This window comes from Carettochelys insculpta, chromosome 16, assembly GCF_033958435.1.
Source record: "Carettochelys insculpta isolate YL-2023 chromosome 16, ASM3395843v1, whole genome shotgun sequence".
NCBI classification, from domain to species: Eukaryota; Metazoa; Chordata; order Testudines; family Carettochelyidae; genus Carettochelys; species Carettochelys insculpta.
The window spans coordinates 27,019,853-27,080,800 of record NC_134152.1 but is presented as its reverse complement, the minus strand read 5'-3'; the positions used below and the strand labels follow the sequence as shown (position 1 = coordinate 27,080,800).

Sequence of the window (60,948 nt, the reverse complement as noted above, 5' to 3'; positions counted from 1 at the left end):
AACCTAATTAGTTCACCAGACTTTAATCTTTGCTCCACTGATAATAGACATGGAAAAAATCAAAGAAAAGCAAGGGCCAGTAAGTTTGAAGAAAAGAGTAAAGCTGGGAGGGGTGCGCTCAGGGTGAGGCCCTGATAAGGACAGGGTTCGGCACCAGCCCAGCAGGCTCTGGTGTGAAAACCCAAGCTTCACTTTCAGTTTCAGCCATACTGAAAGGTAAGATCTCTGAATGCTCATGTACCTGGAGAGTCTTTTTTTTATGAGTTTGCAAAGATCACTGTTTATTGCAGCCCTGACCCATGGGAGAGGGATGGTAATGGCTCTGGTCTGGGCTTGTCACCTTTTAAAATCAATTGTTGTGTGTGCGTCACGCTGGTTGCATTGCGCCATGACCCTGTATGTACTGTATTTCTGGACCATTTTAATGTCTTGATTACCTTATTGGCAGGACACCTGATGCTTTAGGACTGTCCCAACCCTGATCTCACTGCGACAGTTGAAGTCTCTTGACTCCATGGGGGCAAAATGGTATCAGAGGAGACAGACCTCTTCCCTCCTCCAGGGGCAGAGGGAGCTCTCTGTGAGTGTGTCTGAGACTCTGCCCCCCCATGAGATCCCTTTTTCAATGTATTTTCCCTGGAAATCACTTCATGTTCTGGGATAACTGGGAGTCACTTTCTCCTGATGCTCAAGACTTCTTGGTCCCAAAGTTGGGGGATATATTTCTTTTTGGGTGCCTTTACATTAGGAACTAACTTCAAAGTTAACTTCCAAGTTAGGCACTGTGTCGAAGTAGCCAGCAGAGAGTCTACACACATTTTCCCTTACTTCATAGGGAGCCCAACTTCGAGGCCTGACTCTGTTCCTGGGAATGGAGTAGTGCCGTACTTTGAAGTTTAGCTTCGAAGTAGGGTGTGTGTAGATGCTCATCTTCAAAGTTGCTGCAACTTCAAAGTTATTTTTGTAGTGCAGACACAGCCTTTGAGAAGCATCTCTGATGCACCCTACATAGGGATTGGCAAGGTGACACAAGGGTGTCCTGCAGCTGTTTCTCATTTCACCATTACCTTCCTTCAGTGTGAACGCAGGTTTGAACTTGCATTTTATATTTTTCTCCAGGCACTTTACAGGTAAAACCGCACACTGAGTCAGGATGCCTCAGTCATGGGTGATTGGTTTGGGGTAGTTCGGAAGCATATTCAAGAGCTGTGTGGAGCTATGAAATTGTTCTTTGTTTTCCATGATCTGGGCCTTTTAAATATCTGAGGAATCACCTGATTGCCTTTTGGGAAGGCACAGAGTATGTTACAGAGGAGATGCACGCTCCCAGCTCTCTTAGATACTTCCTTTGAGTTTCGAATCCCTAACCTAAAATAAGTTATTCATTCGGAAAGTTTAACAGTGTTCGGCTTCCAGAAAAACAAACCCTGCTATTGTTGGGGGAAATAACTACCGCATGCCTAACCCAACAGAGAGAAGACAAAGGGTTTTTTTAATTGTCTAGCAACATGAGAGAGATAAGATTTTCCTGTGCTTGAGATAACTTCCTCTTATCCATGTCAGCAAATTGTAATTTTCACTCTGGGTCCAGAGGTTCTGAGGTGTGTTGAGATATTGCCAGACTTGAGTGTTCAAAAATAAAGGATCAGATCTCCTAAAATCACAAACTCAGCATAAAAGTCATGATTTTTTTTTCTTAAAGGCAGGTTCTTTTTTTAGTAGCCTTGTGATTTTGTGCCTTTAGGATGCACTCAAGTCATGTGATTTTTCAAGGTTTTGTCCATGACAAAGAGGACTAGAATCTTATGTTTTACAGTGAAAGCTGAGATTTGCAGGTTATCCCAGCATTCCAGAGCCGGGCCTTTAAAACTAACGCTGAGTATTGCAAGATTAATGATAAAATCAGGAGCATATACAAGCTGGTAAAGTGCCACTTAAACTCACCCCAGTTTCCTAACAGAAGTGCCTGGGCTGATGTCACTAGCAACTAAACTTAAAAAAGATAAGTTAAAAGTGAAGCATTTTTGGTCAATAGTGACAGCAGATCTATAACTGCACTCATGGCTGGTTGGGGCTGCTGCTAAGCCTTCCAGCAAGGTGCCCAAGTCCTCCCACCTTCTTTGCGGACATAGGTTAGGAAAGAATCTCAGCGGGTGTTCCCTGTGCTTGTGAAATGTACTCCATCCATTGCATCTGAAAAATCAGACTCCACCAGACTTTAATAAAGGGATAAACAAAATTTACAAAGATCTGGCATCAAATCAGCTGGCTCAGGCTGTGAAGGTAGTTGTTGGGCTCAGTGGGCCCTGGGATTGCAGGGTTAAATTCAGAGTTACTATCATTTTCATATTCCCAGGGCTGCAGTAGTTGGGCAGCAAACACTGTAAGGCTATGTTTACGTTAGCCTGAAAGATCGACACACTCAGGGGTTGTGAGATGCGAGGTGTAAGGGAGGTGGACGGGAGAAACTCTCCTGTTGACCTTCTTCAGTAAGGACAGCCAAGTAAGCCAAGTGCAGATACCTTGAGTCTAGATATGCAATTACCATAGGTACAATTGTGTATCTGCAGGCAACTTACTCTGCCTAGTGTAGGCATAGCCTAAGGGAATTCTTCCACAAAATCCTCTTTTCACTGAATTAAATGAAGAAATCCCACAAGTGGATTTTGTAACTCTGCTGCCTCCTCCTCATTTCCACAGAACCTGTACTTCCCAGAGGCCCTGAAAAGGACTCTGTGTGTTGTCCTTATGTCTGCACAGTAATGAGACCACTGTCTTTTGCAGGTTCACAAGAAAATGAGGGTTGAGAATTGGTTTAGATAATCGAGATTTGACTGGATCAGAATTCTTCGCTGTGGAAGTTTCTGTTCACGTTTGCAAAACAGCAAACTTTGTCTGCTGCACCCCTGTCCAATGGGGTGAAATGATCCTGGTTTTTTGCAGCATTTCTTCTGACTGACCTCAACAAAGGTTAACTCATTCCAGCATAACCTGAGCAGAAACAGATGTCCACTTTCTGCTCCTTTGCTGGCCCCACGTAGCATGGGAAAGCTGGCTGAGAGAGGGCAATATCTCCTATCCACACCCACAGTCTATTGATTGTTTTACTTGTACAGCAACACATGCTAAGGCCTTATTACAAGGGAGTCCTATAAATGGCACACAGGATTAATAATGTATTTATAACACAACTTTGTTTTAGTATAAAATGATCTATAAACGTGTAATAAATGTTTGATAATGTTTTGGTAGCCTGTTATAAATGATAAATGGGTGACTATAGATGCCACATCAAATATTGATGCTGCATTGTGTGCATCTTTGTGCGGTTACTGTTTGGGAAGCCATTAATAATAAAGTGAATGGAGATGTAAAAGTTGCTGACATGCCCAGCAAGCCATTTCTAATGAAATGTATAATCCTTCCCATCAGGTAAACACATTGGCTGGTGATAGTTGATGAAACGGAAACATCTTGTGAATTATTTGTGAGGTATTTATATATTAATGTATATTATCCATATTGTGTCATAAAAATGCCATTAATATATTATATTGGGTGTATTAATTCTTTATACCTAATTTATAGGCAGCTCTTAGAAGAAAGCATTTTTTATGTCCTCTGCTGCTTTGTCAGCTCTACAAATAAATACATTCCCTGTGAGTTCCTTGCTTTCCCAGCTGATTCTTTTCAGTTGATAATGTTAATTGACGCTAACTGTCACGAGCCTTTCCTCCCACCTACCCCCGCATGAAGTTTTGGGGCAGAGGCTCAGCTGAAGGTGGGCCCTGCTGCATTTGCCCGATGCCCAGATCCACAGTGGGATTTAGGTACTGCAATGCCGAGTGGTGAGGTGCCTAACTTTTAGGCAATGTACTGGAAGAGATTGCTGCCTAACAGTGGGGCTGACAGCCGCAGCGGGCCCCGAGGCATGGTGAGAGGGGGCCCTGGCTCTGTGCCTCAGAAGGGGTGGGGCCAAGGGTGAAAGGGGTGGGGCTTTGGGCAGTCAGCCATCCACACCGCCCAGACCATGGAGCTGGGCTGCTCTAGTACCTCCTGGCTGCGCACTTCAAAGGGGCCAGGAGCTCTGGCTGCCGCTGCTGAAACACCAGGCCCTGAGGCTGTGCCCGCTCCTCCCCCCCCCGCCTGTGGGCCTGGTGCCTAAGAATGTGATTCATGAAAGCCAGTGTGCAATGCATGGAGAAGCAGGAAGTAGGCGATTTTAGGAGCTTCCAGTGTTGGGGGAATGTAGGAAGCCCTGTCCTGTCACGTCGGTGTCTAAGTTTGGACTGCAGGGAGGTGCCTCGCTCTGCTTGGAGAGCCCCACAGAGGAGCTTGTCTGCTGGAGTCAAGCTCCTAAGGCATTTCTTGGGGGGATGCTTTAGCACGTGCCTCTTGGCACACCCAACGGAGGGCGCCGGAAGTGACAGTTGTAACTTTTAGCCTGGGGGTTCTAGCGCATGCTTCTGGATCTGGGGGCTTGGCTTCAGTTCCCCCCTTTGCCTGAGGGGAGGAAAGGGTGTGAAAAGGGATCTGGCCAGTTTCAGGAGACTGCTCTAACCGCTGAGCCTGGGGGCTGTCCAGCGCAGCAGGGTCTCTCATTCTCTCCTGGTGAAGCTGTTCCCCAAGGATATATAATGAAAGAGGGATTGGAGTAGGGGACCTGCCAAGCGTGTCCCAACCACCGGGCTACAGAGCTACTCGCTCCCTTTCAGGCCCAGTGACCAAAGTATTTATCTTCAGTGGAGCAGGCATAGAGGGAGAACAGCCTGGTTGTGAGGCACCAGCACCCCATCTTCCTCCTCTGCTCAGTGTCTACATGGGACCTGATTGCATTCATGGCCTCCAAGTGCACCCAGCTGACTGGGGGTCACGTGTGACGTAGGCAGCCAAATGCTTTGCTTTCCTGAGTTTGTGAACGGCTCTGGGGCTGAGGGAGAAGTGAGTCACCTAGAGAGAGGCAGTAGCTCCTGTGCCCAGACAGCTAGGCAGCTTTTTACCCTGAGAATTTAACTGTCAAGAAAGTTTAGTCACTGACAGGGATAGTGGATGTTTTGTGAGCCCTGGAGGAGCCAAAATGGGGACTCTGGGATCTAAGTACCCTTGTGGAAGGGGGCCCAAGACACTAACTGCTTTGCGTGTAAAAAAATAGCCTAAACTCAGATGCAACTACCCCCTGCAAAATTTCTTTTGTTTGCCAGACTTTACATGCTGGATCCAAGATTCCCGAGAGTTGCTTCCTCCAGATGCTGCTTCTCTCTTGCGCTCAGATTCACCATCATGTGCAGGTATTAGGGGAACAGGGAACCCAGTCTGTCCCAGCACTCCTTTCCTTCCAGCTCTATGCCTGACCCAGGCTCTGTGATAGCAGAGAAAGTTCTGCTCATTCTGCTGTGGGGAAGCATGAGAGAAACTCACAATATGGGGCTCGACCTGCTGCCTGACATATGCCTCATTCCCAGTTAAGGGGGTTAGTCTGAGACCTCCAGGTCCAATTCACCATTGTGCTGAGCCTAGCATGCTCATTAATTTCCACTAGGGCCAAGGAGAGGGAAGAAAACACTTTCCATCCGCTCTGTGCTGGGGGAAATGACTGCACAAAGGATGCAGGGTAACAATGCCCTGGAGCTCTTTATCATGGCAGGTCTTGACGGCACTCTGTCAGCTCCTCCCCCGTCTATTCTACACCCTGCTTCCTAAATCCAGTGGTACTGTGCAATAGAAGCATGAGCTTCCCAGCTCTAATGCAAATGATTCCATCCTCCTCCCTAAGTTGCATCACTCAGTGTCACCAGGAATTTCCATTTTCCTGGTTTCGCAGGATGAGCAGACACAGACAGGGATATGCATGTCAGATTTGGAAGAAATTGCTTACTTGTGGTCTCCAGACATGCAAGCTGCCTCTACCTGCAGAGGTGATAGTGCCACCCTGGTAACTCAGCAAATGTGTACATGGAATTCAGTGTGCTAAGGCAATGGTTCACATACCCCCTAGAGATGGGCTGGAGAAGTTACATGTGAGCCACACATTTCTTGAGGGAGCGTTGCGATTTGCAGCTTTGGTTGAGGCTCCTTTTTGAGGCACACCAGTCACGTTTCTGCAGTGGTGAACAAGTGCCAGACTGCTGAAAGACCAAGAGGTGGTGGATAAAATGCCTGGGCATATGGGTTACTGTATGAACGCAGGCAGATGCAGGAACTGGCTTCAAGATGCTCCTTCACTCAGCTAGCTTGCCTTGCCTCCTTTAAACCCCCCATCATTGTCACACAAACAGGTAAGGGTTTGATTGTAGAAAACAATAGTAGAGAACAACCCTGTGGCCTTTGCACTCCAGTGAGTGGATGGTGTGTGTCAGCCGTAGACTATCTGGCATTAATCATCTTTGCTCTGGAGTTGGAGACAGGACAATCAAGTGGGGCTACACGACTGATCCAAATATCTGCGACTGCAGCAGAAAGTGTCACAATATGAAGCAACTCCTGCGATGCCAGCTGCTTGAGAAACAAGGCTGGGGCATTCGCAAATCCACCGATGTGGTGGGAAGCAGTAAGAGGGCAAGACAAGGAGAAGACTCAGCTTGTGATTCTGGACCATTCATCTGAGTGGTCCCTCAGATCTGTCTATTGCACAGTTGCCCCGACGAGCTTTGCAGTAGAGATATGGATGTGGGGAAGAAGACATATTGGTGGAAGTCCGCCAGAGCCCTGTTAACTCCGGCCTGTAGGCTAGTCCTATGCTTGACCCAAAGAAGACTAACAAAAGCCCAGTTCAGGCCTGCAGCCCTGTGGGTGCCCTGGTTCCAGGACCACACATGACAGCTGCCTGTCCTTCCCATGTCAAGATGGAAAAAGTATCCAAAAAGTTACTTAAGTAAAAGCAGCAAGAAGTCCTGTGGCACCTTATAGACTAACATATTTTGGAGCATAAGCTTTTGTGGGCAAAAACCTGCTTTGTCAGACCTGCCCACGAAAGCTTATGCTCCAAAGTCTCTGTTAGTCTATAAGGACTTCTTGTTGTTTTTGCAGATACAGACTAAGGGGGCTACCCCCCTCCCCGATACCGGAGTAGAAGTGCAGCGAGGAGGGAGTGAATTTACTTAACTACAAGTTTCCAGTGTCCATCTGGAAAACCACCTGAGGAAAAGCACACACATCACTTCCAGATTGGACCCAAGTATCCAGAAGTGACCGCGGCTGCACTTCTACTCAAGTAACTTCCTGGGTACTGTACTTTTCCCACCTCCGCCTCGGGTAAGGCCCTTCCTCCCCTGCCGGGGTCGGGTCACCTCCCCTCGAGGGCTGGTTCTGCCGCTGTCCCGGTCTCCACGGGCTTGTGCCGTGTTCCCAACGCGCCCCGTCCCGCAGGGCTTGGCGTGCAGCGGTGGACTGAGGTTCCCTGGGACGCCTCCCTCCCCCCTTTCCACTGCAGTCCCGCCTCCCGTCCCAGGCTGCGGCAGGGCTTCGGGGCTGGCGCGCCTGCAGGCCCTGGGGCTCCCCTTCCCCACCCCCGCCAGGCGCGCTGGGGCGCCCCCTGGTCCCGCCCCTCGCTCCGCCCCCGCGCGCTGCCCGCCTCCTGCCGCCGCGCCGGCCCACACGCAGCAGGCTGCAGCCCGGACCGCTGGCGGGGGCGTGCGGCGAGCCGCGGGGCTGCCGGAGGAGCCTGCGCCTTGGCCGGCGAGCGGGACTCGGCAGCGGTGCCCTGCGAGCGGGGCTGGGAGTCGGGAAGCTCCTGGCAGCCCCCGCCCCCCTCAACTCACAGGGCTGCAGCCGCCGCCGGACACAGCCGGGCTTCGTCGGCACCCCCTGGGGGCGGGTCTGGCCCCGGCCCCGGCCCCGGCCCCAGCATCGCCTGCAGCCCCCAGCAACGAGGCGGGAGGTGCTGGTGGCAGCCTCACCAAGTAGCGAGGGGCTGGTCGCAGCCCCCCCTTTCCTGGCCGGAGGGGGTTGGCAGCCCGCGCCCCTTGCAGCAGGTGAAGACCTGGGTCTGGCACGGGTGGGGTTTGGAGCTTTTCGGTTCCTGGCATCTCCAAGTCCTGCCCTGGATATCAGACTCTCCCCTGGGAGCCTGGCAGCAGGGATCTGCCCTGTCTCCCCTGTCCTAGCCGAACCCCTCTGCCTGCCAGCATGGCAGCCACCAAAAACTTGCAGCTGTGGTGCAAGCAGCAGTGTGAAGGCTACCGGGATGTGAACATCACCAACATGACCACCTCCTTCCGGGACGGCCTGGCATTCTGTGCCATCCTGCATCGGCACCGGCCGGAGCTCATGTGAGTACCAGGGAGCTTCAGCTGCCCCCTCTTCTGTGTTGGTGCCTTCTGGGAGCTTGCATTTTGAGTGTGCCAGTGGGTGACAGGGGAAGGATCACTTCTGTTCATTCCCTCTGAGACACCTGGCAGTGACCGCTGTCTGAAGACAGGACCCTGGGCTAGGTGGACCTCTGGTCTGACCTAGTCTGGCTGTCCTTATGGTATGTTCTTTGGGATTCTGCATTAGATCCAAATCTGTCTCCCTCCCACATTAATCTGGTGTCTTCTCGCCTGGGAACCAAGCGTGCCAGAAACAGATGAGCCCTTGGAATTGAGGTTGTAAAAATTGTTGCTGATCTTAAAGCAATTGAGAGTCATTCAAAACTTGCCCCCCACAAAATCCTGGCAGGGTCATGCACTGAATGACTTAGCAGCTGTTTCAGGCTCCCAGGGTCTGAAGAAGCTGCTCTTACCCATGAAAGCTCGCGATCTAATACATTTGTTAGTCTTTAAGGTGCTACAGGACTCCTTGTTGTCCACACACCATTGACGCTCAGTATTGGATCTCTTCTGTAGGAAGGGGGCTTTGGTTTGCTAGCGTGCATCTTGGGCAGGGAGGAGGGGATGTATTTCTGTGCTGGGCATCGTGGCCTTTCATGTATCTCTCCTGTGCAATGTCCCCATCTACCTGGCACCTTGGCTGCGGGAAGTAATCGGGCCGTGAATGAATTCTCTCTCCTGCCCTGTTGCCTGGGGGCACGGGAGGCAGGGTTGGCATCAGTGTTCCTTCTAATTATTTCCATTGATGGGCAGAATAAATTTTGTTATGTGCAGATGTGCACCTCCAGTAGAGACATATGCTGCTCCCTGTGGGTGCGGGGGGCACGCTGCTCATCAGCTGGGCGGCCCCTGAACCTCTCCTGGACAGCCGCCCAGACACCCAGTTTACAGGAAATGCTGGTTGGCGTGTGAGCAGCTGAATCCTGAGGACCAGGGTAATGAGGAGTGTAGTGGTAGAGTGCCATCACCCCACCCATTAACTGTGTGGCAAGCTGCCTTTGAGCGGCATGGCCTTTTCAGGGTGCGAGCACTTCCCTGAGTGCCATCTCTTTCTGCTCCTTCGGCTCCCTGGAGTTGGCAGATATTCTAACTCATCCAGCTGTGTGGTAACCTATGTGCCAAGTTTTGCCTAGGGCTGGAGGTTCGGTGTCCAGTTAACAGTGGGGCTTGGTCTTGTTTAATTCTGCCTGCTGAAGGGGCCTGACACTGTGCTTGGGGCTTGCTGAGTTCTGGCTGCATGAGAATAACAGTGCACAAGTTGTGTGCTCTGTTGGTCCCAGGGTAGGAGGAAGACAAGCTGGGGACTGTGTTCCCTAACTGAGCACTTGTATGGCCATGGAGGAGAGATTCAAGTACTACTCAGCTGTATAAGCAAAGCATCCGCAGCCACCTGCAGCAGGCAGCATGGGTTTGTCCTGGTGGTTCACATCTGCACATGCCTTGGTGCACGTAACAAAACTTATTCTACCCATGGATGGAAAAAAATAGAGGGAACATGCATGTGGGAGGAGACATTTTTTATTGGACCAACTTCTGTTTGTGTAAGCTTGTCTACCTCACCAAGCTCTTCTTCCGACCCGGAGCCTGTCTCTCTCAGCATCAGAAGAGGGTCCAATAAAAGATAATGACCTCCCTCAACCATTCTGTCTACAGTGCTCTAAAACAACAAGCAGTCCTGGGGCACCTTAGAGACTAACAAATTGATTAGGACATGAGCTTTGTGGGTGTCCTAATCAATTTGGTAGTCTCTAAGGAGTCCCAGGGCTGCTTGTTGTTTCTGAAGTTACAGACTGACGTGGCAAACCCTCTGAGACTTTTTACAATGCTTGTGTTTAATAAAAAGGCGCTGGGCCTCCCCTTCAGCCCTGGTTGACTGGTGATCTGCTTTGACAGTCCTTTCACTGAAGGAGCTATATTGTCATGAAAGCAGAAAGCGGCCAAGCCAACAGCCATTCACACTCCTTTCCACAGGCTGGGGCTGAGCGGTAAACAGTTAAAAGAAGTCCCTTCTGTTGCTAAACAAGTTTAAACACCAGTTGGGGAATGTTTGTTTAGGCTCCACTTTCCCTGCGGTGCCAAATGGCAGCTTCAGCAGTTATTAGCCAGGCAATAAATGAGAGTTAAATAAAACAAAACAAAAACCCCGGGAATTTCCAGGCCGGCTTCATGCCGGAGAGCTTGAAGGAGCTGTGCTGGAAACTACTGCTTCCAAGGAGAGCCTCGCCCTCCCCCACCCACAGCCTCTTCCTTGGAAATCGAGTGTGGCTGCTTTCAGAAGATCTCTTTGTTATCCCACAGACAGAGCATGGTAGCTGCCTGTTTGCAGATTTAGAGCCCAGAGCCCAGTCCTGTGAGGTGCTTTGCCTGTTGCAGTGCTATCCCATAGGCTTTAGATCTTGTCTTGCCCGGCCGCTGGTGGTACTCAACTCAGCAGCTGTGTTAGGAAAGGAAGCCCTGGATGCTCTCCTTGAAGCTGTTTTCTCCATTCTTTTCATACTTAATATTCAGTTGTAACTGAAGAGGTGTGAGAACAAAGCAAGGGGACAGGGAGAGAACATCTCTGCTATATGGATTGGAGTACTTGGGTGCCTTAAGCCTTAAGTAGGATGTGTCAGTCTGGCAAAGAATCAGGTTGTCCCAAAAAGTGTCTGGGCTACATCTCTTGTTAGGATGGGTCGGTAATCCTGGGTTCAGCTCACGGCAGAGTTGCTAGTGAAGTAATGAGCTGGATGGAAGACAAAGGTGGAGGAACTTCAGGGTCCCCTTGATCTCCTTGCCCATGTGGAGGGAATTCCATTGTTCCTCCCTGTGTGGAAGCACATCCAACATGGAGCCTGTCACATGAGCAGGTCACCTGTCCTTCTCTTTTTTTGGGCAATGTGTCATTGCCTGTCTCCTGGGTTATGCGCCCAAAGCCGAATTCCTCGGATGTGGATTGGAATTGAGAATTGCTTCACCTGACTAGGAACCCTTGTGACCTCCCAGAAACTAAAATTTCAACTTCAAGGCATCTTTTTCTGGGCTCTTCTCCAGTTCCTTGGGCTGCACCTCCTGCCTGCGCCGTCCTGTGTTTCTGTGTGGTCGCCCCTTGTACAGGTGTCTCGCTCTTTGCTTCAACTTTGGGAAGTGGCGGTATATCCCCACTTGCCTCTCTCCAGTGGCAGGTTGCTGGAGCTTTGCGGTTGTGCCACCAGCGAATGAATGGCAATCGCAGCCACCCCTTCCTCTGCAGTCTTTCTGAAACTGGTTTCTCCTCCCTTATTTGATCAGGTGCCTTTGGCTTGCTGATTGCTTCTTGCTACGTCACCATGTTTATAGTCTTGCAGGTTTTCTGCTGGACTCTAACCGTTCCTGTGTCTGCCTTTAACTCAGAATGAGGAACGGGGTAAATGCCTGGGGCAGTGTGTGATGTGACTCCCAGACACGCAGGAAGGACCTAGCCAAGTCCTGGCTGGCCTTGTTTGACTGTATGTCACATCGTATTAAACCTGGGCACTTGGGCAGGAGCTTGGCTACCTGAGCTCAAGGGAAATATTGCCGTTGGTCAGTCCAGTGGTGGGGTGTAATACATAGGCTGCAAGTCTAGAGCACACTTTAAATAAATCTCTGTCTTCACTAGAGCTGCAGACGCTTTTCTGTGATTTCTCCCTGTTTCTCTGTTGACTTTTGCACTAGCTCATTTCAGTGCAGCTGTGGTCAAACAGACAGACATGCCCAGGTTATTTTATGACAGGGTCTTTGGCACAGGTCTTCCTGTTCATGCTAACAATTGCAGAGTCACAGAACAGTGGGGTTGGCAGGTTGAGGTGCAGCTGGGGAGAGATGGTACCTTTATGCACGAGGCCGTGGGAAGCTTTGTTTTGAGTCAGTAGCGTGGATTTTCTTTTCAGTTCATGAGAATCTCAGTAAATCAGTCCGCGACGTCCCCGGAGTGTTCCGCACAGCACTGGAATAGCTGGGGCGTTACTGGGACCCATGCATGTGTCTGCTGGTTCTCTGGGATTTTCTGACCTTCCGTCACTTCTGTGAAAAAATCCTCGTGGGAGATGTCACAGAGCGTGGGGTCACCTGGCCCTGCACCCACCATCCACAGTCAGACGTGACTCTTTCAGCAGGCAGAAGAAAAGGTTTATGGGTCAACAGGGACACAGCATAGAACAGGCTTGTCAGCACAGAACCAGACACATCAGTACCATGCATTTGGGGGAGGGGGCCCATAGGGAGCCCCTGAGCCGGGGCCCTGGCCCTCCTTCCTCCCACTCCAGCCACAGGAGGCACCCCCCTTTCCCCGCCCCCCCCGCCCTCAGCAGCCCAGTTCCAGTTCAAACCAGCCAGGCCCCTCCTCCCGCCTTTGTTCTGTTTTCTGGGGAAGAAAGGTGTTACCTTGTTGCCTAGGTTACAAAGAGCAGGGAAGATCTGGCCTATGTGTGAGAAGTCATCACACCAAAACTCCCATCACCACCGTGTGCTGATGCGGTGCCAAGGAAAACTGAGGCATCCACCTCAGGTTACTGCAGGACAGTAGGAAACATGTGCAACCTAACCAGGGGAATAAAACCCTCACACACACACACACCAGTTTGTCACAGAGACTAAGGGCCTGTCTACACTTACTGGTGGTGCGACACTCTGGAGAGTGATCTCTGTGGGGTGGTGGGGGTTCAATTTAGAGGGTCTAGTAGGGAAGAAGTAAATCAACCGCTAACTGTGCTCCCGTTGACCTCGGTACTCCACGGGGATGTGAGGAGTAAGGGATGTAGAGAGGAGAGTTTCTCCCATCAACCTCCTGCTGTGGGGATGCTGCTAACATTCTGATTAAGGTATGTCAGCTCCATCCATGCCAGTGGTCGGCCACCTGAGGCTCCAGAGCCACATGTGGCTCTCAAAGGGCTTCTTTGTGGCTCCCAACACTATAATTGCAAAGTTAAAAGAAAAAAAAAAACCTCTCCGAATTATTTTCGATAGATGGTGAGTGTCTAAAAGCCCAACAGTGAACAGCTCCTATCTAACTAGCAAACCATGTGTGATCTCAAAATGTTGGAAAACTCTTCCTTTAATATGTGCAGTGCATTGTGGGATATGATCTAGTATCTGTGTTTTGATCATGTTGCTAATAAAGTGTTGATTTTGAAAAGGGAAAGGAAGCTTGCTGCCTTACTGCTGTGCAGGGCATCACATTTTAAGAAAGAGAACTGACCTTAAACATGAAGTAAAACTGGCATAATTAAAGAGGGTTCGGGAGTGAAAGTCAGGCAGATAGTTGTACAAAGGCACACAGGTAATGTGTGAGGAAATAGAATATGTAATAAGTTTGTGAAAGTCCAGCAGTAATAAACATGTATCACATTATAAATCATTGTGTATGCGCTGTTCTTAAAATAGGGGTTACAAAAAGTACGGCTTGATGTTATTTATTAACGACTGTCTCATATTCACACGCATTGCAGCTCTTGAATTACTGAGTTTTTACCAAATTTGAAAAAAGAGTTTCTTCTTGCTATTTCGGTTGCCAGCCTGTTAGCTATGCATTTTCCCTAGTTGGAGTCACGCATCTTAAGTGTCAGAGGGGTAGCCATGTTGGTCTGTATCTTCACCAAAGAAAGCAAGCAGTCCTGTACCACCGTAAAGACAAATCTGATGAAGTGGGTCTTACCCACGAAAGCTCAATACCTAATAAATAAATTTGTTAACCTTCAAGGTGCTACAGGGCTGCTTGCTTTGTATCACAGGTTGACTTTCCCCCTAAGTGTAGACCTGCTCTCAGAGCATTACATAGGTCACGAAATTGGAGACCTCCACTTGTGCTAGAGCAGAACAATTAGCGTTTGGTTAGCTCTTGGTTCTGGCAATAGAGGTCATTTGTTGCTATAAATCTCTGAATGGTCTTGATCTGTAGGACGTCAGGGACTGCTTTGCAACATGTTTTCTTCTCTTGGCTCACAGCGGTGCTGTTTTAGCACTGGGGGTTGTCTCTTGCTCCAGGAGGTGTGGGGAGTAGCGGGGAAGCATCAGACAGTCAGCAACATGCAGTGTCGTTCATGGTTTTCTGTCCTGGGGCGGGCAGTCTGTAGGTCAGAGTGGAGGCTGGTGGAATGGTCTTTCCCATCTTCCTGTTTCTTGCAAGAAAACATGTGGATAGAAGAGTAACTTCTTCTGACTTTATCTGAGGTCAGATGGCAGCGGCAAGAGGGTCTATGCTGCCTGTGCACAGGGCAGCCTGCATACAACTAGAAATGCATTCCCCACAGCTCTAGGGCTGATGTGTCCAATAGGCTCCCTGTTTGACACATGTGGCGAATGGGGCAGCGCAGTGTGGTTCTAAGGAGCTGCACGTGTAGGGTGCCCTTTCCAGCTGCTCTCGCCCATGCGCCACACCATGTGGTGGGACAAGCGCATGGTGGCAGTGGCTCCTCCAGCCCTGGAGGGTTTTAGCTGCAGGGCGGCTCATGGGTCGTTGTTTCCAGCTGTGGCTCAGGCTTCAGCCCAAAGTGGTTCCAGTGAGTAACCTGTAGGGGAGGGAGGTGGCTTTGGGGACAGGGGTTGGGGTGGGGCAATCCATTAAATTTCTTTCGGATGCCACTGCTCTAGGGGACTAGGACAGATTGGGCTCTGTTAAGGAAGAAACCCAGGACTGAGTGGATTTGGAATTCCCCTTTCACTCACACACACCTCATGGAGCTGGAAGGGACCTCAGGAGGTCGTCAAGTCCAGTCCTCTGCCCTCTTGGCAGGACCAAGCCCGTCCCCCCCACTTTTTTTAATCTGTTTGCCCCAGATCCCTAGATGGCCCCACAAGGAGTGAACTCACAACAGTGGGTTTAGCAGGCCAGTGCTCAAACCACTGAGCTATCCCTCCCCCCAAGAGATCGAGATATTTTTAACATGCCCCTCCCCGCATCCATAGTGCATCCACCATTCCAGGCCAGTTCGAGTGCATGATGGGTGGGGAACGAATATAGAGAATTAATTTATCCTTATCCTAAGAAGGTGAAGCTTCCCCGCTGGGAGATGCAAGATGTGAACTTTGCAGCGTTCTCCCTTGGTGTCAGCGGGGGGCTGTGATGCTGCTATTCCTGTTAGCGGGGCTGGAGTTGGTCTGAATATAGTGAGTCTGGGAGAGCTGAGAAACTGTGCTCTACACACTAGTATTGATTCCAGCTGTTTTATGGAATTTTTGGTGGAAAGGTTTGGAGTAAGCTCTCTCTTCTTCCCCTCCCTCTTTCCCTTTGCCAGATAGGTTGCTAACTGCTAATAGGTCAGCACATATGACTTGGAGGGGGGAAGAAAGGCTGGGTGGAGTGGGGTGGCTGGAACTCATGAGCTGCCGACAGTAGGACACCTTAGTAGGGTGCCAAGTATCGGAGAGGTCGCCATGTTAATCTGTGTCTTCAAAAACAGCAAGAAGTCCTGTGGCACCTCATAGACTAACAGATATTTTGGACCATAAGCTTTTGTGGGCAAAGACCTGCTTCAAAGCGGCTTATGTTCCAAAATATCTGTTAGTCTATAAGGTGCCACAGGACTTCTTAGCAGGGTGGTTATCAGCTACCTGGAATGAAAGCAGATGGATTGATTTGTAGGGAACCACAAGTCTAGGAGACAGATGGGAATGGAGTAGATAAGGCAAGGGGAGCCCAATCAGACTGCAGCAGTGAATTTGTATATACATCGAGAGCCATAAAATTTGCTTGTGTCCTCCTTGTTATCTGGAAAAATCAACAAACCAGGTATTCCTGGTGCCACTAGACAGAGCGGACTCTGTCCTTGCAGAAGCAGTTTTTCTGGGCTGCTCCAGTAAAAGCTATTACCTTACCTATCTTGACCCTCTGTAGAGAGGACGGGCAGGTGGACAAGGATTGCGCTTCAGCAGGCTTTGTTCTTCAGTTGCATTTTCGGTGCCGTTGCTCAGGGCTGACCCAAGGCTGTGCAGAGCCCTGAGCAAAGTAATACTTGTAGGGCTGCACCCATGTCTTTTTCTTTGTAATCAGGTCCCCGGGGCCATACTGGCGGCCTTTGAGCTGGTTTGTAGTAGCTTTGTGCTTGATCAGTCTGGAGTTTGTGTGCGTGCCTGAACCTCGGTAGGGCCCCCTGCCTTTGCTGAAGTGAGCCTTAGCACATCAGACATGGAAGAGCTGGCTGCAGCAGAGTCTGTGCAGGAGCAGGTCAGGTTTCTCCTCTGCGGGGGTCTGTGCTGTCATCCGGCCTTTGCTACTTGTAAGGGATCCTTGGCACTGGGAAGGTTTCGCCGTTCCTAGGGAACCCATGCAGAGACACTGGGCGCTGCCTGGACCTTTCTCCACAGGCAGCCGTCGGGTTGTTTCCTGTTCACAGTCGCGGGGTGAGCAGCTGTGGAATCCCATTGTGCAGTTGTAGCCTGTGACTGGCTTGCAAGAGCAGGCCGGATCTTCCCAACGGAAGCACCTGTGCTAGGGAGGGAAAGCCCTGAAGTCCCCAAGTGGCAGCTGCGTGCAGATGGTGGGGCTGGAGTAAGGATGTGCCGTTGAGCTCCTTGGGAGCGGGGCGTCTTGGCCAGCGGAATGAAAACTTACTCTAGGTAGGGGCTCAAAACTGCGCTTTCCTGAGAGAACAAACTCTGGTTTTTCTCCCCCAGCCCAAAGCTTGCTGACATGGAGCTAAGCTAAAGCCTTTCTTTCCTTCTGTTTCAGAAACTTCAACGCCCTCAGTAAGGAAAACATTTACGAGAACAACCACTTGGTAAGTGGCCTTTGCAGTTCTGCTTGCTGCTGCTAGCCATGGCATGCTGTGCCCGGGGCAGCTGCCGTTCCCACTGTGCACACTGCAAGGCAGGTATCCTCCCGGCCTGGAGCGAGTCCCAGTTACCTGGCTGGGGGGTGGCGGGGTAACTCGGTGAATGTCGCACGTTTCACACCATGTGCCAAACCGGCTGGGTGGTTCTATGGGCATCTCATCTCATGAGTCCAGCAGTAGCATTGCAACTTCCCCTGCTATGGTAGAGCACCAGGTCGTTCAGCTTTCTTACCTGGCTGAGCACTGCCACCTCTGTGTAGACAGGTGTCAGCAGACCGGGGCTCCATCACCTTCTGCCTACGGATTGCTTCATCTTCACTGGCTTCTCAGTCAGGGGCTGCTCTTAGAGAGAGCTGGCAGAGACAAAAGGCATACTGGATAGGGCGTGCATGGCCCAGCTCTGCGTTTGAAGGGCCTAGGGATATTATAGGCAGGAGCAGAGGCAGAGAGTGTGGTGGAAAGGTAACACGTTGCTGCTTCAGTAACCAGCACTGCTTTAAAGCTCTCTGCCTTGCTGGGAGCATGGCCCTGGGGCATGTAGAACGTCTCTCTTGTATTCCCCCACCCTGCCCAGCCATGGTCAGGCATCAAGCGGGGAACAGCCATATTACAGCGGGGCATTTGGAGGAGGCAGTGCAGGATGTAGGCTGAGATGGGGAGTGGGACGGGGCACGGGAGCCAAAAACTAAGGCAATGACTGAGCTCTCCTCTGCCATCTTCAATAAAGGTCTTGGTAAGAGAGCTCCTGTTCCTGTCCTCTCTAGGAGCTGCCCTCTGCATCCATCTCGGGCAGGCTTCGGGGGCGGGCAGCTCCATGTACCGAAGGCACCAGCCCACCCTTCCCCATTGCCCGTGGAGTGTCCATAGGGTGTGTGTGGACATAGTTTGCCCTTGTCCTCTGCCTGTGTGAGTGAGAAGACCTCAGGGAATGGGGACAGAAGGAGGGAGAAACCTCTAGGAAAGAGCTGTTGTGATGCACTAGCTGTGTGTTGCCTCCAGGAGATCAGAGAGGGACTGATAGGTAGCTTGAGCCAAGAAAAGGTAAGGGCGGTGTTTGGCTTCTGCCCGCCCTGCGCTGAGTTAAATGCTGAGAGAAGGTGGGGGAGGTTCTAGAGCAGGGATGGGCAAGGTCCGTTGCGTGGGCCGGCTTGGGCCTGCCTAACACTTGGTTGGCTCTGTCCCAGGGGCTGCACCCTGTCCACATACTATTTGTATCCTGCTGCCCCCAGCTTGCTGGCACTGAGCTAAAGTCCTGAGCAGGCAGGAGCCCCAGGCTTTGTAAATAGCCCCAGGATCCCCAGGCGGTGGCCAGGTGGTGCGTACGTGGGTGGGAGGAAGGTGGGTGGGTACTGGGTGGCATAAGCCATGCCTGGGGTTCCTGCAGCTATTTAAAAAGCCAGTGGCTCCGGGCCCCAGCTGCTACCCTGGCAGCAGAATATAAATAGCATGTGGGCCGGAGGCAGCCCTCGGGGCCTGTCTTGCCCACCCCTGCAATAGATGAAAGATGGTGAGGTAAGAAATGTGTGGCCCCTGGGAGCCTATCAAAACTCATGGTGTGCTCTCCCCAGCCCACCTGGGAAAATTCCTACGCGCCCCTATCCTAGAGCCTCTCTCCCTGCTGGATTTGCTACTCTAGCTTGGGAACAGGTCAGGCTGGGGCTGCAGTTTCCCTCCTTCCTCCTTGAAGAGAGAGAGCTCGGGTCACCACCCACGCCTTGCTCTGCTTTAAAAGCCAAGCGTGGGATGAGCCCTGGGAGAAAGGAGTTTTTTCCTTCCTTCCTTCCTTCCTTCCTTCCTCTGTAAAAGATGGGCAGCAGATTCAGCTGCTGTTCCTTTCAAGGCTGCCACTGGCCCCTGCTAGCATCACATCAAGCTGCAGTTGCAGATGGCACTGGGGTTCGACAGGGCTGCTCAGAAGTTGTGGACGGCTGTTGGCTTCCCGCGTGTGGCTGATGGCTTTCCCTCCGCACAGCAACAGGGCTGTTCTCCGCCTTCCTTTCTGTGAAAGTAGCTGCACGAGCTGCCCTGGTGGGTTTTGGGAATGAAAATGTTTTCCTCGCTGGGTCCATGTTGTCTCCTCTCTCCAGTGCCGGGTCCATGTCTGTCTCCCCCTCTGTGTTTTTCTCCATATCTTGGTCTCTGTCATCTTAACGACCTTTGGTTTTCCGTCTCTCCTTCCCCCTTTCTCTGCCGCCGTAAGGTAACCTCCCTCTGGGCTAATGGAATACAGAGGAGGGCAACCCACAGCGCCCTGCTCCACCCGACTGGCTGTCTTTGTGCCTCTTGGCTCTCGTGACTGCCGTGTGGGACTAATTGCTCCCTTCTGCTGCTGTTCGGATCCTGTTGCTGCCACGCTGCTCAGAGGCTTTTCAGAGGCTGCCTATGTTACACAACCGGAATAATCTGTTCCAGGCTGAAACTTGCCATACAAGGTCTTGCAGCGAGGAGGAATGTGTCTTTCCCCAAGTGCCAAACAATGTTGGTTGGGCTGTTGCTGTTTGCATTGCTGGAAAGGAAACATGTAAATAAGGGGGAGAGAGGATTGTTCATTTTCCTTCACTCCTGCTGGGCAGCTCTGTGGCCTAGTGAAGAGAGAGCACTCGACTGACTTGGAGACCTATTCCTGGCTCTGCTGCTGGCCTGCTGGGTGACCTTGGGCAAGTCACTGCATGTCTCTGTGCCTCAGTTTCTCCATCTCTAACATAATACTTCCCTGTAAAGCACTCTTAGATCTACCAATGAAAAGTGCTGTATACATATTATTATTAAACCCAGCATTTTCAAGGCAGTTACCTGGAATAGTGGCAACTCCTCTTAGATGGTGACCATGTTAGATCTTAGTACTAAGAAGGGAGACAGCCAAGGGGCCTCCATGTGCTGCAGGCAGTGCTGATGCTAATTCAGTGGAAGGCCCTTCTCTCTCTCCAGTCTGGTTTGCCTGAAGTGCAGCTTATTTTTGTGTATCTCTCTGTAACGCTCTGAGTTGATCTGGTTCCAGCACACACAGGTGTGTCCAGGTAGCATCTTTTTTGTTTCCTGGGACATGAGTGCACCAGCAATGCTGATACACCCTCAACTATTGCATGGCCTGTCTGATTCAGTGCATCCTGGGACAAATGAGGCACCCGCCCCATGTTGCCCCAGCAGCGGGTGGGGTGTCTGGACATTATGCGTTCAGAGGATCAGTAGGAGCAGTGGGTGGATACCCTATGGCATATCCTGCTGCACCAAGATTTGGAGTAAATAGGACTGGACAAGCCAGTTACACAGACAGGGCTAGTGGGGTGGGGGCAGACCAAACAACATATTAACTGTGTTATTACCTGGAAGAGAACCATGTGTCAGGCTGGGCTGCTAGCCAGGGTGATGCTGGCATAACATCTTGGCTGCAAGCATGTGTTATGTCCACTCAGATAAAGATTTTTGGAAAGACCCAATGAAAAAGGACAAGTATCAGAGAGGTAGCCGTGTTAGTCTGTATCTTCGAGAACAACAAGAAGTCCTGTGGCACCTTATAGACTAACAGATAATTTGGAGCATAGGCTTTCATGGGCAAAGACCCGCTTCATCAGATGCATCGTCTGATGAAGTGGGTCTTCACCCACAAAAGCCTGTGCTCCAAAATATCTGTTTGTCTATAAGGTGCCACAGGACTTCTTGTTGCAATGAAAAAGGCCGATTCTGTTGTTAAAAAGTCATGGCTGTTTCTCTCTCCTAAGCAGGGACTGTTGGCTGGTAGCCAGGTCCGTTATGTTACTGCACCAAAGTTCAGATGTAAGGGGCTCTAATAGAGTTAGACTTTGTCTTTAAAACTTTCAGCCTTGTGGCTGCACTCTGCAATGCTAAGATCTCGTTGGACTCTTAGCATTATGAAGGTGATATTCCACCAGATGGGGGATGTGAGCTGTCTCTGGAAGCCAGGAAGAAGGACAGATGGAGAAAGGTCCTCAGCGAAAGCTCTGCAGGGATGCAGAGAAGGACACAGTAGCTGCAGAGATATTGCTCTTTCCCTTGGTCCCCTTAAGTCTCTTGTGAGCGTTGGTACAAAGTCGCTCAGTATTTCTTTACTTCTGTCCCCCTAACACCAGTACATAGGGCAGTGCTGGAGAGCAAATTTTGCCCACGCTACCTGGTCTGGGAGGCTGCACTGAAGTAGTTAATGGGAGTTAGAAATGCATGATTTGAGCAGAGGCTTGGGAACCAGGAAGTCTTTGCTTTTAATCTTGCCTCTGGCTCAGTCTGCAGCCTTAGCCAAGTAGCTCCATTTCAGAGTATTAACTTGCCTGTTGTTCAGGTAGGGAATAGTACCCCCCTCACAGGGGTGAGGCTTTGGGCAGCTGCATGTTTGCAATGGCTTGGGAGCGAAACACAGTGTATAAGCGCCACAGGCTTGTGGATGTGTTGTGTTCGAGTCTGGTCAGCCAGGGTGTGACTCTGCAATACGCTTGCTTGCTGTGCCCTAACTGGCCCTGGAGACAAGTCCCTAGAACCACTACCCCACTAAAACTCCACAAATGGGAGCATTAAAGGTAGGACCAGAGCCTGCAAGCCAGGCCTACTGGTCTTGACCAATGCATCCAGCTCAGCCTTCACCACCGGGCTTCAACCCCTCCTTCTGCAAATGGGCACCTGTCCATCTACAGAGAGTGACACAGTTCCAAGGAAGAGCAGGGAAAACTCAGCTGCGTTCCAATGGCGTGAGCTGGGAGCAGCCTGGCAGGCTGGAATTTGGGCTGTCAGCCTGAATTTCCCAATCTTCTGCCTGGAAGCGGTGACTGGCAGAGTTCCCATAAGGGTTGTGTAGTGTAGGACCTGAACTAGCCCAGCTGTTCCCCTGAGGCACTCCAGGCAAGAGGAGCCTGAATACCATGAGCTTCCTTACCTTGAGTCTGTTTCTCCTAATGGAGGGCTGGGTGTACTGCCCACTGGATGAGCTTACGCCCCTTCCCTTCTTTTCCCACTGCAGGCATTTCGAGTGGCTGAAGAACAGCTGGGCATCCCTGCCTTGCTGGACGCTGAAGATATGGTGATGCTGAAGGTGCCAGACAGGCTGAGCATTCTCACCTACGTCTCCCAGTATTATAATTATTTCCACGGACGATCACCAAGTGAGTAGCTCATCCCCCAGTGTGCCAGGTATCTGCTCCGGATGGAATTCTACCTGGTTGTCTCACCCTGCACCCACCAGTCTGCAGCTGGGAGACCGGTAACCTTTAAGCAAATGAGATTAGCTCTTGCAATCTTGGATGCATGCACCCTGCCCACCCCCAGCACACAGGACACGGGCTTATGTTAAACATGGAGATGTAAATTTCCATTGACACTCCTAGACAAAAAGCTGTGGCAGGGGCTAAGTGACTTCATGCTTACACAGGTATTGGCCGGGGTCTGCATCCTGCGGCTCCGGAGCTGCATGCACGTGGCTCTTTAAGGACTTCTCTGTGGCTCCCTATGCTATAATTGCAAAGTTAAAAACAAAACAAAACAAAAAAAAAACCCTCCTGATTTATTATTGATTTTTCGGTAAATGTCTAAAAGCCAAACCATAAACAACTCGTATCTAAATAGCAAACGATATGTGATCTCAAAACGAAGGATAACTCCCCCGTTAATATGTGCAGTGCCTTGTGGGAGAGGTGTGCGCGCTGGTCTTAAAATGGAGTTACAAAAAGCCTGGTTTGACATCACTTATTGAGGACCGTCGTGTATTCACATGCCATGCGGTTCTTGAATTATTGAGTATTTTACTGACTTTGAAAAAAATGGCTGCTCTTGCTCTTTTGGTTGCTGACCTCTGGTACAGGCTGTACTCACGTAAGCACTGTTATACCATGCAATTGTATCTACACTAAGGCATTTGCCAACTTAGCTACATCTGGGTAAAATCGCACCCCTCCTTGACATAGTCCCACAGTCAAACTTTTAAGTATAGTCTAGGCCTAAGGGCTTCAAAGACCAGTACACTTTTGTAACTGAATGCCTCTTAAATACCATCTACCAGGATTTCCATGCACATTATGATGGAGCCGGTTTGTATCGGTTTAAACTGTTAAACATGAATTAATACCACAAGCCAGACTGGTGGGCTCTCCAAAGGGTGGTTTTGCATAGGTGACGTGGCGCATGAGGAGCTAGGTGGGTAATGTGAGCTCCAGCTAGAGAACAGGGATTTGAGTTGTAAACATGGGATTTTATTAAACAGGTCAGTGCTCTCTTGTCCCTTTCCATTTCCATCTCCACCCTCCACTTCACTCTTGGACTTGTATCTTTAAACCCATGCGAGAAAAGGAGAGCTAGCCAGATTCTGGAGCAACGTTCCTGCTAATCTTTTCCGTGCGTGCAGAATAAATTTTATTATGTGCACCCAGGCATGTTGAATGTGCACCACCCAGATAAACACAAAACCTAGCTGTGGGTGCTCAGCTCATCCATGGGGCAGTATCTGAATCTTTCCCAGGCGGCTGCACACGCACACAGCTCAGAGAGAACACTGCTCTGGGGTGCTTGCTCTGAGTAGTGGGCGTTGTGCCAGGTTGGGCCCTCTCCAGAGGGAACTCGCCTACCACATCATTAAATGCTGCACATTTTTGTTCCCCTCGGCGTCCCACAGAATGTCTCAGTTGTGCTGAGAGCATGGGGGAAGTGAGTGTGGTCACGCCTGCAGCCCTGCCAGGAATGTGCCCTCTGACACACAACAGTTTCTGAATTCCAGGGGCAGCCACCTCGTGCCCTCTGTGTCCTGTTTACTGCATGTTCCTCACAGACGCCAGTTGTTTTTTGCAGCCCCAAAACCAGAGAATGGCTGACGGAGACTGGGGCTGTGCACTGACAGGAGAGCAGGACTGAAGCTTCCTTTGCTTGCACAGGGTTGTTGGAGTGGGAAGTCTAGGCCTAAGGGCTTCAAAGACCAGTACGTTTTTGTAACTGAATGCCTCTTAAATACCATCCACCAGGATTTCCACGCACATTATGATGGAGCCGGTTTGTATCAGTTTAAACTGTTAAACATGAATTGATACCACAAGCCAGACTGGTGGGCTCTCCAAAGGATGGTTTTGCAGAGGTGACGTGGCGCATGAGGAGCTAGGCAGGTAGATGTGAGCTCCAGCTAGAGAACAGGGATTTGAGTTGTAAACACGGGATTTTATTAAACAGGTCAGTGCTCTCTTGTCCCTTTCCATCTCCACCCTCCACTTCACTCTTGGTCTTGTGTCTTTAAACCCATGCGAGTTCCCACATTCTTCCCACAACCTAGGCCTCCTGGGTGTGACCCTGCTGGTCCCTGGGGTGAAATTGCCCTTGCAATGTGTTGGGATCACTTGCTGGAGTCTCCTCTGAAGAAGGCTGCTTCCATACAGCTCTGTGACTCTCACTCTCCTTTTCTCTTGCCCTGTTCTCTCTCCTGGAGTGTTCTCTCAATGATCCCCCTTTCTGTCAGATGGTGATTCCTTCACTCAGCCGTTAAAACCAAAATTGCAGCTAGAATAATTCTTTGTCCCACAAAGAGCAGGAGCGACTATGGTGCTGAAAGGGATGGGGGAGTGGAGGGAAACAAGCCCCAGCAGGACTGACTAAATGACAGGGCAGGCCAGCTGTTCGGGGTCAGGCTCTATCCTTGTGATCATACAGGAAAGCTAATACAGGGTGCTTTCCTCCCTGCCCTTCCCGGGGGCTGTCATGCTGCTGTTCCCAGTTTCTGACTGGAGCTCTGGGGGCATTTGGTAATTTTTCTTTTCCCCAACCTGTTTTATTGCAAACCTCAGGAGTCCCTCCAACCCCCAAACCAGGAAGAGAGAGGAAACGGCTCTCATAACTATCACATGCATCCCAAGCCTTTTGAGTATTGAAGCCTACTTGCCTCTGCTTAGCGGCTCCCATGGTGCCTCCCAGTTTCATGGCAAAGCCTGTTGACTTTATCACACAGGATGGGCAAGTCCGTGCTCTGCTACATATTTCCTGTGTGATCCTGGGCAAGTCACTTAGCCCCTCTGTGCTGCAGTTGTCCATCTGTACAATGGGGATAACAGTACCGCTCTCTTTTGTGATGAGAAATAAGCGCAGATATTCTGATAATGGGCTCTGTAAATACCCAACATAGATATGCCATGAAGTTTCCCAAGGGCCGTGGCCCTTTAAGAAGGCCCCAGCCTCTTCAAAGTAGGACAGGATCAGCAGTTCCCACGGCCAACGTAACGGTTTCTCCTTTGTTCACTCCCTTGTTGCATCTTGCTCTGAACTGAGGTGCACGCTCCTTGAGGAGAAGCCCACATCCCCCTGGCTGTGTGCATAGTGCCTGGTGGGGATCTTTGGGCATTACAGTAATACAGAGCACTTCCAGGCTTGTATTTTTGGCTTATGCTCCGTGGTCCCTTTCTGCCAGTTGGGGGCCTGTCTGGAATCAAGCGCCCCACTTCTGATTCTGGCGAGGCACCACCCGGGAAAAAGGTCATTTCGGATCCCATCAAGCCAACGCCTGTGAAGCCATCACCTGCGTGTCTGGGGCAGGATCTACCAAAGGAAAACCCTCCAGTGACATCGGTAAGGAGAGGGGGTTCTCTTCCTCTGAACCGTCTGGGAGGTCTCAACCGGTTGGGAATGAATCCTGACTGCCAGCTTTCCCATCATGGGATGAAACCCAGAGGTTCGACTGCCTCTCCTCATTCCTCCAGGTCAATGTCAGGCTTAGCCGACCAGGATTAGCTCGGTGTGTGCTATCTGGCGGCAAGGGTAGCATTAAATATCTTAATACTGGCATGTTTCTGCCCCTAGGGCAATGCTATATGTCGTAATGCAATGTTTCTCTACCTTTTTTTATAAAGTACCCCCTTTTAAAAAAAAATCATTATAAGTATCTTTAGACTTTTCTCACATACCCCTAATAGTACGCATACCACTGGTTGTGAAACAGGGTCCTCAAATAATATTTCAACCCTTCCAGATGACTGTGCCCTTTTCAGAAATCGGATTTGTGTTGCATGCCACCAAGTTACACCTGCCTTAAAAACTGCTTCCTTACAAAAACGTGCAAAACTGTCACAGAAGACTGCTACTGGAAACTTGCTGAGTTTCTGCCATCTTATTCTCAGATAAATGAATTGGAGTAGAAATCTTGTGCTGACATTTCAGCTTAAGGCATTTGAACCAGTAGAAATGAGTCGTTGCCTGAATGAGCTTTTAGATTGTACTGACTTTACTGCTGTTTTTTAGGTAGCCTGTTGTAAAACTACGCCACTATCTGGATGAGTTGATGTACCCCTCCCCACCCAGAAGGCCTCGATATACCCTCATGGGTAGACATACCTCAGTTGAGAAACACTGTCATGGTACCGAGTGTCCATAGTGGAGACAGATGCTGTCTATACCAGGGCAAACCTGATGGCAATCTAAGAGCTTGCCAAAGTGATGCAAACACCAGAACCATGCTAACATTGCACTCAGCATTCCAATAGGCGTGCTCGTGAGAGATTTATAATGCTGGAGAGGGAGATTCCACCTCCTCGTAGCTTTTTAATGGAAGCAGCAAAATATGCGATAACCAAGTTCTCCATGGTGTATCTCCACCTTGATCTTGCTAGTGAGATGGTCATCAAGGACCCCGATTAGTACTGGTTGTGGTGGTGGATAGTTAAATGGTATTAACAATGTTCCCTCTAATTTTTTCCATCCATGGGTGGAATAAATTTTGCTTTGGGCACCAAAGCATGTGCAGATGTGCACTGCCAATAGAAACACATGCTGCCAGCTGCGGACAGCTGTGGAAGCTCTGCTAATCAGCTGGGCAGCACCTGAATCTCTTGTGGGCGGCGGCCCAAGTGCTCAGTTTATAGGTAACACTGATCAGCACCTCTTTGGGCATCACTCAGACCAGTTGCGGTGCTTTACATTTGCCACCAAACAGCGTTCACACGGCAGTGGCTGCTGCCGATCTGGAGCAGGTTTGTTCAAGGGACCTTGTGCCAAAAGGCTCCTTGTCCCATTGCAAGGCTCCTGAGCTGTCCAGGTCCCTTACCGCCCTATAGGTAATTTTTCCCAACGTGGTTGCTACTGTTGAATGTTCCAGTGTAGGGTAGATTGCCTGGTACATTTGCGGTGTTGTAGTGAACGACACCGGCCACCACAGCTCTTGTTTTCTCTCCTCCAGAGAGAGGTCCTGACAGACAACAGTAATCTTCGCAGCAGCACCTGTGCCATCTGTGGGAGTCACGTTCACCTGGTCCAGCGACACCTGGTCGATGGGAAGCTCTACCACCGGAACTGCTTCAGGTACAGGTGTAGGGAAGAGGAGGCCGGGGGCACGCCCCAGCGGAGGCTCAGCCTGGCCCCCTTCTGCAAACGGCCACTGTGTTGTTTTTTCTCCTTGCCCCACCACCTGTTAACCTCGGTGACTTGCTGTGTTTCACCTGCAGCAAACTTCTGGAGTCGCGGATGGCTGCTTCTTGGACAATAAAAAGGCTCTTCAGAGCCTGCTCGGTGGGGTAGGCCTGACTTGCAGCGTAAGGGAACGGGCACTGCTCCTTTTTCAGCTGTTCTTGGCAGCACCAGCCTCCTCACGGGGTCTAGGTTACAACCCTGGTGTGGTAAAGCCATCCGCCTCTAGAGGGTGCCCGTTGCACGGGCTAACCATCCACAGCACCTCTCGGCTAGGCGGTGATCTAAGCGGGTCACTCTTACCGGTGTTTGAGAGTTCATGGGGGGTGTATTTCAGCGCGGCACAAGGGAGTTCCAGCGGGGCAGCACGGGAGATGCATTGCTCCCTTTGGCAGCCGTGGGCTTTTTACTGGAGCTCCTTGCCCTGAGGGTTTGGCGACCATGTCTCTTCTGGGCTGGCCGCGGTGGTGTGGCTGCAGCTGGCTGCTGAGTTCATCTTGGTAGCACCCAACTCTCTGGAGAATGTTTACTAATAGTCTGGAGGTTTTTTTTTTTTTTTTTTTTTTTTTTTTTTTTTGCAACTGTCTGTAGGTGCAAACAGTGCTCCAACACGCTAGTCTCTGGGGCCTACAAAGCTGGGACCGAAGCTGGTACTTACATCTGTACCAGCCACCAGCAGTCAGCCAGTCTGTGGAATTCTGGACCACGCAGTGTAGAGAACAAACCTGCCGGTGCCTCCTCCGTGTCCCCAGGAGGTCCCCAGAAGGTGTTGGTGAAACCAAGTCAGTTAAACAAAGATACCAGTTCCACCTCTGGTCCCCCCAGTTCCTCCAGACTCCCTGGGTTACTCGCTGGGAGCAATTCCAGCTCTGGGTCCAAAAACCTAAATGCTCCTTGGTCACCGTCAGCTGGCAATAGATCAGATCGCGAAGGCACTACTTCACCTTCTTGGACAGCATCAGCTGAAAAGACGCAGCAAGCTCGAGCGAAGTTCTTACAGTCCGACACAGGTACTTCGGGGTCTTCGACTGGCAAATCGCCAGTGACTAAAGATCAAGTCGTTCCTTCTTATCCCTCACCAGCAGCTGGCAAAACTTCCTCTGGCCTACGCGTTTCTGAGGCAAACTCAGGTGGCCATGAGAAGGATAAAGCACGTCAGCATCTCACGCAGGCTCTTCCAAGATCAAATGCCTCTGCAGACAGGCCGGGAGCGGTCAGTGCGCATAGCTCCCTGCTGCCCAGCAGGTGAGAACTGTCTTTCAATCATCTCTTCCTGTGAAGGAAGGGAGGTTGGGAGTAGCGATGGGGGTGGCTGGAACTGATCTCTTTCCAATCTCTTTTCCCTTGACCGTGCTTGTGCATGTGGGGGGCACATAGAGGCCATCCATTGCTAGGACCTTCTGAAGGCTTTTGGAATGGAGGCCAGTAAAAATGAAACTCATGAGACCAGGGAAATACACAGACTCGCCGGACCCCTAGGCAAGGGGAGGGGTGGGGCAGCCAGCTTTGCACCGCTGGAACCATGCCCTCCCAACCCCCCAGCACCGTCTGGAGTGCACCGCCTGGGCCTCTGACCACTGCCCCTTTGAATTACCAGTCCCTGGGGCAGTTGCCCCGTTTGTCCCCCACCCCATCAGCCAGCCTGCATGAGACTGCTTCTGTTCACTTTGGTAGCTTGTCTCCCACTGTCTCCCCCAGGCAGAGCCCTGATCACAAAACACAGGCCAGCAAACCAGGCACCACAGAAAAACCAGGGCCTGCTGCAGGGACACCGGTGACTGCCCTTGAACCTTCACGCAAAAGTCCAGGAAACAAGTTAGGAGTTGGGGCTGCCACGCAGAATGGAGAGAAGGGCCCGGCAGTCTGCAGACAGGCCAGCCCAGGGCGTAAGCTGGACTGGAAGGACACGGGAGGTGAGAGCGACTTTTTAATCTGTTAACGTGGTTCTGGGGGTTAGGTTAGAGTGTCACACGTCCCACAAATGCCACCTTCCACATTTCTGGTGCCTCCAGGGCTCTGCTCTTTGAGATCTAGAAAATAAATGGGCCAGTCACCAACACACGCTCAAACTGTGCAAGCACCAAGGCAGTGGGCAAAACTTGGACCCCTCTGCCCTGGGAGAACAGTGTCTGTGACATCCCTCTAGGGCAGGCCGGTGAAGAAGCCTCTTTCATTGAGGAGTCATGTCTTGGAGTCTGAAGTGTCCTACCATGCAAGCTTGTGATTTTTTTTGTCAGATCTCACAAGTTAGACGTCCCAGGAACACTTATGGAGATTTTAGGATCTAAAAGGTGGTCCTCCAAATCAGTATGGAACCAGCAACTGAGGCCAGATTTACCCTAGACCTTACAGGCGATTGCAGATATGTAATTCTAGCTATGGCAATTGTGTAGCTAGAACTGACTTATCTACGTTTGACTTATCTGGCTGTCCTCACCGAGGGAGGTTGATGGGAGTTGGATGGGAGAAACTCCTGTCAACCTCCCTGACTCCTCAAGGGATTGAGTGCTGTTGACCCTGGTAGTTCAATTTCACGTGTTCCTACTAGGTGCGCGAAATCAAACTCTGGAAGATCAACCCTGAGCAGGTTGATCTTCTGGGCAGTAAAGACATACCCTCAGTGTGTGTCTTCAGCACTTCTTCTGCAGGTGTCATCCTCTCACTGAAACATAGAATTGGTCACCTGACCTCTCATGATTAAGTCCTTCTTTGGCAAAGTTAGCTGTATTTTGACTCTCATTTGGTTTACCCTGAGTTCTCCATTGGGATACCATATTTTCCACATCCTATTTTAAGTGGTCAGTGTTGCTGCAGGCTGTTTAACAGCTGCCCCAGTTAATCTCCTGGGTGGCTGCATATCTGCATGAATGATAAGGTTTGCACACAGGTTTTGAAGTGGTTTGGGACCTGGTGAGACCAAAGGTGTTATATGCTGTACAAGTTATTTCTCACCTGTGAGTGTGGGCAGCTGGCATTGAGCGAAGGAGGAACAAGAGCACCACAATAATCTCCAACTATGTGGTCTTGTCCTTGGCTTATCTTGTCACAGTCGCTCGGTCAGGGGTTATCATGTCCGAAGATCCACAAAGGGCATGGAATTCCCTTATTCTGGGTCTGCAAAGGGAGGGAGTTGGATTGTAGCAGATCAGCTGCTTGGGTCGGTTGTAGGTACTTTTTTATTTGCTGTTTTATTTCCAATAGCTGGAGTGAATGCCACTGAAGAGAAGACTGAGAACCCCGCAAACTGGCGAGCCAGGTTGAAGCCAGTGGCCACCAAGTGAGTATCCTAGAGTCAGCAGCTTTCAGTGTGTGAACATCTGCCTCACTGCACAGTCAAACGCCTGCATGTGCGAGGGACGTGAACTCTGACCTAAACTCGCCCGTTTTTAAACCCTGGCTGTGACAGCATGTGGGAATTGGTGGGAAGGACAGCTTGGCCTTTGCTTCTAAGGGAAGGGCTGGGGGAAGCAGGACTCATGCCAACTCACTGCACCTGGAATGGGTGACTCTCTCATTCTGTTCCTTTCAAGGACTCAGGCCCTGTTTCCATTGGAAGATCACAGACAATGGAATGGGAAGTGTTGCCAAGGTCTGAATCCCAGCAGATACACAACCTTCTAAGTTGTATCTTTCTCCCTTGCAGAGACTCCGACCAGAGTGGTCCTAAGAAAACTGTGGACAATTCCAAAGTGACGAGCAACATAGCTCTGAGCCCAGCCCAGGGGAAGTCAGCTTCATCTACTGTCTTGCCAGCAAATAAGGACACTAGTAAGTTGGCCTTTAAATTTACTACAGAGGGAGCCCTGCCGTTTCTCCAGCTGTCCCTGGGAGTGGCATGATGGGTTGAAGACACAGCAAGAGGGTGGGATTCCATATGTACAAGGGGGAGAATTCAGTCCGGGGCTTCCCCTTCTCCACCCCAGGCTGGATCCCCAGTGGGTTCCAGTTTTCCCTGGGCAGGAGCAGCCCCACCTGAGGAACAGGAGCCAATTTTCATGTAATCTCACTCTCTCCTCGTGGTGAGAGAGAAGACTTCAGCCTCCCTCTAGCTGTATAATTGTATGCCTGGGATAAGGAAGTCACTTGGGCACTGGCCTCGTCTGTCTATTGTTCAATGGCTTCTTTCATGCTCTGTCCAGGTGTGTCTCTTTGCTGAAGGGGTCTGTTTTTATGGGGGTTCTGCCTTTTGCTTTGAAATCACTTTCATGGTGGCTTTAGTGTCCTAGTTGCCCCGGCTATCTGCAGTGCTAGTGAGAGACAGCAGTGTGTGGAGCTGGGGCATGGCAACAGTTTACAGTAAGTCTTCTGGTGCACCGAAGACTCTCCCAGTGGCGCTGGCCTTCCCCATCTTTCCTCAAAAGCCAGAATCCATCCCTTTTTCTTACCCCACCCTACTGTCCATGGGCTTGAAAATATGGAAGGGTACATGGAACACCTGAGACCAGGATGCCTGGACTCCTTAGAAATGCTTCTAAGATTGAGGGAAGATGGCTACCAAAATGCACCCCACACATCCGGAGGGAATTGAATCATGGGCACCATTCTGTGGCTGCTGTGTGAGATCAGCAAGTCTAGTTAGCCTCAGGACTGCAGAGTAAGAGCAGGTGCCCCCTACCCCTGGGACCTCACACCACAAGCTGATAGCTTGCTCTCAACACCATTGGCAGGGTCTGCTTTCACTTGCTGTGTCTACCTCTTCATGTTCTAGGAAAGGGCATTGCTCACCCTAATTTACTTGCAATTGATCCGTGGCTACCTCCACGCCCTCCCTTCTCATGTGCCAAAGGATCTGGATTCTAGTCCAACTGAGTTTTCATTGGGGGAGGGTGTTCAAATGTTACTGACAAAGTGTTTATTTTTTTGAAGTGCGTGTTGGGGTCAGGGGGTAGCAGAAGAAACACTTGCTGCCATTGACACTGGGCTTGTCTGCATTGCAGCTGAAGAAATGACTGTAGCTTGGGTAGCCAGACCCACGCTAGCTTTCATCTAGTTAGCAGGGCTTAAATGTGGCAGTGCTAGCAAAGTGGAGTGGATTCGGTGCAGGCTGTTCAAGCCCACCTAGAATGCTGGGGAGGTGCACATTGCTAGCCCCTGCTGGCGGTCGGGCCACTGCACCTTCACTGCTAGAGTCAGCTGTGCGATTGAGCCTAAGGGATGAGGATGCCTGCCAGAACTGCAGTCACACCCCTGACTGCAGTGTGGATATCTCCTGTCTGTGGGAACCTCGTTGGGTCTGCCACATACATGCCTGTCCTGGCATAATCCCCTCCTTTTCATCTTGTTTTCTATTTTCTCCTCCCTTCTCTCTCTCCCCGTTTCCAGCATCTGTTGCTTTTCCTCCTTTGGCTTTCCTCTTTCCTCAGAAGCAACCTCCTTTCTGCAGTTGTTGGGACACAGGGCCTTGTCTGCCTGCTTTCAGCTGTAGGCTGTTCTTTGCTACTCAGCGACCATGGCAAGAAGTGGGCCTGGTTTGACAGGATGCTGGGAACAATTTAAAGCTTTTTCATTTAAAAAAAAAAAAAAAAAAATTGAGTGCGAATCTCGGTAAGTGATCGGCCTGGCCTCGGGCATAGAACATGTCGGATTTTGAAATTTTTCCTCTCAGAAGATGAGTTGTTTGGAAAATCCCTGCCCTTTTTATCAGTTCTTTTAAGGAGGGTGTTTGTGTCGGGGGGATGTACTTGGTTTGTTTTACCTGGAGTCTGTTGGTGGGTGAAGAAGGGAGTACGGGTTCAACCTCTCTAATCCTCAACTCTCTCATCTCGCAACATCCGTAATCTGGCATGATTTTAGTTCGACGGACGATCACTCATCACAGGTGTGGCCAAGTTTCTCATGGTGCATAAAGTTTGTTTATAGCCACCAGTCCTGGCTCTCAGTGTTCTGTGCTATTATTGAGCTGTAATTTATCCCAAAGTGTCTTCTAAGAGCCCAGTAAACAGTGAAAAGCCACATCTACGCAAGAGAGTTTTGTCAGCAAAGTGCCAGTTTTTGTCAACAACACTGGCGGAGTGTCCACACTATAAATGCCTTCTGTTGACCGTAAATCGACAGAATGTGGCACTTTTTTGTCAACAGCCTTCTGCCTCTCCCAGAATGCCTTTCTCTACAGAATCTGTTAACAAAAAAAGCCATGTGGATGCTCCAGGGGGCCTGGGTCTCTGGACAGCCCTGTCTGCTGTGCTTCCGGTTGGCCATTCTGTCAAGAGAGCAGCTGGGCAGTCTGGCTGATCTGTGTTGACAGAGCTGATTGCTTTTTCGATCCTCTTGGCAGTCTGGCTGCAATCTGTTGACAAGTTTTTTTGTCAGATATCTTCTGACAGTAACTTCTGTCGACAGCGCTGTAGTGTGGAAATAGCCAAAGTGTCGGTAACGCTGCTAGACATTATTGACCTTCTATAGTCTGGCAAATTCTTTCATTGGGCACTGGTCAGGTCCTAAGGGTGCCACAGGAGAGAGGTTCAACCTGTACTGGTCCGTAGCTGCATTTTCTGCTTTACGTCTTTCATAGTAGGTCCTCTTCTTGGTGTGTTTTGGTGACTGCCTCCTGGGTATATAGACTCTCACTCTACGTTCTTTCTCCGGTCTTGCCATGATCAACATTCAGTGCTGGGCTTCAAATGAGTGAAAGTTGGGGCTTCAGGTGGGTTTTTGGGGCTCAACGTTTTTGGGAGGCCCTGAAAATTGGTGGTGAGCTTAGGAGTTGGCCTTTAAATATAATCTCTTGTGCCTTTCAAGAAACAACCCACCAATATCACATTCAAATACCCAAGTGGGTTTGGCATTTATGACCTAGCAACCTGGGGACTGGTTGTGCCCATCAGTGTAGCATCTGGGGCTGGCACATAATCATGTCAATTATTATTCCAAAGCCAGCGCTGGGTGTGCTGAAAATAGGAGCACAAAACTGATGCTGCCTTGTGGGGGAGTCCCAGTATGGAAGAGGATAGTTCAAGTGTGTATTATGGAAACTACCCGGAGGGTTGTTCATCTTTTTGTAGTTCTTTGGATTGTGAAGAACGTCCACAGTATTGCTGTTGATCTGAGATGCTGTTAGCGCAAAGAGCAGTGGGGCAGGGGAGGGAAGGAGGTGCGTTTAGAGGTGGCAATTGAAAGCGACTGAGTAATTTTGCTGAGTGAGAATTGAAGCCTGGTGCATTTAACAGCCAGAACTGCATCTGTGCCTTTTAATTTAGCTCCACCTGCTGCACTGCCTCAGAAGAAGAAACTGATCCCGAGCAAGGAACTTAGCAGTGACTGGAAAAAAGGGGGTGAGCCTCTTGCCCCTGCCAAGGAGAAGGAGTCAGGCCTGTCGAACTGGGGCTCTGCTCCAGGTAAGAACCCTTCTTTTACATCTCAAGGAAGGTGTTTTGTCCTCTGACCATGTGCTGGGCCACCTGTCCGCTGTGCTTGTAGGTGGGATACTAATTCCTGGCTGTGATCTGCTGTCAGGCCTGCCTGCACAGCCTTGTCTTCACTCAGAAAAAAGCAGTGTGGGTTAGAGCATTAGGTTAGAGCAGTGGGGAGGGGCTGGGGTGCCTGGCTCTGGGGGAGCGGAATGAGATTGGGTTAGAGCTGGGGGCTGGAGGTGCCTGGCTCTAGGGGAGGGGAAGGGGATAGGGTGAGAGTGGGGGGCCTGGGGATGCCTGGAGATAAAAAATAATTGTGTAATACATGGCTGTTGCACTTTATCCACAGCAGTTTTGGCCCTTAATCTCTAACTGGTTGGCCACCCCCGATCTAGTGTGTGTTAAGGAACATAGGTTAGCTAATGTATTCAGATCCTTTCACATGTGAAAGCTGGTGGAGTTAAACCCAGGTTCAGGTTTGATCTCACTGGCTGTCCTGTATTAAAACTGCAACTGGCTTCATCAGGATTTTAACTGATGTCAGCTAGTGCCTGTTGAACACGCTGCTTTTGTTCAGTGTGGACGGGACCCTCCAGTTTTAGCTTTTATGTCCTGACAGCCCTTTGTGACCACAGCTCACACTTTCCCAATGCACTTACCTACGTGATTTCAGTTGGAGAGGTTAAAGCCTGAAAGAACCATCAGAGCATCTAGTCTGACCGCCTGCACATCACAGGCCACCAAAGGCCCTCAGTTATCTTAGTAGGCAGCCCAGTAATCTGGGTTGGCCGTGCTGCTTCTCCAAGAGCTGGCCTTCTGGTGATGAGCAGCTGCCTTTCAATAGCTTACAGAGCCTGACCAGTCTCCGAGATGGCCTTGCACAGGCCCATCTAGAGTTTGTGTTGTCCTTCCAAAACAGCCGATGGCATTTTCCTATACCTCCACCTGTCACACTCCTTTTCCAGGGTTTTGGGCTATGAATTAGTGAAGAGGTTCAAAGCCCCTTTCCAGAAGCGAGACAGAGGTTCCTGTTGGAGCTTTTGAATCTCTCAGTACAGAGAGAGCTGTCTGGTTACAAATGCTAAATTTATTATCCCTTCATTTATTATCCCTGCAGTGGTCACGGATAGCAGAACACGGAACAATGATCTCAAGTTGTGGTTGGGAAAGTCCAGGTTGAACATTAGGAAAAACTTTTTCACTAGGAGGGTGGTGAAGCATTGGAATTGTCTGCCTAGGGAAGTAGTGGAGTCTCCATCCCTGGAGGTGTTTGTCTCGCCTCGACAAAGCCCTGGCTGGGCTGATCTGATGGGTTTGGTCCTGCCGAGGGCAGGGGGCTGGACTGGATGGCTTTTTTAGGTCTCTCCAGCTCTATTGTTCTATGGTTCTATGATTCATTAACCTGTGTGTCTGTCCCAGTATTCTAAGTGTCTGTTCTGTGGTTGTTACGAGATAACACTAGCTCCTTTGTTGTTGGTAATGTTTTCTCTAATGTTAGAACCAGGGGTAATCATTTAACTTTCCTCTGCCTCAGTCTCCCTATCTGAAATGTGGACATAAACCTTGTCTCACAGTCAGACGATGCTCCTGATTGAATGTGCTGTGTGGTCCTGGGGTGGAAGGTTGACTTAAGCATACAGTATTATTAGCTAGCAGGGCTAACAGTCTGCTGTGTCTCATTGTAACCTGCTACAGTGCACTGGCTCCAAACATCTTGTGCCACCCTGAGGCAGAGGTGATTTTGCGAGGCTTTGCACCTCAACAGGAGGCACCCTAGAGGCTGCACAGAGGGAGCTCCGGAGTACAGGGGCTTCTGGGGAGATGTTTTGCTGAGCTAGGTTACCTCATCTGTGGAGCGCCACGGTCAGGCTCCCTGGGACAGGACATTCCCCTCAGGAGGAACATTCCTGAAAGGGTGAGTCTGAGGCAGTGCGCAGGGCCTGGCTGGCCATGCCTAGAGGGGAAAGGAGGCCGATGTGGGGCTGTGTCAGAGGGCTGTTCCAGGGTGGGGAATGGTGCAGAGACAGCAGAGGTTCAGTTGCCTCTTTTCTTCTGAAGAAGCAGTTTAACCAGGAAAGTGGCTACGATGAGGGTTGGGCTGTACTGAGAGCTGCCCAGGAGCTCCAGCCTAGCTTTGGAGTGTTGGGTTTGTGTCTTGGGTGCTCCAGTAAAAGGCTCTGTGGCTGAGAGCAGCTTTTGGGTCCCCCCCACCACAAAAAAAAAATCCCTATTTTATTGTTTCTGTTGTTCTTCCTCTTCCGCATGCGCCAGTCTTGCACTCTCCCCTGTTTACGGGCCTGGTGTTTTTGTAGGTCACTCTGCCTTTCTGCCTCCATGGCCGCCTTGTGCATGCGTTGTCTGGTCAGGTATTTATACGTCTCCCAGCATCACGGCATGTGAGGGCCTCAGAGGATTTCTCCAGTGAGGAATTGTCCCCAGTTGACAAATGGAGAGCTGAGGCACAGAGAGATTTTGGATCTCTCGAAAGAGGATGAATGTGAGAGCCAAATCTACTGATTGGGCTTAAATAGTTGCATGGCTCTGGCTGGCGCTGGGCTCTGAAGCCCAAGGAGATGGGTTGGGGTTACATAGCCCAGGTCTACTATTTTTAGCATCACAGTCCAAGCCCGAGTCTGTGGATCCAGGCTGCTGCAGGGCCTCACTGGATAAACACGTGCAAATGACTTGGCCAAGGCCACACAAGGAATGGAATCCAGGTCTCCTGAGTAGCAGGTTGAGTGCCCTAACCACAGGGCCATCTCTGCCCTCATAGTCGCTGAGGCGCCTTCTTTGTGCGTGTGCTGTTCTGGGCTTTTTTTAGTTTGTTAAAGGCCAGTAAGTTGATTAAAGCAGCACCTGTGTGCAGAGATCACCCATGGCGAGAGGCCAGGCCGTTGAGGGGCTGATTATTAATTTTTTGTCACCATAAGTATTTTAGGGACTTTTCAAGGCTGAAGGAGAATCTGTTTTTGTCGAGAGCCGACTTTAGCACTCATTCAGTGTAGCACTTCTATAAACTCCTGGGCCAGGGCTCTGCTGGATCCCTTTGGAGCTACCTCACGCTGAGGTCCAGGGGAGTGGGTGTCTACTGGCTGCCAAGGGAGTGTGCTGCTTGTGTAGGCGGCTTGTGGAGTCCAGTGCGGAGAAATTGATGACCCCAGCAGGGTATGAATAATAGCACAAAGAGACTTGTGATGCTGTCGTGGTGCTGTTCTGGCACTTGCTCACTTGCGTGTGTGTGAGAGAGAGAGAGAGAGAGAGAGAGACTGTCCTCTGTTGGATGGAACTAAATCTGCTCTGGTCTCTGATCACCTACAGCTGTTAGCAGTATTGCTACAGTTTGGTTGGTTCCAGCATAAGACACCCAAGGCAGGTGAGTTAGTATCTGTTATGGGGCAGACAGAAGTGAGTTCAGTAGAAGTTATACTTTTGTCTCCCTTGTCTTCCTCCATCTAATCACCTAGTGGCTGTTCTACAGAGATGATATCCTGTGGTGTTGTTTTTCTAGCTAAACCTCCACCTCCAAAAATCTTCCAGCACCCTGTGAACACTGAAGTGGCATCACTGAGCAAGGTACGGCGGGTGAGGGGAGCGGCAAAGTAAGGTTGTCGCAATGACCCTTCCCCCAAAGACAGCTCCTATGGTTCAGTTCAGCTCCACACTGCTGATGCGACACAGAGGGTCAGTGTGAAATCTCAGAAAAGGGGAGCAGAGGGAGGCTGTGGGGAGAGAACGGTTGGAGGGAAGAGGGAGAGAAGAAGGATTCTTTGTATGCGGCGGGAGGGTTTTGGCTGCAGTATAGGTCATTGCCCTCAAGAAGGTGGAGTAAATCACCTCAGTCAAGGTGAATTACTCCAACTCATGGTGGCAGCAGCCTTGCGTCTGCTTTATTGTGCTGGCACCATGGCGGAGACCTTCTAGCACAGGCTTTGTAATGCATGAAGGAGAGAGGTGGCCCCATGACTGGCAGATGCTGCAGCTGGTGACTCTGTGTGACTTACTAGCATAGCCCGTTCTGTGGTGAATTCCTCTGTGATGTGGCTCAGAGGTAGATGGCCCATTCCAGCCTATCTCCTTTTGTTGTTCCCCACCCAGCTCCACCCAGGCTGATGGGTGGTATGTGGGAAGCTGGTTTCAGTCCTCCTCTGGCTTTGTCTCTCAGCTCCAACCTGACTACATCCCCGAGGAAGAAATCCAGGAGAAGGTGCGGGAGATCGAAAAGCAGCTGGATGAGCTGGAGCTCAAAGGCGTTGATATGGAGAAGCATCTGCGTGACTGTGAGGGAGGTAAGGGAGGCCTGACAGCTCATGTTAACTAGAGTTGGGAAGGATGATTCTAGAGTCCCACAGTCAGCTGCCCATCAACAGTGGGTGGGGGCTTTGATTCTAGAAGCTCATGCAGTGTGTAGAACCCTTGAGATGGCTTAGGTGTGGGGCAGAGGTGGACAAAGTACCTAAAAACTTGAGTAAAAGTGCAGCGGCTCTCACTTCTAGGTACTTGAGTATAATAAAGATGTGATGTGTACATGTTTGAGTGTGCGTGCATGTGTTTCTTTCACTCAAGTAGTTTTCTAGAGGGACACCAGTGACTTGTACTTAAGCACATCCCCGCAACAACAAGCAGCTGTACTGTTACTCAAGTAACTTTTGGGGTAGCTTTACTCAAGTGACTTTTGGGGTACTCTGGTGTGAGGCCACCTAAAACCCCAGGATGAAGAACTTCTGATGGGCTCTGTCCATTGCCTGACATACAGTTCCAGGAACTAGCAGCTCTATTGCCACATGGCCAAGGGTCAGTGACGTCCAGGAACCGAATGGCTACTCCTGACCTGTCTAAGGGAATCCAGGCTGGACTGTCCGTCCTGGATTTTGACCCAGAGATGGTCTTGGGCTAAATACTTGATAACCTTGTTCTGGGTGGCCTAGGAGGGGCAGTCACTGTCAGCTCTTGTAAATAGCACGTTGTGTGTTTGTCTCGTCTGCAGATGATTCAGAGGATGCTCTCATGGTCGATTGGTTCAAACTGATCCACGAGAAACAGCTGCTGCTGAGACTGGAGTCAGAGCTGATGTACAAGTGAGTGCCACCAGGAAGCCAGCCACCCTGTAGAGAGTAAGCTGTTTGGGGGGTGGAGAATGGGTGCCAGAGTGACGAGTAGAGGGGAAGGGAAGGCTGCAAGGAATCTCTTGCATACCTGCCAGCAGCTGGTGGTATTAGCTGAGAGGGTGTCCCACAGTAGAGACAACTGGTACCAGGCTGGGGCGCAGTGAAGCAGAGGCCACTCCTAAGTGGGGACGGTTGATGGCCCCTTCTAGCCCCACATCTGGGTATTAGGAGACAGCCCTTAACTGAGTAATATGGAGCAGCCTAGGAGCCCCCCCCTGCCCCAACTGGGTCCTCTCCTGAGTCCTGCCAGGGAGTTTGGAGAGCAGCTCCCTGCCGCCCCACGCTAGAGCGATGTGCAAGTGCCCAGCTTCGGGGGCAGGCGGGAGACTCACCTCTTGCCCATCTGGCCTCTCGCAGATCGAAACAGCAGAAGCTGGAGGAGAAGCAGTGGAATATCGAGAGCGAGCTGCGGCGTCTGATGAGCAAGCCAGGTAAGCAGTCTCTGCAAGGAGCTCAGATGCCGCCTCCCCCTGCAGAGCTCTTCTCTCTCCATCTTGCTGGGCTTCTCCTCGGTAGAGGGCTCTCTTAGTCTCCTCTTTGCCTAGCCCAGCCTGGGGGAAGAGCAGTGCCACGGGCACCCGGGGTTTGTGAGGAACCTGCTACCTCTGTAGGCAGACTTGTGCCTAGCTTGTAGCATGGAGGTGAAGAGCATGTGGCAGCCCAAGCGTGCCAGCAGCATAGCACTCCCTGCATGGGCAGAGCCAGAGTAGCGCTGCTGTGACCGCTTCCCCTCGTGCTGCACAGAGGAGCAGAAGACGGTCGTGGAGAGGCTGCGGGAGAAGGAGCTGCTGGAACTGTACGTGAACACAGTCAATGACAGAAACGATATCGTGGAATGCCTGGACGAGGACAGACTCAGGTATGGCACCTGGGCCATGAGGAGGTGCGGGGGTGAGATGGGAGCTGCTTGTACCCCCGACTCCCCGTTCCCTGCCAGACAGGGTCTGAAGGTCAGAAAGCGCATGTCGGGCTTGAGGCTGCGTAGTTCTCCCTCTGCCACCTCGCTTCTCCTCCAGTGTGGAGCAGGCGGGAAGGGCCTGGGGCAGAGACCGGGGCAGATGCTGGAAGCCATTGGTAGTGGGGGTGTAGAGGAAAGGGAGAAGCAGAGCCCTGGAAGAACTTGGGGGGCCAGCTGGGACAGGGAGCCAAGCTGTTCTGGAGCCTGTACAGGGCCTGGGCCTGGGAGCCCTCCATTTGTGAGCAAAGACCCTGGCCCAAGTGCTGAAGTTTAGATCTGGACCATCACACAGCTGGGAGGGCCTGGTGGGCTGGCTCGGTGGTCTTCATTTGTGCCCATCTCTATTGAGAGCAGCCCACCCCTCCCACCCCTCCCTTGGCAATGTGAGGGATCCTACTGCTTTCTCTTGGCCTGGGTGGAGCCAGACCCTGTAACCCACCCTCAGTGGTCTCTTATTGAGCTGTAATTTTTGCTCCTGGCTGCTGAACAATAGGACAAGGGGCCCACAAATCTCTTCTACAGAGACCTCAAGCCCAGAAGGTGATGAGCCTGGGTGATCTACCCCAAGCAGGGCAGCGGGTGTGGTGGGAGCTGCAGGATCTTGAACCCTTCGGGCTGGCACCGATTCAAAGGGCTGTGCAGTGGGATGAGTTAAGAACTGGGCACCTCCATCTCTGGGCTGGGCAGGGGGCAAGAAGGTGCCTCGGGGACCTGGAGGGTGGGGATCCAACACCCTGCCCGCTGCTCCCCTGCTGGCAGCTGGCTGAAATGTTAGAACTCCAGGGTAATGTACTGAGGCCGGATGGTTTTGCTTTGGTGAGTCCAAGCGGTTCTGAGCAGGGAGGTGAGCGGCACCACGGTGGGGTAGGAAGGAAACCGTATTTTCAGGGTGAGGGAGGATCGGGGAGGAGCAGCTCTGCTGAGCGTTCAGCGCACCCCTCAGGTGAGAGGGTGATGGAGGCTGGGCTGTGTGCCGACGCTGGGGCTGAAGGGAGCCCTGTTCTGCACAGAGGAGCTGCTCTGGGTAGGTCTTAGCACCTAAGGCCCAGTCCCCTGTGGCTGGCAGCTGGCTGTGAAGTACAGGCAGGCTCAGCACTGCCTGGAGCGGCCCCACCCCCTCCAGCACAGGGGCTGAGAGGTTAATCCAGGGCTTGGCTTACTCCTGGCTTTAGTATTTCCGCGTCGTGTCGTTCCCGGCCTCCTACTGTCCCTAGAGGCCTGATCTGGCCAAGTCCCCTGCCACCACCGCCTTGTGTGTTATCAGCTTCATCTGCCACCCAGAGCTCACAGACACACTGGGGCCGGGCAGTTACAGAACTGCTCATTTCTGTCTGCTCGCTGCTTGCAAAGCTGGCTCCCTCTTGGGTGGTGGTGGGGACAGTACAGAGCACACCCACAGGCGTGTGCAAGGGCAAGCAATGCCACAGTGCAGAGGGCACTCGCTTGGGGGCATCGCCCTGGCCTACAATGACAGGGCCGAGCAGAGGAGCAGCCCTGGGTGGCTTGCTGGGAAATGAGGGTACAGGCTCCCTGCATTCCTGGTGTCCATGTCTAACAAAGTTCTCTTCCTTCCCAGAGAGCTTGAGGAGGATCAGATGCTGGCAAAGATGATCCAGAAGCTGGGTAAGATCCCTGCCTGTTGTAACTGGCCTGTGCTGTGCTGCAGGAGGGCTGGGGCGCTCATGCTCTCTCTTCTCTCCTCACCTGCAGATGCGTCGCAAGAGAACCAGGAGCCCAACAGGAGGAAAAACAAGTTCCGCTGGTCCAGAATATGGAAGCAGAAAAGCAAGAAGAAAGCTCAGCAGTGAGGTCGCCGCTCAGCAGCGTGGAGGGCCACCAGTTCCAGGAGAGGCTTCCTGCTCGGTGCTGCTTCTCTGGAGTCAGCCAGAGCTCCTCGTCTGGAGATGGGGGATTTGGGACATGGGATGCTGGGGCAGTGTGATTTTTCTCCCTTCTCCCCAAAGCCAGATAGAGGGGCTCAAGGGGCTAGTCCCCCTCTCTGCAGCTGAGTGAGAGCTACAGTCCCTGCCCATAGGCCAGCACTTGGGAACTCTTGCTTGAATTCTGCACTGAGCCAGCACTCTGCAGAGCAGAGCTGATTGGCTTGCAGTCTGCGGGCTCTCTGGTAACACCAGTTTGGATGCTCATCAGCACAAATACATGACCCCTGGGGGTAGAGCGGAGCCCCTGAGTATTTCCTGTCACCCCTGGGCTGCACTCCTGGCCAGGATAGGGACGTGCAGGGGGAGTGGTTCCACAGCTCCTTCCCAGCACGTTTACTCCACAAACATTTGGAAGCTCGTCGGGTTATGTCTACGTTGGAGTAAAACACACACTGCCATCCTGGCTCGCTTGACGTGGGCTCACAGGCTGTGAAACTCCAGTGTAGGTGTTCAGGCTCAGTCTGGAGCTGAGACCCCATGGGGGGTGAGGGGCCTGTACTTCAGACTTCAGCCTGAGCCCTTATGGCAACGCTGCAATTTTATAGCCCCGTGATCCCAAGTTAGCTGCTGTGGGCTTCTTAATGCAGGGCCAGGAGTCAGCATGGGGCACCAGGGGCAGAGGACCTCTCAGCATGCTGACGGGCACCACAAAGACAGCTGGGCCCCTTGCTCGCATGGGGAGAAGGTTAGGGACGGAAAGGCCCTCGCTGGCCTTTGAGGAGAGAGGCCGCCGCAGGGGCGTTGAGCAGCACCTTGGCTTTCTAAACCAAAGGCTCGTCTGTGTACCCGTGATGTGACACTCCTTGCCCCGCTCTCTGCAGGTGGGGGCAGCTCCCTGTCCTGTGGACAGGGCTGGGAAGTGGGGTTCTCGCTGCCCGTCACTCTGAAGGGGGCAGCAGAACCTCCTCTAAAGAGCTGATGACTCAGGAGCCCCAGTGGCTAGAAGGCGTGAGCCGCCCGGCCCTCCCCCATTCACAGTGGGGTAAGCAGCTGTCAGCTGGTTCCCCATTTGAAGTGCTTCGGCAGCCCCGGTGGTCCAAGTCTGCCTTCAGGGTGAAAAGGCAGCAGGTGTGGGGGTGGGGAGTTCTTCTCTGGTCTCAAGGAGCCTCAAGGCGTCTCCGCACGTGCAGAAAAGAATGGAAGCTGTGCATCTGATTGGACAGGTACACACAGCCTCCAGCTCTGTTGCATGCAACGCTAGGCACGGCAGAGGAGGAGCTCCAAACCTGACTAGCTCCTCTGTAACACTTATGAGCTGTGGAATCTCCCGGCATTCGTTCCCTTCCTCCAGCGTGACGCATCTCCGGCCGTAGAGAGACTTTCTCATTCAAGGGTGCTCACCACCTCAATGTGGAAGAAGTCTGAGGCTTGCGCCTGGCAGAGGTATGTTGGTGTAATGTTCTTCTTCTCCACCAGGTGGCAATGGCGTTCTCTGACCAAGTTGCTTTGCCCAGGGTGGCGAACAGCTGATTTGCTCAGGAAGTACTAACTCTTTTTAAAGTGCTACTTGACTGCTTTTTGTTTTGATAACTCTCTTTATGTACAGTGTGTACTGTACAGTCAGCGTGGGCAGGCGGGGATTTGCTTTGTATTTGCATACGTTTCTATTTGAAAAATAATAAAATTTAGAGGAAAACCTGGAGCTCTGCATGACGTGAATGTGGTGAAGGAACTGCTGGACATGGGGACACCTGCTTATCTGCAAGGACTGGACAGCCTGTGATGACTGAGCTTGGCCCTTCTGCCAGGCTGGTGGTACAGTATGCTGGTGGGTGATTGAGGTGGGAAAGGTAGCACCTGCCTCTGTTGTCTGTTTTGTGCAGAGTGGGTTCCTGCCTCCTAGCAGTCCGGTGGGCACTTTTCACAGGCACAGGGAAAGTTTAAACAGGAGGGATGGAGTGGGGGTGAGATCTTTGGATACGTGTGGAGCTAAAGCAATGGTCTGAAATTCACACCGATCTTAGAAACATGTTAGCAAGAAGGTATGGCCCCGAGACCTTTCTTCTTCCTCTTTGTGAATGTGTACGTCCCTCAGCACAGCCTTTGTTCTGACTCATACTGCACCAGAACGGGTTTTACTGACTGTACCAATTCTGTATTAAAAGGGGGTGAGCATATGCCTGTCACCTTCTTTGCTAACTGACTTCATTTACGTGTCAACTTCTCTTTCTTCTCCATCCCCAGACTGAAAGCTGCCTCTGCTCTCTTGCTGCTTCTCCCATTATTCCCATACCAAGCTCTCACTTGACTTAAACCCTTGTATTCTGGGTGGAGCTTAGGTCATTTACAAGTCTCCTCCACTTCACTCTGTCTTGGAACAAAACTTCTAGCTGACCCCGGGAGTAGCCCAGTTGTCCTTCAGTCTCAGTAGATCTTCTCCACATTGTCCAAGGTCTTCCTCTTTTGGGAAATCAGAAAATAGCTGGTGCTTCTGGCTGATGGATCCAATTTGCCTTATGCTCCAACTTATTTGACCAGAGATGTGTTACAGCTGCTGTAACCACAGTAGCCAAACAATGGTTTCATCAGATGAAGCAGATCTGCTCAGTGCAGCCCTGTAGGCCCATATCTAGCCATGTTTCTTGCCCTATATGCCATGCTCCCGTGGAATCAGAGATCAGATGGATCTGCTGGGTCAACTAACCACAGGGCCTTGAAAGATTAGCCTAGAGTAGTCAAGGAATGTTTTCTTCTGGAGAATGAAATTTGCTTGTGCCTGTGTGTTAATAGTTGTTAAATACTAGGGTGGAAGGCTGGTCCTTGGATTAGGGACAGCTCTAGGATAGTAAGGCACAAGAATTCCTTCCCCACAGTTGTGACTTTTGTCCCACTATCCAGATCCAGGCTGTGGCTCTGACCCTTCAAGCACTCGCCCCTTACTTTACAAGGTTGAGCAGTACAAGTATTAATAGTCTCCACTAGGCCCACAGTGCCTATTATATTAAGCACCTGCCTACGTCTTTGTAGCGTTGAGGCCTGTGCGAGCCACAGAAAGGGGAGTTTGAGTGGCAAGCTGGGAGAGGTAATATCTTTTATTGGAGCGGCTACAATGGCAGAGAGACAAGGTTCATTCACATTGATCTGTACAGGAGGGTAGAAATACCCCAGCTTCTGGCAGGAACTCACCTGCTCAGCTTCTACTGAGCTATAGCTTGTGGCCAGCTTCTTCTGCCTTCTGCAAACCAGCAAAGACAGCAATCAGCCAGCCTGCTACAACCCTGGAAAAGTTTACTCCCCAAAGGGGTTTGCCTGCATGTCTATTCCAAGAATCCCTAACCATTACCTCTCTCTCCTGAGGTGGGGAGAGGGCACACACACAAAATCTCTTCTGAGTCCATCCTCCTTTCGGCCAGGACTCACCTGCAGAACTCTGGGGCCTCTGCAAGCATTACCATTTTGCAGCACTCGCTCCCTTCTCCAGAGCATGTATAAATACGTCAGGGTGGGATTTTTGAAGGAGGTCGTCATCCACCTGGCATTCAGCAGGAGTTGGGCAACTCCCTACTTCAGCACCACTTGGAGAATCTCTGCCTTAGCCAAGGCCTGCTGTGGCACAGCCCTGAGTAACTGGGATTGCTGTTAATTTTCTGCCCTGCTGAAAACAGACAGTAGAAGTCCTGCATGGGGAGAAGGATGGAGACAGAAGGCAGCTGAGGTAGACCCCCTCCCCCCTAGATCATTACACAAAAGGGTAATGCTGTGGCTCCTACAGTTATGATGTCCTATGCTGGGTCACACAGCCCAGGCAGGGCTCCTCCCGGGTGGACTGTCTCCAGGTGCTTGTGTTTAGAGCACACTTTCGGTGCTTTATCTCTGTAGAACAGTGGTGGGCAGAAAGCCGCCCGTGGGCTGGATGTAGTTCATCATGGTTAGACCCTGGCAGGCCGACAGACACTTTATTTACCTGCGTGGCTGCTTGCAGCTCCCATTGGGTGCAATTCACTGTTCTCGGCCAATGGTAGCTGCAGGAAGCAGCAGCCCTGCTCACAGTGCTTTCTGCAGCTCCCACTGGTTGGGAACAGTGAACTGCAGCCCACAGGAGCTGTGAGCAGCTGCACCTGTGGAGACACAGGTAAATAAAGCATCCAGCAACCCACCAGGGGCTAACCTTGGTGAACCACTGTAGACTCTCAACAACGTCCAGGCACTGCTTCAGCTTGGGGTGTCCAGCCCATTACAGAGTGCACATCCTTTATCCAGCAAACGCCCCCACCCCCGGCTCCCCTCCAGAGCTGACACCCTGTGGTCCACCAGCAGGTTAGCCCTAGGGATGAGTTCAGATCGCCCCATAGCTGTGTGAGTGTTCTGTGCTTGTGGGTCACATCTCAGGGGAAAGCGAGCGTGACGCAAACAGCAACTTCTCACAGCATTCCCAGCACAGGGCCGTGTTCTGCTCACCAGAAATGCTGCGCTCTAGACACCATGAAATGCAGCCGTCCGCGTTTCCCACACAACTCGGCAGAGTTCTTTGTGTTTTGATCAGAGTATTCTGGTGTGTCCAGGCTCTGCCCCCACCCTTCCCTGTGCACAGGGCTTCTCCCCAGCGCCAGGGACTGTCTCTCTCGCTCTGACCACTGTAGTCAGTGCCCTTTTGCTCTCCTGCCTGGGCCGGATATGGTAGCAGAGCAGGGATGGGATTCCAGCCATGCCATGCCATAGGTCCAGAAACTGTGATGTGCTGGGTTCAGACTCTAGCAGCTCGTGTTCTACCAGGGCTCCTACCCTGTGTACTCCACTTCAGATCCCTAATGTGATCTCGGGCAGGGGTCAGCAACCCCCCAGCATGCATACCAAGAGTAACACGCAAGGGGGGAGGTCAGCCCCTCCGCTCTCCCCCATGCAGCCAGCAGCTTGCTCAAAGCCATGCCCCCCTGTGCATTAACCAAAGACCAGCTAATGCAACCAACCACCACCCCAAGCGGTAAATCGCTGCATTTTTATTTATTTATCAGTGAAGCTGTTATAAGTAGGATTATAAGGCTATGACTACATGACAGCCTTATTTTGAAAAAGGTATTTCAAAATGGCTATTTTGAAATAACACAGCACATGCAAATGCATTGCGAAATAGCACTTCTGCGCACACAGTGCGCTATTTCGAACTAGCTATTGCAGTCCACTCTGGCTTATTTCGAAATTGCATTTTTCCGTGTCTTAATAGTGCCTATGTCCAAGTAGTGATTTTTGAAATAGGCTTTATTCCTTGTAGAATGAGGTTTACCAGCATCAGAATGCCACACCCCCTGCTTCAATTTTATTTTGAAATAGTGCACGTGTCATTTAGATGCTGCCGAAATTATTTTGAAATAACTTGGCCAAGTAGAAATAGCCTTAGTGACTTTAAAAACTATTACCGGCACTTCAACCACACATAGAGGTCAAAAGGTCAAGTTCGGGCACTCCACCTCGGAAAGGTTGCTGACCTCTGAGCTAGGGCAAGGAGACAGTGGACTGCCCCGTCCATCTTTCCGTGAAGCACAGTGTGGCGGGAGGGACATGCAGACCTTCCCCTTTGCCAAGTGGCAGTTACAGGAGCGAGTCAAAAGTCTGTCTGTACAGGATTCCAAATCATCGAACAGCTGGTCCCAAAGCTATTGTCGATAGGACTGCTGGCCCGTGTCCAATCCTGTTGGCTTTCTATGGGGCTGTGGATGGAGCAACAGCCACTGCGTTTGGGTGGCTGAGATGTAGCTCTGCTAACGTTATCCCAGGCCATTCTTCCCCCCTTACAAATCACTCCTGATGGACGTAACTAATGGGCAGTCGCAGGGGTTTCATTTCAGCGCCTAGCTCTGGTGCTGATGCTAGCTGTGCTCTCACCTCTGGAGAACCTAGCGCTTGTGCCGGTTTGCACTTTTGTGGTTGCTGCCAGTGCTCACAGTGATGTGGCCTTTGCAGTGTTGGGTCCTAGCCCCTGGCGATGAAGTCCGTCGTTAACATCTGGGGTGGACTGGGGGAGGTAAACCCGTCAGGCTGGTTCCCAGCACTGCACAGCAATCAACATTGTGCTCAGAGGGACCCAGGCAGGTAAGACACGATGGTGAAATGGTATGAAAGTGCTCTAACTGCAGCAGGAATCCAGGGCGAGCCCCAGCTGTGAATGAGCAGCTCTTCCATGGGCGTGGATGTGCGTTGCTTTTCATACTGTAGCTGCACGTTTTAATAGGAGCAGGGTGAGTCTCTTTCATGGATGCTCCTGGCACTGGCTTATTTATCTGCATTTTGTCAGAGCTGCGAGGGGCGGTGTGAACGGACAGTGAGGGAGACGCAGTTACCAGCCATTGTGCTGATCCTGCAGAGATTTTTGCAGGTGTTTAACTTCAGTCCCCTGCATTGCCTCCTGGAGTGCCACACCGCGCAGATGGATGCAGGAACAGGGCACTGGTCTGTGCACAGCAGAAAGCCAGGCTCTGGCTGGCTGGGGCAGTATCAGGCCCACTTCTGCTGCGCTAGAACTAACTTTCCCACAGTTGAGTGGAAAACTGCCTGTTTTATTCAGCTCGGTAAAGCTGACTCCTGCAGGTTCGCTATGGATGATCCCCTAATGTGGCCGGGTTGAGGGGGGCAGGCCTCCTCGGGGGGTGACAGGGAGGGGTGTGAAATTTTGTGAGGGAGGGCCCAGCACAATTGGGTGCTGGGTCTCAGGCTCATCCGGCTCATTAAAAAATGTTGAACTCCGTCACTGATTTTATGTCTGTGTGTGTGGTCACATTTATATACCAATGAATAAAAGTTTTTAGCTCCAGCAGACTCATTTGCTTACCCACGCCAAAAGATTTTTTTTCCTTCATAGGAACATAACCAAAATTTCCATTGATTTGGATTCCATTACACAGGTTGTGCAGGGGGGGAATGCTAATTACAGGGATGAAAAATGGGGCCTGACATAAAAAGTTTGCTCACCCCTGCGCTTATTGGGCCGGGCCCTGCTAACACACAGTCATGCATTTTTACCGTGGGGTGGCTGGATTCCTCCTTCTCCCTTGCAAGTCCTGCGATCAGGGATTTGCAGGTCCCCTGCTCTGATGAACTGAGGGCTGAGCTCTAGCCCCAGGAAAACCAGGCGGAAAAAGGACACAACTGTATCCCAGTGCTTAGAAAACCACCCTACTGTCTGCACTAGAACTCAGCCAGATACGGCTTTGGAACTGCTGGAGCGAATTCCTACTCTCCTGTGAGTCCCTCCCCACAGCCATCATCTCCTAAATAATTATGCAACCCAGCAGCCCTTCCTGTAATCTGCTGCGAAGCAAGTTACCCTTTAGTTCTCCCTTGTGAATCATTAGAAGGATGACGAGGAATTTCCTGCAAATTCTCTTACACTTAGTGTCTGTGATACTATCAAGTACAGAGCCCTGAGCTCTGGCATTGGCTTGTAAGGGAGAGGGCGTTTGCAAGACTCCGGAGAAGGAATACGTGTGTGCATGTGCGCCGGTGCCCATTTCCGCCCAGAGCCTGAGGTGAGGGGAAAGGTTAATTTTTAGCTGGACGTTTCACTGCTATTTCAGGAGCTGACTTGAGGTAGTTTCCTGTGAGCCTCTGCTGAGGTTTGTTGCCATGTCGGTAGCCAGCATGCGGCAATGCATTATTCTGTAGTGAGCTATAAAGGGGACCATTAGCTATGCTGTTCTGCACCCCCTATTAGCCGTGTCCTGGGGCTGAAATTCCAGCAGGCCTGGCCGAAATTCTGGAGAAGAGGTGTGGGGCTGACAGACAGCCTGTTGGAACCAATCACGGTGTATCAATAGAGCCTTCACTAGAGTCAGCCTTTCAGCCCTTCCCTGGCAGGTTTCTTGAATGAGAATCTCAGTGTAGTTTTGGACAGATCATTAACAGTTCAATGTAAACGGGGAAGGCACCGAATGAGTCACCGTGAGTGCACAGGGAAATAAAATTTCTTCTTCCCCCTGTTCTTCCAGTGAAGGTCCGGGATCAAAGCTCAGGCACTGATTTCTGTTCTTCTCCTGGGATACTCCACCCCAGCTCTGCCTTGAGGGCCCAGCCCCATTCTTCCCCCTCCCCAACCACCTTCCAGGCTCCACCTCTTCTCCGAAAGCCGAGCTCCCTCCCCGCAGCTACAAACAGCTGATCGGCATGGCCTGGCTGAACAGTTGTGGATGGTGGGTGCATATTTTTTCCACGGGTGCTCCAGCCCCAGAACACTCATGGAGCTGACACTTACGGATCAAAGCCACTTGGCAGAAGGGAGGCCAGTGGCTGTCATGCACCCTGAGACACAGGAGCAGCACACTTTGATTTCTCCCACTGTCACCAAGCACAGGCAGGACTTCGACAGAGGAGGCTCCTCTCTTATCTTGGTGGCCAAGGCCAGTGGCACAGCTGGGATCTATGTGGGGAAGGACTCTCACGTACACAGAGCTGAAGCAACACACCAGCCTCTGGCTTCCAGAAAAAACCCTGGAGCCTGGGGTACAACCTCTGCTGGGGAGCAGCGTGCAGGATGAGGGACTGCGCTCCATTCATACACAGCTGCCTTCTCTTAACCATCAGCATGGAGAGACACAGACTCACTGAACAACCCAACTTTGCTGTTATTGAAGAGGCCCTTTGGGATGGAAGCCTAAACCCAGAGCACTTTGGTGCTGAAGCCTAAACCCAGAGACCAGCACAGAGTGTGATGAGGGGGAATGCAAAGTTCCTTGTGATGAGGGAACGGGACCTGGGAACTAGGTCCGTTGCCTGCACAAGAATGTTGCTTTTCAAGCATATTGGGGTGAGTCACTCTCCCAGAGGCTCTTTGCAAGGGAATCACCACGACCACCCCAGTGTGGGATTTTGGAGAACAGGGAGGTGTTAAAGGTGTAGTTCTGGTGCTAATGGCCCCCACCAGCTTGGTGAAACCCACTCCCACCCCTTGCACCTACTCTCTGCCCCGTCACACCTTACCCCAGGCAGCCCTCCAAGGCTGCGCTCATGGGCAATGTCGCAGCAGACATGGTAGCAAACAACTGAAGACAGGCTATTGACAGTCACATGGCTGCTCCTTCTAAGTGGGATTCCATTAGCTGCCAGGCATGGATGTTATTTGAATGCCAAGTTTGTCCGGCTGGGGATTACCTGGGGCAGGGAACTGGCAGTGGACAGCAGCAGCAGCAGCAGCAGCCACGGGAGGTTGCCTCCTGCCCTCTGCAACCTCCTTCCTGCCTCCAGCACTCACCACGTGGTGCTCTGCTGCAGCCTCCTGGCCTGCTGAGCCCCTGTGTTCCTCAGGTGGCTGGAGATGTCCCAGTTGCCTGCGGAGAAGTGGGGCTTCTTGGGCTGGGAGACAGCAGCAGAGTGCTGTGTGGTGAGTGCTGGGGCAGGGGAGCCCTAGAGGAGATGATAGCCTGTAGCTGCTGCTGCCAGCACTGCCTCTACCGCCCGCACCCTGCCCTAGATAATCCTCCCCCTCCCATTCATAAGATGTGGGGGGAGCAGTTTCTGTGGGGCCACCAAAAGGGCAGGGCTTGCTGTGGCCACCTCACCTTGCCCTGTGGAAGGGCTGGGTCTGGGTTTGAGCATCACCAGCGCAGAGGTGGCAGCTGACGTAAAGCGAGTGGCTGATGTCCTTCAGAGACAGGGCATGGAGCCCTGAAACGGCACTTGTGGGATCCCCATGGGAAGTGGGTACAGGGAGGGAGAAGACCTGCCCAAGGGGTGCTGGTGGGTGGCCAGAGAAGTAGGAGAACAAGGAATTACAAAGGCCAACGGAGGACAAATTGTCAAGCAGCAGAGAAAAAGCCATGGTGTCAAAGGCAGTGCTGAAGCACAGGAGGCTGAGGGGGATACTTTATCAGTGCGTCTGACAGGGCAGGGAGATGGAGTCATAGCTACACACACCTCTGGTCTTCCCTGCCCCAAAGTGCCAAAACGTCACGAGAAAAGTTCTCATTTCCATGAGATTTCCCGCTCAGGTTTTTAAACCCGAGAGGGCCCCATAGTTCAGAGCGGCAGCTGCATTTCCAGGTGGTTATCTGAATGACACTATCAAACCCTTTGACACCCCTCCCCGCCCCCGGTTATCTAAAATGACCTGCATGAAGAAGCAGTTCTGAGGTAAGTGCCCCATTTATATTCCAGTACTAATAGATGCTGGCTCTCAAAGGGATTCTGTGAGAGATGAGGCATTGTTACTGTTACATCTTTATTGTCATTACCTCCCTGGTGTTGGTTTTTTTGGTGGCTGACGAATCAAAGCAGAATTAAACACAGACTGAATCACTGAATGCCCCAAACGCACAAGGCTGGGATGTGGGGTACAGAGTAGTAGCAGAGACAGAGTCTGTAACTCACTTTTGGAAATATTCTCTGCCAGCCACTCACTGAAATCCTCACGGTGTCTTCCCGTTTGCTGTCAACATTCCTGATTTGCATCCGAGTGGGACAACAAGAACACGAATGACTTCCCAGGTCAGGAGCTTATTTTTTTAACGTGCTGTCACGGGGTGAGGCATCAGGAATATTGGTAAAGAACCAGGAAGTGCCAGGAGGATTTCACAAGGGGAGGGCAAAATAGTTAATCACATGGGCCACGTACCCCTCATAGGCTGGTTAGTGGAGTGTACAGCAACTAAATTTGTGCTTGACTCAACTTTCATTTTACAGTTCTGATCAGCGTTGCCTCTTTTCCTATCACAGATCTGCTGCACTCCGGTGTTTCCCGTAAGCCGAGCTCTTGGGCAGCCACTCAAAAGAGCTGCAGGTGCTGCCCAGCTAAGGAGCAGAGCGCCCACAGTGGGCAACATGTATTTCTACTGGTGGTGCACATCAGTCCCTGCTTTGGTGCACATAACAAAATTTATTCTGCCCATGGATGGAAAACAACTGAGGGAACACGGCTGTACGCCCAATATTAGGGAAGCACTACTGCTTTATTGCAAGAAGGTTGTGACATTCCAGTGTGAAAGTGATGGGGAGGTAGAAATATTTACCTTCATTTCCACGCTCTTTATAAAATGATCACTATAGAATGGTTCTTTAATGTAAACATTGCTAAGTAATGGCTCCTGACCCGTCATAGGTGAAACCAGGTAGGCTAATTGAATCTATAGCAACTCCATGATTATGGTTTGGGAAGCTTACAGGATGCATATCTTAGCCAATATGTGAATTGTGTAAATGCGCCATAGGTCTGGCACTAAAATGATAAGAGTCGTATCAAGGGAATAACTTAATTAACTGGGCTTGATCAAAGAACTATATGAATTCAATAGTTCAGTTTCAAGAGCTAATGATTGAAGTTTAAAGAAACTGTATTTGACTGAATTATCTGTTTTTTTTCTGTCTAAGGAGCTTTGAAGTAGCATTAAGAAGGGACAATCTATTGGTCCAGCTAGGATAATTTCCTCCATCCCCAAAATGATCAGAGATGTGAGGCTAGAGCTTTTCTTTCAAACATCCCTCTTACATTATGTTTACACTAGCCCAGATGATCAACCTGCTCAGGGTCGATCTTCTGGAGTTTGATTTTGCGCGTCTGATGGGGATGCGCCAAATCCACCTCTCAGGGGTCACAGTCGACACCTGTACTCCTCGTGAGACATGAGGAGTAAGGGAGGTCAACAGGAGAAACTATCCCATCAACCTTCCTCAGTGAGGACGGCCAAGTAAGCCGAGCACAGATAGGTCAATTCTAGCTGCGCAAGTGCCAAAGCTAGAATTGCATATCTGCGATCGACTTACTTTGTCTCATGTAGACACAGCCTTAGGCAAGCAGGGGCATGATTCAGGCAAAAGCAGCAAACATAGGGTACCAAGGTCAACAGTTTCTCTGCCCTCTCCAGTTAATGGTGTCAAGTGGTGTAATGGAGTGATGAGCTGCCGTCTCTCTGGCAGTGGAAGAGATTTTTCAATGTATGTGTTTGTTTCTGTACCTTCCGTTTTGGTGTATGAGTCTGAGTCAGAAATAGTTCTTGGGAAGTCTCAGGACCCACCAGTTGTTTAGGTTTTTTTGATCCCAACAGCACTGACTACCAGTTTCCCAGGGAAATATCTCACTGAACAGTGAGAGAGAGATGCTGGGCTACTGCAGCCAAAGCAAAAGATGCCATTGAAACAAGGCCTCTTGAAGTCTATAAAATACAAAATCCTTATGGATATATGCGTGCCTTTATCTGTCTGTTCATTCCCCATCTGGCTGCGTTTATAGCCATCTCCTGGTTTCATCTCCATGTCTACCAGTCTTTGTTCCAGTACAGAATGATTCTCCCAGGCACTGTTGGAAAGACCTGTTCAGACAGACAAAATAATTGCCAATTTGTCCATTGTCTCCTTGATGATGACCACCAACTGACTAAGGGTTGGCATCCATTTTAACCATTGGTCATGAGCCAGTGAAGCACTTTCCAGAATATGAGCAGGGATAGCCTGCTCTGACAGCTCACATAAGCTACAAAAGCCAGGTGAAATTCCATCTTCTACATGACTGGATGTATTCTTGAACATAAAGTAATAGTTACTGAATGCAATTAGTACAATGAGACAGGAAGAGGGTATCATTGTTCATTAGACCCAACGGACCATCCGGTCACCACTTCCATCTTTCAGAACCTTGGGTGATCATTGCTGAAGCATCACTGGATTTAGCAGTGGAGAGAAATGTTGGTATCTTATGTTCCTACCCAGCCTTCCCTACGAATCCATGAGCAAAACGCTGAACCAAGAGAAAACCAAACTGGAAATGTTATTTCCTGTATTGTTTGCTGTAGCATTGTTCCTTGAGAAAATGTATTATAAAAAGAAGAAACCAAATGGTCGCAAAGTGGAACCCTGCCAGTGAACCTACACCATCTTTGGGCTCCATCAGAACCTCATCGCTGAATGCAAAATTCATGTTGGTCCAAAGGGCCAATCCTTTTAATGTGCATTCATTTCCTCCCTTCCACAGACTATTATAGGACTGGTCTCTCTCCTCTACCTAACCCTCCTTCCCCCTTGGCTGGCTTGGAAAAAGGTTGCATGAGGAGTCCCTTCTAGTCACTTTCTTTTCTACCCACAAGCGCTCAGCAGCAAGCTTGGTCTCATTCCTGCTCCCATCATAAAGGTGATGAAATGAGCATGGCATGTCCAGCAGGCTCTGGAAGCCCAGCCCAGGACAGAGATCCTTGAAGGAGGCTAGAATTAATTCTGTTTCTCAGTGGCCTCAGGATTTTTTGTTGTCAGTGATTATGGGTCAACCTCAAGCTTTCTCTGTGCAAATCAGTGCAGCACCAGGAAATGGTCTCTGTTGAAGAGACCATCCCTAGCTCCACCATCTGGTGAGTATGGTATGTTGTATACCCTTCCCTAATATGTGTGGTTAGATTTGAGTGTGTTTACTTTCTGATTAGCCCCAGCAGTTTTCCTGTAGCCGAGGAGGTGGCTATCAGAGCTCACGCTGGCCATGTGGCATCTGTACAGCCAGGGCAAAGAGGGCTCAAAAGGGCTGGGATGGCTTCCTCCAGTCACATTTCCCCACTGCTGTTCTGGAGGGGATAATATAATTCTTATCAGAAGAGTTAGTGGTCTGAAAATGAATTGGAGAAATCAATCCAGAGGGTATAAATGAATTAGCATGTAAATTAGGACACTTGCTCTACATAGTTTAATATTGCCAGCAGCTGTAAATAATTCCAGGGACGGAATCAAAAGCTGCAAACAACTTCATTTTTGCGCTCCTCCCTCGTGCAGGAGCACCTCCAGCTACGACCAAGCGATGCTTCCCTCGCAGAATGGTAGTGTTGGAAGGAACGTGTGTTGCCGGGGATTTGAGGAGGATATTTTTTGCCCCTGGTTGCACATTATTTACATTGGCTGCTGGCTTCTTGCATTGACACATTGTGCACATAAATGCCACTTCTGCGGCCGTGGTTAGAAGACTACGAGAGGGAGGGAGGAAGTTTTTGAACCAAAGCTGGGGGAAGGGCTGTGTGAAGTACTCACTCATCTCTCCCTGACCTTGCACCATGAAAAGGCCTCTGATGGGGCAGAGGACAAACAGAGGCTCATCATCTGCCCCTCCTAATTGCAAGGGTGGCAGAAGGGAATGAAGAAAAGGGGGAATTCTATGCAGAACTCAGGGAGGGAAGGTGGTCACATGTACACAGTGTGGCTAATAAGCCCTCATTCAGCTGTCTATCCCTGTTCAGCAAAGCGCTTAAGCATATGGTTCGGAATGTCATGTCTGGGTGCTACCAGAAAGCCATATGAAAAGACTGTTTTGTTCTGTTTTTGTTTTGTATGGTAGAAGACTGATTACTAAATTTTAGTTTCATGGGTTGCACAGAGTTCTGTTAGCTTGTAAGCAGGGGTTTTGATAGGCACAAGGCTAGGGTAAGCGTGCAGATATAATCGTAGGCAGTTTTCGAGTTGTATTTCAAAGCATACCTTCTCTAGAAGGTGAAGTGGCACTACAAAATGGGGGAGGGAAGCACCTCCCAGGAGGATTGGTTGGGTATTAACTCTTTCTTTTCTGTGTTGCACACCTTTTGTCTTTAGACAATACATTTGGCTAAGCGTGGTTATTTAGCGTCTTGAATGTTTTTAATATTGAACTTCAAGAATAGTTGTGCAGTTGGCTATACATTTAGCAATAAAACACCTAGCCTCTGATCACCCTCCAGTTCTGAAATGCTAGAAGCCTTGAAAGAGCCCAGCTATGGAGTCCCTGCACACCAAAAAAGCCAAGACAGTATCTGGATTCGAAGTCCACTTTCTACGCACTATAGGTTGAACCTCTCTAGTCTGGCACCCTCAGTACCTGACTGGTGCTGAATGAGAGAATTTGCTGGACCATGGGAGGTCAATATTGTCTAGGAGCATTACCAACACTTCCACTGCTTACTGGGCTCTTAGAAGATATTTGGGGTAAATTACAGCTAACAAACAACACAGAACATTGAGTTGCTGTAAACAACTTTATGGGACCAAGGGAAACTTGGCTACACCTATGATAAGTAGTTGTCTGGTGACTAAAATCATGCCAGATTACAGCTATCACCAGATGAGAGAGTGCCAGACTAGAGAGGTTCCGCCTGTAATTGCTGCAATGGTAGAAATTCCTGGTGAGAAAGTTGGATGTGGGAGTCCCTTTGTTGTCATGGGTCCCCCTCCCTGTAATACTTTAGCCCTGGAAAAAGCTTGGCTGAGGAATCCCTTCCAGTTCACAGAGGCCTTGGCATTCAGGCAGGTCATCACATCATGTGGTAGCAGCCTGGGTTTGGCTCTCCTCTAAGCAGCTCTGCTGAGAAGTTTTTGAACCAACAGTGCTGACAAGAGCTAAAAGATAAGCCTCTGTGCTTCTTATCAGTGGTTCTTTCTTGTTTTTGACACTGACATATCATTGAGTTCCTCTTTCATCAGGTCAGAGTTTCAAATTCTGCACTAACTAGATCTCCCAGGTGGACTAGAAACACTGATTAAGACAGATAGAGTGAAAGCAAGTCCATTAAATTGTTAATAAAGAATATTACACACATACCTTAATCTGCAGCTAGCCTGACACTTTATAAAAGTACATTAGGATGTAATCCAATTGAAGCCACAATATCGAGAACATCTTATCTCATCACAAATTGAAATTACATCATATTCCTCATTTCTTAAATTAAAAAGCTAAAACCTTTTAGTTTGCTCTCATATGCTTGTGTAAAACTTAATCAGTGGTTTTAACAACATTATTTTTCAATATGGCCCATTTCTGCTCTCATTTATTTACAAGCGAGAACTTCCTGGTAGAAGAAGTGATTCAATTTGCAGGAGGATACATCAAGCACTTAAGGATTTTGCACGGATTGATTGATTATTTATCGTGTTATCTTGCCTGGAGTCGTCTGATATGTCTGTGCTCTCGCTATCTCTCATTCCACCTAATGCTCTTCGTCTCCAGCCCCTTCAGCGCTTGGGGCCTTCTCATATGTGTTTGTGTGCATGTTGGAGGTGGAGGGGGTCGGGAACGCAGGGATTTTGCTGCCTGTGCTGGGATGAAGATGTTGGAAGGAATGAAGTTAGATATTAGTTTAACTGGGGGGAGATGAAGGGGAGGGGGCTGAGGGAAGGGTGACGGATGGATTGGACTCCACCAGTGTTCCTCCTGCGTTAATCTTGCTGCTAATATGTACTGCCTTTCTAGAGCAGGGGTGAGCAAACCGTTTACGTCGAGCCCCACTTTTCAGCCCCTCTCCCCACTCTCCGACATGTCTAATGTAATCCAAACTGCTGGAAACTTTGGCTATGTTCATCTGGAAAAAAAAACCCTTTTGGTATGTAAGACAATAAGTCTGCAGAATGTAAAATCTTTATTAATGGGTATATAAATGGGACTACGCAGACATAACAACAGCGGCATATTTCAACATTTTTGAAGAGATGGATGAGCCAGTGGCTGAGCGTTCTGGGCTCCTCTTATGAAATTTCATGCCCCCCCTACTTTGCACACCCCTGCTCTATATGCTTTCATCCTCAGCACTTTACAAAGGCCCTGGCTTACAGAAGAGGAAACTGAGGCACAGAGGGGTGGTCTGATGTACTAAAGTCATAGGATGTGTCCAGTACAGAGCTGGGTGTTGAAAGCAGGTCCCTGGAGTGGTAACTCTGAGTCCAGTACTGTGCACATTTGCACCTGAGCCCAGCCCTCCAGGCCCAGCTACCTCACAGCACCACTGTTGCCCTTGTGCTGTGTCCTGTCCTGGGGGGGCGATTCGCTAGGGGTGAAATAATAGCTCCACTTCCACGAGTAAAGAAGTCGTGTCAGCGATGCCAGTGCTTGAACAAGGGGCTGCCCAAAACTGCCCCCCCACTGCCGTCCCAGTAGGCACTGTGCTTGCAGAGGAAGGAGAGGGACTGTGAAATCTATTCCTGTTTAAATGGAAATCGGTCCTCCTTTTCTGCTGACCTGCCAGGTTGATAGGTGTCAGAGGCCTGCTGGGAAGGATTGGCTAATTGGCCCCTGCTGTCTCCTTCTGGCAGGTGTGGCTCGTTAACTTCACCCTGAAGGAAGGCCTTCATGACAGCTGGAAGTGAGGTGTATGAGGCAAGGCGGGTATGGAACTCATCCCTGAGAACATTCAGACCCTGGGAGCAGGCTGAGGCTCATGTTAAGCCAGCAGACACCCCAGCAGGGGTGGAGGAGTTTTGATCCTATGCGGTGGGAACAGGGGGGGAAGGCCGGTGTCTCACACACAGCCAAGGACGTACCCATGGGCACGATCAGCTCTTGGCTCTGGCCCATCTCTGCTCTTGGGGAGGACGGGCAGGTCTGGGAGTTTGGAAATCACCTCTTTACTCTATCAAGTCATTGCTGGGCATATGGGGTCACTGAGTGGCAACAGCAGTGTGTGGTGCCCCTGCCCTACATGTCAGTCTGGGGCAACTGCTTTTTGAAGCAGAAAAGCCCACTCAAGTGCCTGCACCACTGCCACTTACGTGGCTGTGTAGCTAAGGCACTGGATGGGGAATCAGTCTGTGCCTGTGCAACTCCTTGCAAAGCATTTAGTCCCTCCGTGCATCAAGTCCCTATCTCTAATGTGGGGATGATAATCCTTCCTTCCTCCGTATTGTCTGTTTTAGACTGTGGGCATTTGGGGGTGAGAGATATTTGCATAGCACTTAAGATTGTGGGGCCCTGATCTTGGTGGGGCCTTTAGCAGCTGCTAGAATTCAAATAATAATGAGACCCCCATTTGCTTCTCCTGCTTCTGAATTGTGCACCTGGGAGATTGTCAATAGATCGTAATTACACTGTGAAAAGCACCTGGTTTGAAAGAAGCGACATATCTTTGCTCTCTGGTGTCATCCTTGAAGAACTCTTCCCAGACTCTTTTCTAGGGACTGTTATTTGGGAGGCAGAGCAAAGGAATGGGAATTGGGACATATGAAATTAATTCTTTGCACTGCTACAGATTTATGGTGTGACCTGGGCCGACTCACTTTCCTCACCTCAGTTTACATTTCTGTAAAGTGGAGATCACAGTAGTAGCCCTGGGGCATTATCCTTATGTGCATATTTGATAAACAGTATTGCCACCCTCCAAGTATTAAAAAGATCATGAGCCCAGGCCCCCAAATCACAAAATTAGCTTAAAAAACATCAGAATTTAAGAAATGATTAAGGATT

At 50.6% G+C, this 60,948-nt stretch overlaps 1 protein-coding gene across 3 annotated transcripts; it reads left to right on the top strand.

The window, feature by feature from the left end:
* The first annotated feature begins 7,595 nt into the window (after positions 1 to 7,595).
* On the top strand, positions 7,596 to 44,499 carry MICALL2 (MICAL like 2). Of its 3 annotated transcripts, none has more exons than XM_075010984.1 (17): positions 7,596 to 8,267; positions 16,972 to 17,020; positions 22,041 to 22,182; positions 25,455 to 25,612; positions 27,216 to 27,337; positions 28,034 to 28,687; positions 29,141 to 29,355; positions 30,644 to 30,719; positions 31,086 to 31,210; positions 34,639 to 34,776; positions 38,300 to 38,364; positions 38,954 to 39,077; positions 39,776 to 39,866; positions 40,314 to 40,387; positions 40,701 to 40,815; positions 42,491 to 42,537; positions 42,625 to 44,499. In XM_075010984.1, the coding sequence occupies exons 1-17, from the start codon at positions 8,125 to 8,127 to the stop codon at positions 42,720 to 42,722; spliced, it is 2,436 nt and encodes an 811-aa protein (XP_074867085.1). In that variant the 5' UTR covers positions 7,596 to 8,124; the 3' UTR covers positions 42,723 to 44,499. The 3 variants fall into 3 exon arrangements, with proteins under 3 accessions (XP_074867085.1, XP_074867084.1, XP_074867086.1); XM_075010983.1 differs by having other exon boundaries at positions 27,195 to 27,337; XM_075010985.1 differs by lacking the exon at positions 40,701 to 40,815 and having other exon boundaries at positions 27,195 to 27,337.
* The last annotated feature ends 16,449 nt before the right edge of the window (positions 44,500 to 60,948 follow it).

Excerpts from the sequence above, each read along its gene's own strand:
- MICALL2 (XM_075010983.1), top strand. The coding sequence starts at position 8,125 with ATGGCAGCCACCAAAAACTTGCAGCTGTGGTGCAAGCAGCAGTGTGAA. Across the intron at positions 25,613-27,194 it reads AAAACCCTCCAGTGACATCG|CTCTTGTTTTCTCTCCTCCA; the intron begins GTAAGGAGAGGG and ends CGGCCACCACAG. Across the intron at positions 29,356-30,643 it reads GGACTGGAAGGACACGGGAG|CTGGAGTGAATGCCACTGAA; the intron begins GTGAGAGCGACT and ends TATTTCCAATAG.